The 71,185-nt window shown below is 44.9% G+C and overlaps 4 protein-coding genes across 11 annotated transcripts; 3 read left to right on the top strand and 1 right to left on the bottom strand.

The window, feature by feature from the left end:
* Positions 1-24,433: 24,433 nt before the first annotated feature.
* LOC131262647 (cyclic AMP-dependent transcription factor ATF-6 alpha) lies at positions 24,434-27,662 on the bottom strand. Its single transcript, XM_058264698.1, has 4 exons — positions 27,564-27,662; positions 26,441-27,465; positions 26,206-26,372; positions 24,434-26,129 (listed from the first exon to the last, which is right to left on the bottom strand). Exons 1-4 carry the CDS (start codon positions 27,580-27,582, stop codon positions 24,998-25,000), a joined length of 2,343 nt encoding a protein of 780 aa, XP_058120681.1. The 5' UTR covers positions 27,583-27,662; the 3' UTR covers positions 24,434-24,997.
* A 662-nt stretch (positions 27,663-28,324) lies between these two features.
* Positions 28,325-31,435, top strand: LOC131262041 (stress-activated map kinase-interacting protein 1). 2 transcript variants are annotated; one of them, XM_058263950.1, is made up of 2 exons: positions 28,325-28,738; positions 28,871-31,435. In XM_058263950.1, exon 2 carries the CDS (start codon positions 28,872-28,874, stop codon positions 30,564-30,566), a length of 1,695 nt encoding a protein of 564 aa, XP_058119933.1. In that variant the 5' UTR covers positions 28,325-28,738; position 28,871; the 3' UTR covers positions 30,567-31,435. The 2 variants fall into 2 exon arrangements, with proteins under 2 accessions (XP_058119933.1, XP_058119934.1); XM_058263951.1 differs by having other exon boundaries at positions 28,325-28,758.
* A 1,247-nt stretch (positions 31,436-32,682) lies between these two features.
* LOC131267088 (non-lysosomal glucosylceramidase) lies at positions 32,683-48,979 on the top strand. 3 transcript variants are annotated; one of them, XM_058269850.1, is made up of 7 exons: positions 32,683-33,533; positions 38,124-38,389; positions 45,351-45,872; positions 45,964-46,219; positions 46,286-46,517; positions 46,586-46,715; positions 46,793-48,979. In XM_058269850.1, the coding sequence occupies exons 1-7, from the start codon at positions 33,367-33,369 to the stop codon at positions 47,887-47,889; spliced, it is 2,670 nt and encodes an 889-aa protein (XP_058125833.1). In that variant the 5' UTR covers positions 32,683-33,366; the 3' UTR covers positions 47,890-48,979. The 3 variants fall into 3 exon arrangements, with proteins under 3 accessions (XP_058125833.1, XP_058125832.1, XP_058125831.1); XM_058269849.1 differs by having other exon boundaries at positions 38,124-38,393; positions 45,358-45,872; XM_058269848.1 differs by having other exon boundaries at positions 38,124-38,393; positions 45,298-45,872.
* An 844-nt stretch (positions 48,980-49,823) lies between these two features.
* On the top strand, positions 49,824-53,388 carry LOC131267175 (transcription elongation factor S-II). Of its 5 annotated transcripts, none has more exons than XM_058269968.1 (3): positions 49,824-50,222; positions 51,304-51,526; positions 51,638-53,388. In XM_058269968.1, the coding sequence occupies exons 1-3, from the start codon at positions 50,151-50,153 to the stop codon at positions 52,225-52,227; spliced, it is 885 nt and encodes a 294-aa protein (XP_058125951.1). In that variant the 5' UTR covers positions 49,824-50,150; the 3' UTR covers positions 52,228-53,388. The 5 variants fall into 5 exon arrangements, with proteins under 5 accessions (XP_058125951.1, XP_058125950.1, XP_058125949.1 ...); XM_058269967.1 differs by having other exon boundaries at positions 51,304-51,565; positions 51,674-53,388; XM_058269966.1 differs by having other exon boundaries at positions 51,304-51,565; positions 51,641-53,388.
* Positions 53,389-71,185: the final 17,797 nt, after the last annotated feature.

The following is a 71,185-nucleotide window of genomic DNA, read 5'->3' as shown; positions in this document are numbered from 1 at the left end:
TTCTAAAAATGAAATCCCATGAATCCCAAGAAGAAGGTTTTAATAATAATTGTTAAGCCATATTTAAATTTCGTGTTATCCACTTTGAGTCAGTGACGAAATAAACTTAAATTATGCAAATGCTCACTATTTGTACTTTTTTGACTCGATTGTTTTTACTTATACCAAATCTATTTTAATTTGTAGGAATATCTGACATTATGTCTTTCGTGAATGCCTCATGTTTAGTTTTTAACTATTAAAAATTGCTATTAAAACTAAATTAAAAGTGCACATTTGTTTCAAGAAAAACTGCATAAAAGTGTTGCAAGTATAATTACTTGCTTCAGTGTAATCTGGACTCCCATTATCGACCGGTTCGACACACGCCTGCCGAAAAACGAAAGAAAATCGAACTAGCAGGCCCCATGGCCACGGAACCGGTTAATTATAAGCGCATTAGGATCTTTTTCGTTGTACCCTTGTTCCGATCGGACGAGTTTTTCGGAGTTGTTGGTAGCCAGCTCAAGTCTCACCGTCGCCTCCTTCTTCACCTCGTGGCAAGCCTCACCCATCGTTTACGTGGGTTGTCTACACGATGTCCAGAAGTGCCCACCGCTCCAGCTCGATTATGTTGACTCGTGTGGCGCGAAGGGAACGTTAATGAACGTCGTAGCAGCAGCAACAACAACGCGTCGCCTGATGATATCATCGTTGATCTACGGAATCTTCAACCGAATGATAGAACGAACGGGGTGTCTACCGTCTACCGATGGAAAGGGTTCAATCACTGTCGAAACCGATAAGCCGAAGCCAACGCCACGCAACCGCGCAGGGGGAAACAATTAAACTTTGAATTGTCCGACTCCTCTGATTGCGAGTCCCAGGTTCCGTCGTAGATGGGGGCGTGCGGGCGGTACACAATCTTTCGACCGCCATCAACAACTGGTCCCGGCGTCCTCGACGTTGTCCAAACAAAGGGGCAAGTCGGCAGGTTCGGATTCCCATCTTTCGGTTCCTTTTTTTCCCCATCGAGTTTATCGCGGACCCTTTGATAAACATCGCGATCGCTCGATTCGAGACCGTTGCGACCCTTTGCGTCGCGTAATCGCGCTGTTTTATGAGACGAAGTCCCGATGGAAGAACACCCGCAACATGGGGGACATGGGAGGATTTCTTTGTCGTTTGGGTTTGGAATGGTGTGAAATCGGATACACTTCTTCGGAATGGGAACGGCAAACAGCGTTCGCTCATCAATGGAATATCTTTCGATGCCCCGGAGCTCAGGAAGAACCGATACCGCACTGGATTGTGTCACTATACCGAGAGGCAGGAAATGGATCCAGTTTTAGAGTAGAGCAACCCATGATGACATCGTTAACGGCTATGTGTTTTATATACGATCATGCCGTGTCGGTTTGATGTCGATCATTGGTGTTTATGGCGATTGTTGATAAACTCTTTCAAACACAGAGAGGGTAAGGATTTCTATAGTTGATAGTATTTATACCAAAATGTTCTGTCCAGAAATGTCTGGTGTGTTTTAATAGTAATATGTATCAATTTCTTCTCCTTCGACATGCGTAAGATATTAGAGAACTCTTCGTTTGTGAGGAATGAGCAAAGGAAATCCATAGACCCCGGAAGCCACTGAAGAACGAAAACGAACGGTTCGCCAACTGTTATTGCCCTTCTTCGCCTCTCGTGCGAACGAACCGGGTCGATTTCCCGCCCATAATCGGCTGGGAGCAACTGACGACTAGACCAGCCATATCCCAAAACCCCGCTACTATCAAATTTCAACTACCGTAACTACCATTATCGAACATTTGCCAGCCGTACGGACGTGCGTTGATAAAAAGCGGTTGCTGACCGCTTGGTTATCGTCTAACAGCCGGTTCAGTTCTACTGCTTCTCTGATGTAAACGGTCCGTGCCAAACTCCGGAGGACTCCCTACGGACCGCAAGCTACTAGCGGGGGAAATTCCAATACCCTGAGACTGTCGATACGAGCCCCAGAGGTGCATGTGACGACACCGAAGGAAACCGAGAACCGGTATGGATTCCTTCACTGATGGTGGGGAAAATTCCCGGCCAGCCCAAGAAAAGCGGTGTGCTTCCGGGTTTTTCTGAAAAGTCGACCGCGTGCCGGCTATCTTCGACGCGCTCAATTAACACAGCGGGCATGCGCTAAGTGGAGTACGGGAATGTCACCCCGTTGTCAGAGGCTCTTGCGCATCGCTCGCTTGCGTTGGGCACGAGGTCGCTGAAACCTCAGAAGTCCCGCGGTGTGATGGAATGGTTGTTGTTCGTGCTTACACCCTTGGTTGTAATTGCTGTCATTACGGTGCGACAAATCGAAGCAACCTGTGTTGGATACGCACGCCAACTGTCAAATGAGCTTTGCGGAATAGTGTCATTCTTCTGACAGCTCACTCTCTTCCTCTTTGTTTTAATTCGCAATATATAAGTGCCGGTGTTTAGTAATTCAATGATCTAACTCCAAAGTTATGTATATAATTGTTTTTAAAGCATCCTTTCTCATAACGAGCTCATTAATGACGGCACCTTAAACTCCACCCCAAATTGTCAGTTTTCGGTGGTTTTTGCATTTGTTTAGTTCAGCGCCTGTATAACCTCTGCTCACCTCTGCTCAGGGGTCGGGTTATACGTTGGCCGATAAGGTGACGCCGTGGTAAGGAGAGCAACCTTACGTAAAAGGCCTCGCGGGCACGTACGAAAAACGTACAGCGCGGGGTTCGCAATCGTAACGGTCGTTCGTCACGACTCGTGTCACCAACATCCAGCGCGGCAAGTGACGACGGCGACGGGTCGCTTGTATTTCTTGATTTTTTTATTTTGTCACCCGCGGTATGTTTAATGATGTCTGTTTGTTTGAAACTGTGGTATATTTTTTGTTGTTTCACTGTCATTCTGTTTAGAAACGATTGGACGATTGATCGTTCACTGCAGCGGGCGTTCAACTTCCAACCTGTCGTGCGGCCCTGAAGGTGGTCACAAGACTTCCAAGACGCCATCCGAGACCCCTCTTCCATAGACACAACAAAGTGCTGCTGGTGAAGTTTAGTGACACCAAATAAGGTCGCTTATATCATAAAACCCGGCCCATGCACTGCTTCGATTCCGGCTGCTGATACCGGAGCCCGCGCGTAGTCGACGGCTTTAAATGGCAATTCACATTTCAACCGGCAATGGCAACGTCCGTCGGAAAAATAAAGAAAACAAATCCGCACTCTATTTGCCATTACCACCATTGCCAATTGACTCATCAAAAATGATTCATTAGGTCGGGTTTGGTTAGGTTTGGGAAGACGGTTGCGCAGTATCGGTTTTACCTTTTCCGGACCCGCTTGTGGCAAAGGGTTGCGTACGAGGGCGGAGCGGAGCTAAACTAATTAAATAGACATGGCTGGACATATTTGGTTTACTTCCTCATCGGGGCAGAACTTCCTGACGACAGCACATTTGCGTTGTAATTACGTCAATTGCTTGCACACAAGATGGTGTACGCATTTGGGCTGCAATATTCTCATAAATAGTTTTTCTTAGTATTGTTTCATCGAGGGAAGAGAAACAGGGGGAATTTTAAAAGTTTAACAAGATTCGTAAGAAAATTTTCTGTACGCTGCCTAACATTACCTTGATATTTCTTAAATTTTGTTGCAAAACCTAGGCAGCAAAATCTTCTCAAAAAAAATGTGTCCTTATTATACTGAATTTGCATCATTTAATGTGCAAAATGCAGTGTGTGTATGTAACGTTCATAAAATTGTATTTTTAAATCATATACGAAGCTGTCATTACTATTTTACTGCATTATTCAACTCTTTTTCGTGCAGTCTGCTCATTCTATGTATATTTTTCACTTTCGTAAACTGTACAAACCAACAACTAACTTTTCCATGATTGGAATAACATAAGCATTATTTGTACAATATAAACAGAATGATTCATTATAGATAAAGATGTTCATTTCTATACTATTCGTCAAATGATTCATTTATTTTTACGAACTGATTCAACATACTTCTCGCCGTTAACATAATCCCAGAACCTATAATTCAGTAACGGTAAAATTGTTCTAACGTTCGACGATAGTGAGCTCTAGAATTTTTCTTGTGACACAGTTACATTTTACTGGATTCAAAACTGTCCCACCTACGCTCGGGAGGGCATTTTCTATAATCTTTTCCTGCTGATTTAACCAAATTTATATAACTGTACCTTCGAAGCCGATGGAGGGAAAAGCGGGGATCGACATTTTTATCGCACATTGAATCCGTATGCATCACCCACCCGAAGGTGGGCGATTCTGTGCATCTGCCGAGCGAGCATAAGTTCTCCGAATGCAGCATGTGTGTGTTCATAAATTCGAAACATTATTATTATTCACCTCAAACCAGACGGCGGCGGCGATCACTTCTGGATGATAAAACCCTTCGCCGAGGGTTGTGATAGTTTTTTAAAGTAGAAAAATAAAAATCGCCGTGTCGTTGTGTAAAGCATAATCGTAGTTTTATGTAAAGTAGTGGTTCGTGCCCCCCTCCTCAAACGGTGGATTTAGTGATGATCATCTTCGCACCCCCACACAGAATGGCTGTGGGGCCCTTTTTTGAACTCGTAACGGTACCGTTATGGCAATTGTCCGAGATAAGGCATTACTCGAAAGGAGAGAAAAACCCGTTGGTCAAAATGTGCACGAAAGAATTCACCCTCTTACGTTCTGTTTTCTTCCTTTCCTTTCCACAGGGTTTGACGAATACACGCGAAGTAATAAATTTGATTTAAGCTCGCCATTACGGACTACTGAAAGCGTTTCCACCTGGCCAACGCCTTCCTGCCACCATCATTCTTTTCATTGACAAAAGGCCCGTCCATGTTGGGGCACAGAGGAACGCGGATGTCCTCCGCGATCAAGGTCAAGATAACCATCGGCCTGGGAACGCTTTGGTGAGCTGTGGGTCATCCTGGCCCCATCCGGGACATTCCAAAACCTTCGCCAAGTAACGTTTCCCCTTCGCGTGCGCAACAATGTTAATGGTTGTGATGTGTGTCGCCTGCCTTTTTTTTTGCCCTCCTCCTTCCTTTATCACTAAAGTAGTTTCCTTTATGAAACGCAAATAAGGCGTCATCTATTATGATTATCGCCACTCCTCGGCACGGACTGCCGTTTTCACAAAACCCTTCCTGGCACGTTGTCGAACGGGGTGAGCTTCGTTGCTTGGGGTTTATTATGCTCGAAGATGGTACTCCTGGACGTTGATGTTGCGCGCGGTGAATGCTTTTACAGGTCAGCGACGTAACGCAACCGACCGCACCACAGTTGACCGGGATTTAGTTTTTTTATATATACATCGTCCGGGAGGAATTCGCTCGTCTTCAAGATGACCACGAAACGCCTCGAAATGGAACCTGTTTCGATTAAGTGGACACACACCGCGTGCCCGATGACGGCTTCCCTTTTCGGTTCCAGACGCAGTCGCATCCCTTTCAGCCACCCTCCTCCCTCCCACTCCTCCCCGTCCTTCATTGACCAGCAACAACAACAACAACGGGTACGTTTTGGGTAGTAAAATGTTTCGGACAAGGGAGCCTTCTTCTATCTTACTCGAGCCTTCCCCAAGCAGCCTCACCCTGGGTTGAAGAAGATCAATCTCGCCCTTGCCAGTTGGGGGAACGATTTTATGCTCCCCATTTCGGCGCAAACCCTCCACGCCACGATAAATTTAATTAATTTCTCTTGTCTGCGCACATTCGATAATACGTCGCCGCGGAGATCAAGATGCGTACGCCATCAAACTCATTGTGGTTGCCCAGCGGAGGGTAAGGTAGGACGCTCCGTTAAACTCAGCATTCGGATGAATAGTGGTTCTTGCGTTAGGCCATACATCCGCTTCTTTTGTGCACTATCTTTATGTGCGCACTTCTTTGGAGAAATTACTTACGGTCTCGGATGTTCTTCTGCCGACCTAAATGGTTTCGTATCGCTAAGAAATGGAAGGTTTTGTGCAGCATATATTTCTTAAATTATTTTAACGGAGAAAACTACCTTTCAGCGAGCGCTTCAATTGTTGAACGGCTGTCCCTATCTTCACCCTAAATTAGATTAAAAAAGCTAGCCTCGTCCGGCTGTCGACATTATTTTTATCCCCTTTAAGGGAGAATTACTAGTTCATCTTAAAGCAATACGGCCAGGCCGTCCCCCCAGGATAAACAAATAAAATAAATAAGTAAGCGAGAATTGGAATTAGAATTCCTCTCAAATTGGGCCATTAAAAAACAAGCTGTAGTAATAAATAAGAATTCGTTTGAACGTGGCACAGGAATCTGTTGACCGCTGTCCGTGCGAGCTAAACTTCACACCCCGAGACCATCCCGAAACAAATTCTCGTTTTGAGTCGCCCGGACAGCTTAATTTATATGTCCACCAGTTTTATTCCTACCGCTTTCTGTCGTATCTTAGCCACATCTCCAGCGCGCGCGGACATTGGTCATTAAAAATAGAAAATCATCCCTCCATCTCGCGAGACACTGGCCATGGCCAACCCGACCCGACACCGGAATTACCCGCAGGGCGTGGGGTTAGAACAAGAATGGGGGTAAAAAACAGAACCAGTTGCGTTAATCGCTCCAAAACTGAATGGCTTCACGAAAAACCTCAATTTAAATTGCCTTCCCTTCGGTCGGGTGTTTCTTTTATTTTATTTCGGAGGGGAGGGGCTGGTTCGAGCACCGCAAACCGAGTCGAAGAAAGCTACCGACGTGCGGCATGCTAATACGATTAAGAATGACAATCAGAACGCACAGCTTGGAAGGGGACTTTCGGCCAAACCATAACCTAAGCCAAGCCGACCTTGAACTGACCGGTGAGAAAGACATTCCCGAGAACTAACACTGGAACAAGGGAGGTAGTTAAGAAGTTCTTCGAAACACTTTCACCTTCGGAACGGACGAATCATCGCGTAGTCTTAGGAAATGTCTCACACGGACGAAGGGAAATCGAGTGCGAGGCTCCAATTCCAAGTTCAGTAGCCTTTTTTGAGGGAAGAGCATTCGAACTTTCCCGAATTGGATTATGATTATGTGATCGCCCTCAGAAGAATCTAATTGGGATGCTGGGAAATCGAACAGGAATGGAATGGAACCTGAGATGTTTTATTATGTGGCATGATTGGACGATTTAAATCGCTTGAAACTGGAAATCGTGGCAGCTTAGCAAAATTTGAATAAATTATTAATTAAAGCGTCATGCTGTTGTCTTTATCAAGAACTAATGAAATGTAAACCGTTTTAAATAATTGCATTTTAAGCATCCCATTTGTTTTAATTTAATTAAGATTGACAATACTTACAACATGCAAGATTGGAATGTTCAGTCAATTGGACGGAATATTACGCGTGCTACACATTTTCACACTGTGTACGCAAATGGGCTGAAATAAGTGCATAATCAGGTTGATGAAAACCCTCCCGTGCGATGTTAAACGAAAGCAAATAAACATGTTCATCATGCCAAGCCATACTTGATGCTGGAATGATGCTTTTTTATTCCCTCCTTCCTGGGAAGTAATATTTCAGCATGGGAACGAAATGAAAGCCTGTTTATATATTTTTTATTGTTTTTATTTCGATGACGCAATTGAGAAATTGTGTGACGTTGCGAGTAGAACGCTCCGGGATAGGTCTCATAAGCATACTGTCATCACATAACACACGGCTGTGCGAAAAAAGCTGGCGAAACAATCTTAACGAGTGATATAAAAAGTGAAGAGTGAAAATAAAGATAAATGCCTGCAATCCGGCGCCCCGAACGGGAGGAAAAACCTTTTCCCACCGATAAACCGCCGATCGAGAGGGGTAAAAAACCGAACTACGAAGAGTTCCCGTCGCAGCCTTCGTTCGGTGCGATACGATATTACGTAGCGATTCATCATTTCCTCCCATAGCAGGCAGGGAGTTGTTGATGGGGTTTATGTATTTTTTTTCATTTCGCACACAATTATGTGGCATAAAAATGTCTTGGGGATGGGCCCTGCCCTGGTCCACTGACTGACTGACTCGCTGACTGTCTGCGGGACTGGATGAGCGGAGAAATCCCGGACACCTTGCGTTCCCAGGGGTCGCGAACGCTCGGGGGTTTGGGAGAAGGCCGTTCGCTTCAGACCTGTTTGACCCTCGCAGGCGCGGTGAATCGCAAGGAGACGCTCACCGGGAAGTGGTGTAGAAATATATGTTCACAATCCATTCATCTATCGCCGGCGATCGGGGAAGATCGACACGGTGCCATTATCATCAGGAAAAAGCCCATGAATTGATAAGTTTTGAGAGCAATTTTATTTCCAACTTCTTAAACGTTCGTTGGAAAATGGATTCTATTTTCTTCTTTAATCAATCCTGCAGTGTTTGTCTATCTCCAAAGCCTGATAGCAGCTTTCATCGATTGGAAACTTTGAATCATCTTGATTGCATTGGATTAAAATTTTGAATATTGTTTCTTCATACAGTTATTTCAATTCATTTTAACTGAAACCCCTTAAAAACTAATTTGTCTGAAAACTATCAACAAAACACAATATAAATGTATTGGCTTGTACAAAAGTTGATAAACTGGAGTGTTAAGACCAATGAAATTTGCACTAATGAAACACTTTCCGCTGCAATGGTAAGTTGAGTTTACATGCGCTAGTTCAAGATTAAGAAAGTGATTTGAAGCTAATAGCAATCATTCAAATCGGCTTTAAACGTAAAATAAATGCAGTTAAGTACTGCATTAACAGTTAAGTACTTTAAACGTACAATAAATGCAGCAGTTTTTTAACAGTAGTTTACATGTTTTTTCACATTTATTTTCGAGTATTTTAACATCATTCTCGAAGCTTTTCAATCCACCCATCATTTCCTTCCCCTGTCTTGCTTCTGTAATAGTGTGAAAAGATAACAACAAAGAAAGCCAACCAGCAAACACCGCCGCCAACGTCAAAAAAACACAACCCTTGCGCATTTATGTAGCTATGCAAATGACGCGCAAGCTCATCATCATCATCATCATTCCTTTCCGTGTCAAATCCACACCCGGCCGGTTGATGCACGCCCGGCACCACGGCCGCTTGATATAACAGGGCGCTGCCAAACTGGTGGGCGAGAGAAATTGGCCTCGGCCTTCTTTTTCGTACTGTTGCGTCCGTCCGTCCGTCCGTTTTGCGCTGAGGCCGCCGAAGTGTGGTCACACTTTTCCCTCCATATGACCGACTAAATCCTTCGAAAGCTGCCCGAACCGAACGCCGGAGGGAGATGATATTCCCTAGCCTTCGGTGTAACACTTTCAGGGAAATTGCTTTATGATACGATTTGGTTAACCCTGGCCGAAAGGTATCGATGGGCCGCGCGAGTTTCGATAACGCGATCAAACGCATAAACGGTGGACCATATCGCGGTCACGTGGTGCTCTATGGGTGAAGGTGCAGTTGCAGCGAAAGCGATGCACGGAAGGCGAAGAAAGTGGCTCATCGCCGGCACCCAGCTTCCGTCAATCCCCCGGGGTGCGCTGACCCCGCGGGTGGGAGGACGGCAGGGCAGTTATGCTAATGAACGGAATTGCTTTGCTCCCGATCAGTGTGCCGAATCGCTTTTATGACCCCGTATGAAAGTAAAATAACCTTGCCTTTGTTTTCCGGTGGGTGGCAAACGAGGTATAGGAAACTGTGTTTGTAATTCCAATGCGCCCGATCGGGTATGCTCATTTTTACCATGGACTTTTCTTTTGCTGCCAAACTAGGCAAGGTTTAAAGATTTCGATCATGTGAAATTGATGCCTTTCCATTGCTTATATATATATACATTTTCAGTTATATCTTCCATCGCTGGAATTTCACCTGCAGCCCCAGGGCGTCGTTTTCAGTTGTAATACTCGTGCGCCAAAAAGGCCCACATTCGAACTGGTTCCGTTTGTCAACCGAACGTTGCATGCCCACCGGGGAGGGTGCGTTTTTGTCCAACCATTTCGGTTTTTTCTCTCTTTTCATCCCTTCCCCAAAACGTCCCCAAATTGGGACACTTTGCGGTTTAACGAACTGCCGCCGGTTACGTCACACGCGACGAACGGACGCGATCTCGAGATTCACGCGATCGAGATACACCGGACCGAAAACCGAAACCGCGGCCGCCGGCCAATCGAACGATCGGCGACGGGTTAAAGGTGCGGACCGTGCGTGTTCCCGGCAGGTGAAAGATTTATGGATTATGCGTTGTTTATGAACCCACCGGACCGTGATTATGTGCGTGTGACCCACTGGCGACCGGGGAGCCCCGAGACAGGTGTAAAACAGTATCGCACCGAGATGATTTTAGAGGCACCCGAAACCCCTTGGTGGAGCCTTAAACGATCACCTCGAAAGGGAGAAGGGACTGTAGCATTCGGTAACTCCCAGCAGACCAGCATAAAGCGTATGATAATGAGTGTCGAAACTGCCGCGTTTAAAGCGAATGCAACACAATCAGAAGTGTTTCGATCACGATCGTTCGGAGTGAGGTGGCCACCCGAAATGCATGGAGCCATGATTCAGTTTTGACGAACAACGCGATAACACGAGGATAAATAACGAACGCCTTGGATGGAAACAAAAGATTTCATCAAAAGCGACGAACCCGAGTCGAAGTTTCAGCCGCCTTGATTAATCATTTATTTCCGACTGCTGGCACGATGTAACGCAATAATGAGTTAAAACTACTTTCTTTTTTGTTGAAAGTGATTATTAGCATATTTAAAAACTCAAAATTAAGTTATTTTACTAATTTCATAAAACGAATATAGTTTTCCAGTAGTGTTTTAAATCTTTCATACAAATATTTTCATGTCACACTTCCAATACTCAAACAAAATAAATGAGAACTAGTTATACCATGGATTGTAGCTTAAATATTAAATACCTTTTTAAAGAAAGTCTTTCTTTATTTCCTACACATCTACCACTAAGCTGACGAAAACACCTCTGTTCGCACATAAATTACCTTAGATCGGGTTGCCCTTCTTGGACTACAAATCGGCTCACGCAGAATTTTGACCCCAACTTCACTTCACCCCAGGATCGATTGTACCGAAGCAAAGATACCGCGGGCGTAAGAGAGTTTATGACACGTCCGACCGAACGACCCGTCGATATGGCGCAGGGAGAACCTTTTTCTGTCCCTGCGGCCCGGCGGAAAGTGCAGTGTCATTTCTTGATTGATTAGGCGAAGGTGAGACGGTGGAATGTGAGGAAATTAACCTGCTTTCAGGAGTGTACAGGAATGCGCCCGGGATGCAGTCGAGCAAAAGGAAAAGCGCCCTTCACCAGGCGTTGCCAAAAGGGATGCCGGTGCGGTGGCGGCGGTGGCGTTTATGGGCCGCGAAATGAAAAGCAAAAGGAAGGCCACGGCAGTTAAAGCCATGGGCAGACCGACAATCGTTTCGACGAAAGGCCACGGCTCGCGAGCCGAAGGAAAAGCGCATAATCGCACAATGAAATCCCGTCGCCGTCGTGCGAAAGAACTGCGGTGCACTTGGTAGACTTTTGTGTTGTGCTCGCTGGTGCATTGTCAGGACTCAGGGGTTTTGCGAATGCGTGAAAGCAAAACGCATCGGAACGCATTATTGGCTAGTGGCTCGTGTCACATGTTGTTCTTAACTGGAGCGCAACCTCGAGGCGCAACAACCGCATGACAAATCTGTGTGCATTCAGCGACATGGCGTTACATGGGTTGTGCGTACAGCTTTTTTTTTGCCGTGCCTTGGATCGTTACGGATGGTGAGCTGAAAAAAAAGAGTAGCCTGAATTGCACGCTGAAGCTTAATGAAAGCAAGTGAGGGGCGGGATTGGGGTTCGAGTAATTGAAATAAAAATCATAACAACCGAAAAGCAGGTAACGACATGCTTGTACTCTGTACATTTGTCGAATAAATCATTCCGCACAACGGCGTCAAATTGCCAAATGATTGCCAAGGCAAAACGGGAGCAGCGTGAAATCGTGTTCAAACTTAAACGATGAACGCTTTCGAAAATGGTTTGCTTCTTTTTATGCCGGTCCAAACGGCAACGCAGAGAGTAACCTCTGTTTATTAACAATTTCACCACAATAAATTTTATCCACCCGCGAAGATATGCATTTCAATGGAATAACAATACGTTAAATTTATTTCAAAGACTTTGGGTAAAGGAGGCACGTAAAAAGAGTACAAAAATAAATTGTGTTCAAAGTTCTTTGTTTGAGTTTCTTCAGGCAGCATGTTTTATTTATGAGAAGAAACGACGTCTTCAAGCGAAATCTCTCCAGATTAACTTTATCATGCCGGAAGAGAGGAATGTGAACGAAAAGTCATCATCGCATCATCGAAACCGACCGCCCTGAGGCCAACGATCTAGAACAAAAGCTATCAATCAAGAAGAAGCGCCCCCGCCGTACGAAGAACGTACGCCAACCATTTGGGGATCAAGCGACGATTGAAAGCGAAAATTTTCTAGAAGCGGAAAGTGAAATGCGTTGCCGCGGGAGGAGATTGATCTCGGGAGCATCCCCAGAAGCCCCAATCGGACGATGACGGAGCCAAGATAGGGCAGCTCTCTAGGGAGTCGGTAGGTTCTGCCGGCCGTCGGAGGGACGTAACGAAACCCACGAATCAAATTCGACCCTCGAGATGATCGTTGTGAACAAAGAAAGGTGAATACCTGGATCCCTCGTATGTGCGTGTGTCTTTTGGTGTTTGTGTCGAGTTCCTCGGAAGCCACCAGGGGTCGATGATTTCGAGATTAATGAAGGCAGTTGGGAAAAGAGATCTTGCGCTTGGAATATTTTTCCTACGGATCATGGGCTTTCACTACTAAGAATCTTATTGTTAATTGGTTTGAGTAAAAATAACATACAGAAAGTTATATTTTTCTTCCTTTTGCATTTTGCATCCATGCATCTCTATAGATGTTTTACAGGAACAAATGAATTCTTTAACCGAATTTAAGAAAGAAGATCACACGAAGTAAATTTGGATTCTGTTTAGGAAATAAATTTCTGTTAATGTAAGTTAATACTAATGTTTTTCAACAACTTTTAGATTACATGTAAACACCAATCGATGAACAAATAGCAAACGAACATTCACGTACATGCAACATTGAAACATTGTTGTAAGAACCAGTACACTCTTGTCGATTGTCTAACTCGACCATCGCGAAACATACCGTCTGCCAAAGCTTTCAATATCGTTTCCTTTCCCAACCTGTTTATCCCACCAAAACAATGGATCAGAAAAGCAATCGATAGAGAATCTCCCATTTTCCACGCGCTCGTCAAAAGGGAAAACGAAACCAAATCCCCAGCATCGCCATTATCAACATTGTTCATCGGTAGCGTGGTGAGTGAAAACGGGTGAACCGGTTTGAGCTGAACCAAAACCATCGCCCAGCAGCCATTCCGTCCAAACCGGTGCGCAAAACATATTGCACGCGTAATGCGAACCACGTTTCTGCACGAAACGAAAGTGAACCCTTTTTTCCCGATGCATCGATGCGCAATGATGCAGCTGAACCCATGCGTTGAACCATGCTGTCTGTCAGGCCGGGCTGTACCTTCGATTGCCATAACCGTCGGCAGACGTCATAATGGCTGGCCGGCGTGAGTGGCGGGGCGGAAAGATGGAAGATGCTTCCGAGTGCGAGCATTGTTTTACGCTGCGGCGCAAAGCATGTTGCGCTTTGCATTGCACTCGCAAATGATGCAACAATGTAAAGAAACGGGCGTGTAATGGGTTGGAAAAATCACGCACGATTGTCACCGGCAAGGGAAAGCAGGCTTACACGAGCACGAGTAAGCATCTTCCATTAGGTTTGGCGACCTGTAAGACAAACACGAAAAACGAAAAAAAAGCTATCCAAACACACAAATGCATCTCTAAACAAGTGACGAAATCGAAAGCGAAATTAATCGCTCCCTGATGGCGTAATAAACCCGCCATGAGAGATTACGGGCTAAGCATTCGTAACTAATTTAATGCCTTCGTAATGGTAACCTCCTTACATTAGAAGTAAGTGTTCTTATTTTTTATTGCCATTTAACTTTCTTCACCCTTCCATCGAGAAGTGCTTGCACCAAAGAAAAAACTTCTACCTTCTGAAGCGCCTTACCCCGCTCGGGGAGAAACAAAAACGAAGAGACCATACTTAAATTATGCTCAACACCGTGGCCAATGGTGCGTACCGAAGTACCACCTTCTCCTAGCCCTCAGCAGGCGGGGGGAAAACTGAGCCAACAAAAAGGGTCCCAAATAAAAATCCATCACCCGGTTTACGGTTCTTTCGGGGCAGTTTTTCCGGTCGACCGTTTCTGACCAAAGCCGAGACGACTTGACCACGGCGTGTGATGTTTGCGGTATGTTTTTGTTTATCTTTTCTTACCCTTACCACCATTTTCCCTCCGTGCTCTTCTTCCTCGACTTCGCTCGATGTATGATGCATCATTGCACCTAATAAAAGCGTTCTTATTCGGTTTCCTCCTTTTTTGGCCGGTTCCCATTTCATCACAGCTAAGACTGGTTCAACGCCGCGGAGGAAGCCATCAATTTTCCACGCCCCACGCCCACTCAGAAGGAACCGCCGTCGAAACACGGGGAAGGTGGCTAGCCATGCGTAATTATGGTCTACAAGTCATTAGCTCAACAGGTTTCTGTTTAGAACCCAAATAAGGATAACGAAGGATAAGGAAACGTTCCAAACGTTTTTCCAACCTGTGAAATTCTTGATCTTACGTGCCTTATTTTACAGATAGGGGAAACGATCAAGAAACATTATGTTTATGTCAGGCAACGCAAACTATTTGACATAAAATCTCACCTGAATCTGTATTATCATTTTTTTTCAAAGCTGATTCTTATCGTTCTTGATTGTAATGTTAACGTATAGCAGTGAACGAAAGAATAAGGTGCATGTCTGAACGATACCAACAATAGTTACTGAAATGCTGATCTTGAATGTTCTATAAAAAAGAAACGTAAATAATGTACAAATCAATTCAAGATTTTCGTAAAATCAATTAAGACTTTCATCCCTCGCATGGTTTCCAGATTTCGAATAAATTTCATCCCTTTTCATCCACAAATTCCTCAACAAAACATGAACCATGCTAGGATGCTTTCAATTATCATCCTTCGTAACACAATGCCACCGAAACCTCAGTGCGGATCATCCTTTTCCGCCGCAGGCGATGAACCAACGTGAAGGAACCTGTTTTCTTTGATCCTTTTAAAGAATCCTGGCTCTTATTCCCACAACCATTCCGGTTTGGACGCGTCGTTGTTTGCCTGTTGCGCTTCGTCGGCTGCCTGTATGTTACGCAAGAGAATGCTTTTCCGTGAAGGATCCTTAATCACCTGATGACCACACCCTAGTATACGGGATGGGAGAAGAAAGCATGATGGCAATGGAAAAGGGAAGGCCGACGAAGAATGACGAGCGAAGCACATCGATCGGTTCGGAATAAAAATTGTTCCCATGAATTTCTTCAAGGTGTTCGACCCAGGCCCTGCAGGTTTTTAGCTGAATGGAATGAAGGAACCTTCAGCGACTTACTCCCCGGAGCCGTTTGCCTTCAACAGCGCAAGAGGGCATCATTTTCTCGGTCAGTCCTATCTTGAGCGATCAAGAATGCAACCTCAAAGGGATGACCTTCTCACACTCTACATATCTCGGGTGAATAAAAAATGTGAAGCGCTTGGATGACCCCCGGAAGTGAACCGGAACTGTAAGGAACTGACAAGTTCAACCTAAATGTTATCATAAAAAGAAGAGATGGACAACAAATATTAAAATACCACGGCTCGATACCCTTCGCGAGGAAAGGACCCAGCCGAACCGTTGGTTATTATTCGTTCGAGTTTAATATACCTTTTTAAATCTCTCGTTTCCTTGAGATTCCAGCGTTCCTCGGAAAGATGTGATGGCAATTTCTTCGAACTGCGAATCAACTCCCTTGAACTCGTGAAAAGGGTTCCTCTCACGGCAGGAAATGGATAGCTCCAGTTAGCGCGGGACACAACACAAACCAACGCCCCGCTTCCTTATCTCACCCGGTTCCCTGTGGGGTTGATCGTTAAGAAAAAGGCAAAGTCCAGGGTCATTTCATAGCCAAAGACTGTGTTGGTTGTGAAACTTCTAACATTCTGATGAAACGCCCCGCACGTCATCGCGGACCGTTTATCGGGTTCAAAATCTTCGCCATAAACCCAAACCAAACCAGGGACCATCTTGAACACAGAAAACGGCACAGGGAAAGGATCGTCAACAAAATTGGCAAAAGAATAGAACAAAGTAACGGCGGGAAGAAAAACTGGATCCATATCGATGTCATTAAAATAATTTGTGACATTCGCTCGGTGACCGAAAGGAAAAAGGAAAGAAAAGCCTTCGGCGTGAAGGTAAAGATTAAACCGCGTGGAGTTGGAATGTAAATTTGGCTTTCAGTCTCGCAATCTTAATGCGCCCGGGCACCGATTGGTTGGTTATTAGCGGTCTATGCTAATGGCGATGTAAAACGCGCTGGAAATAATATATTTTTCCTATGATTAGCGATCGTATGTCAACGTTTGTCGAGAACGTTCGGCCTCTTTCTCTCTCCATCGGCAGAACATCGGCTTTTACATCGGCCCCGGAAAGGGTGGCCTCGTACGAGAAGGGTAATAAAACCGGAGCGCTTTTTATGGCATGCGGTTAAAAGGCCATATTTAAATATATTGTGATAAAAGCGATAAGAAATTTATTTATAGAAATATTTGAAAATATTTTTCTCCCCCTGTTCGCGTTAAAAAAACGGTTCTCGAATGGTGACGGAAAAATTCCTTAAGACCGGTTCAACTCACCGAAAGTATTTTTATTAAACTATCAAAAACAAGAAAGGATCAATTAAGAGCCAAATAAAGTAAAACTTTAAGGCTACAAATAGATCGGTTTCAGATCGGAATGGACCACAGAAAGCGCGAATGTGACTCGCCAATTTGCACGCAACCATAATCGGTGGCTATTTTTAAAAACCGTCCTCTCCCAAAAGCAGACCCAACTTTCGAACGGCTCGTAAACTGCCTTTCTTCTTCAAATAAATCCACGCCGGTCGAGAGCATGAGAAGAAGTAACAGAAAAAAAAATCCAACAAATAAAACGGCTACGAAACCAAGCCACCGTCCTTGAGTTGGCCACATTTCTAGAGAGGTAGCGAGCAAAAAAATAAGCGTAAACCAAAAAACCCACACTTGGGTTGAAATCTATATCACCATTCGCCATCGCAGACTGCACTCGCGGAACGCCATCGGCTCGTGCACGGCGCTGCAGGTGCAGTGGAAGTGGACAGTGTGGTATGCAGTGAGAGGAAGGAAAAAAGGAAAGCTCCATCATCAATATATGTATGATTACTATTAGTCACTACGCCGGACCAGAGGTGGCCTCGAGAGACGCCATGGAGGTGTCCTTCCGTGTGTGGCAACCCCGCGGGGGAGAAAAGAGAAGAAAAAAAATTTAAGCGAGAGCTGGTAGGTCGAAAATGTGCTTAAAGAGTCATTAAGTCTGGCGGCGAAAACGGAGCATACAAAACCAAAAAGCAACAAACAGCAAGAAAAACATACACACACGCAGCTTAAAAGTTGAAGCCTTTGCAAAACGGAACGGACTGGCAGAAGGATACATTTCATTCCATTTTCAAACTACAAAACGCACCAAACGCGATTGCGTGGTTGCATCTGCGTGTGGTTTCCTGCGCGTTGATGGACAAACTAAATTCACTTAGGCGCCCGTCAAACCATCAAACACCCACCTTAGGCCGAAGGATGCCTGAGGCGTCAGTCATCATTTTCGATGCACCATAAAATGCGCCTTTCACACACGCACGCACGCAACCATCTGGTGCACTTGTGCTTTTTGGAAGGGCGTTGATTCTTGCGTGGCCTTGCGGAAGGCGATGACAGAAGACGGTAGTGACCGCGGCCTAAATGGATCGCCGGTCGAGGACGAAATTATAATTTCCGTACAAAACATGCGTTGTTAGATTCGTTCAACGTTTAAGCTGTTAGTTGCCAATCTCCTGGTTGTATTTGGTTTGATTTGGTTCGTTTTTTTACAAAGCCAAAAATAAACACCACCTTCATCATGAGCTAATGATTGCTCGAAAACTAACCGCATGCTTGAGTGGACTTTGAACTAAACTGGAACTTTGATTTAACTGGAATTGGTTTGAGAACTTGTCATTGGGTTGAAAATTAAAACGTTTGGTCATGGTCGACGTATTTTCGGTTTTTCAATACCAGTCAATGCATCATGCATCAAGTTTGTGTCTCGTCATTTGGTACAAATCAGGATTACCTGGCCGCGTATACAAGCCGTAATACAAGTGTCACACCAAAATATATCAAAATATCAAAATATAAAAAAATACCAAATTAAAAAATGTCAAAATATCAAAATATACAACATTTTACAAATGTGTGGGAAACTGTGGTTTTAATCCCTTTAATCCTTATTTTGAGATAATAAAACGATTGTTCCACCTGATTCAAACCCAAAATCAGAGCTTGTAAAAGCTAAAGCCCACCCCGAGGGCGCAAATGTAAGGCATTGCGTATAAATATAAATGGATCATCCATCCCATTGGCCCCTTCGAGCTCGTAAACGCCAAAACAGCCCCTAAATCAATCCCCTCATCAAGGATCATCATCGAAATCGCCGGATGGATGCGATGGGGGCTCGTCCGCTCCGTCGGAGTTCGCTCGATGGGAAATGGAACCGGCAGTAAACGCTTAAATAGCAGCCAGCGTCGAGCAAACGATCGGCTTCCGGCTCGAGTTAATGGAATTCGTGGCTAAACTGTGCCACATTAGCGGCGGCAGCTCCGCCGACAGTAACAACAAGAGTAGGCAATATTACACCCCGGCATAAAGGTGAAGGGTTGTTCGAGGAGAAGAGAGATTGGAGGGGCTGCCGAGAAGTGTAGCGGAATAACTGGATTGGCCTTGTTTTGAACGCCATCAACCTGCGCCAACACGCACCGGCGTCCGATTGGTATTGATTGTTGACCCGAAAATTAAATTTTAGTATCGATTAAATACATTTTTCTCCCAAGAGTTGATGAGATTGCTATGGGAAATGTGATATTATTGGAATGGTTTATAAGTATTGCAATTATTTATTGTTACCTTTTAATAAATCTTAAAACAACAAACTTGTTAACAAACAGCATGATGAAGAAAGCCTGCAAATTGGTTAGGAAAAAAATTAAAATCGTCAATGCATACCTTGAACTCACATCATCAACTCAATCCTTGCCCGTTACTTTACGCTATCAACATCAACCCGATGCCAGTGGTCAACTCCATCAAACACGCAACTTCCAAAACATATCCCACAGCACACCGACGGCAACGAGGAAGTGGAAAAACTATTATACGACAACCTAATCGAACCGAAACCTTATAAATTTCACCGTGACCCATATCGAAATACAATACTTTCCCTGGAGGCCCCGGCCAGCGAGGCTCACTTAGCAAAACTTTGGTGAAGAATAGTCGGTTGGAGAGAAAAACAGGCACATGAGATAAAAAGCAAAACAAAAAACCTAACCGGCCGATCATTTTCATTGCCCCATTCACCCAATAAGCAAACCACCCCGAATTATTTCTTCTTTTTTCCGCTCCTCGCGCGGGAAAGGTGAAACTTTGAGCAAATTGATATATGATCCACTAAAGTCGTACAAGCCACCGAGTGCGCGATCCCGGTCGCGAGCGTAACGTGGTCGAGGGTGGAGAGCGCGGAGGGAACCCATGGAACAAATCTAACCCAGGGCGGCCTGGAACGGAGACTTATGGATATGGAGGCTAATTTGGTTCGAGTGATTCAAGATGTTATGCTCATCATCTGTTTCTCCGGGCGTCGGAAAGGGCGGGTACTTCTCCGATCGTCGATTATTCGTGGCCGGTTTGAGGGGTTTCCATTTCACGCGTACAGAAGCCGCTCGGACAAACGGTTGCCGACGGTGTTGAATGTGTAACACATCCAGGTACTGGTCTGTCATTGATCGACTCTAAATGCCCGATTATGCCATGTTGGGAGGCCCCACAGGCGCGCTGTCTCGCGGTGTGGATCACTTTAATACTGACGCAGTTTCCACTCTTTCTTGGTCTAGACATTGATCTGCTGACTTCTTTTGGCTTTATATTTCATGTGTAATTGAACATAATTACTTTTTAGCTGCATAAAAGGTCTTAGAAGTAAAAAAATGTCACATATTTAAATTTATCAAAAGATGAAGTAGACATTATCTAATTTTTGAATTTGCAAAAACAGGCATGATGAATGTTTATTGAACTTGGCCAAAAGTTTCACAAGCTTTACTTTTTTTAATGTAAGCAATACAGAGCTTTTGGATTTGTGTTAGAAACATTTTTGAAATGATAACCAGCATAGAAATGAGCATGCAGTCATGTGGGTTCGTTTACTTTTATTCCGTTATTTTTTTTTTTTGTAATCGTTATTAATTATTTAATTTTTATTTTCATTTATTTTAAACTTTATTAAATAATGACTATTCTTTTAATTGAACACGTGCTTTTTTGCGATGTCGTAGAAAAGATCCTTTTTTTTCTTTATTTCCAAACATTTAAAGTTTAAATGGTTTAAGTATTATCTTGAACTGCATAAACTTTCTACACAACTACTTCAACTGTTATTTGTTTGTAGATAGTTTAAACGAGGTAAACTAAAGCCATGCTCTTCCGTTAGAAAGTAATTCACATCTTTTTCAAGGCGAAAGCTGCACAAGCAATGCACGCGCTCAATTCTGACCAGACTAATCCTTTTCTCGTGCCGTACGAGCCCATTTGCTGGCTGTCCGCTGTGACCGGTAATTGATTACCCGTTGACGTGAGGCCCCGACGCCACATGCGATCCTCCTCGGGCAGTGAACGCACGCCCAACGGCCACGCCAAGCCACCATCGGACACGGGTCCAAATGAGCGAAATGTCTTCGCAGAAAAGTGGATTTCGTTTTTGTGCTTACTCGACTTTCGCAGCCGTTGCCGCCCGGCACACGCCAAGCCCTGGCTGCTGGCGAGGAAGAAAAATTAACGGCCGAACCGCAGCACGTTCTTAAGGCCGCTTCCGGCCATCGTACGACGCGGGACGGTGAAGCATGCGCAGCGGAGTTAAAAAATTAGCATAGCTCCAGCAATTTGCATTTCCAATCGAGCCGCATGAGCAAAAATTGAGCAGGAATGTGGACACTAACATTTATTTTCATTCCACCGATTAGTATAAATTACAATCGCCAAGCAATTGGAGAATGTTATAAAACTTTAACTAGTTGAAGATCAATGCTGCAAAGGGAAATAGGAAAGCAACAAAACATCCTCAGAGATTACCTTTCGTCCAAACCGGAGCCTAGTGTGCAAATAAACGATTGTATCTATTCTCGGCATGTTTGCAAATTCCCCCTCCGAGCAGCTTTAGAACTAACCTGCATCTTAGCCACTCACCTTCCCTGCTCGTCCAGTCACGTGGATGAGATGAATATTAATCCGTCCCCCGGAGGAGCACGTTGCACGGCGACTCATATTCCAGACATTCCGAGAACGAACGGGAAACCGGGACGGCTTCTGGAGCCGTGCCCCGGAGCTGCGAAAAGGGATTTATTTTCCTCGCAACCAGATCGAAGATAGAACGCGCGTGCTGCCACACACAAGCATAGAACCCCGGCCGACACTGGAACCACTCCTATCGGTGACAATCGATCCAAAGATCGCTCCGATCGATAGCCGAGCAATGGTTGCGGCTCCCGGGGCGGACCGATCCCGAAATGTGTGAGATCAATAAATTTACGAAATTTACGAGATTTCCTTTTATTTCGCGAAGCTTTAATTTGGGGCCAATCGGAATGGATTACCGTTTTCCGGCGCTACCTTTAGCTTTAGTTTTTTGCAACCAGTTTGGGTTCTTTAAGGTTTCGTGTTTTGACCCTTTTTTAGTTTGAATTTTATTGGTTTTCCCCACTTTTGCGAAAAACAGCATGCATTCTATCGGCACGATCTCTGCATGATTTCCCGGAGTTTTTTGGTTTTCTTCAACCACTTTTTGACCGGAGCACTGTTCGATATTTCTGGTCCAATTTATTTCTTCGCTGCTCTCATTTTAATAGGAATGTTTTATGTTTTCCTTCAGGAGTGGGAATTTATTGAACGAATGTCCAATAACTTTCCTGCATGTCTATTGAAATTCGAAACTTGGAAATGGAACTTTTTAACTTTCATTTCACTAAGTGTTAAAAAAGAATAACGTATAGTCTTTAACGTATACCTTTTGATTTAAATCTACCCTTGTGTTTGTAATCCTATCGATTTCTAAACTACATAACACAGAAGCAAAAATAGCTCAATTTTGAAATTATTTTATAAACGTTCTAAACACATTTTATAATATGCCTGCCTCTTACCCATTGAACGGAACTAAGGAAAAGGGGAAAACATTCTCTCCACGCAAGCTGGCGAGAAATTAGGTTGGTAATGATCGATCTATCGCTAACCTACATCGGTTAGCATGGGAACAGAAGCTTAGAAAGAGAACGTCAATCTGCCAAACATCGGATGGGCAGCAAAAAAGTTGTCCACGTAACGACACCACGGAGCAAGTAGAGCATAGAAGATGCCTCCGGCGCGTTCGTGTGTATGTAATAAAATAATTACTCCCGGTCCCGGTCCCGGTAGACTGCGCTCTGATTTGGGTTTTCCCCGCGCGAACGATGAGCGCAAGTCTCGTTTGGCATCTCGTTATGAGGAGTCGAGCCTTCCGGAAAGCCCTTTGACGTGCAATTTTGCTAAACGGCGTGTAGATGCTACGAAACAAACCAGATCGTGGTAAGAAAATTGAGAGAAAGAATCCTGAGGAAAACCGTCTTACTCGAGCCAACCCCTTGATACTCCGACGAAGCCAGAAGCCTCGACAGATGTCCGATGTGCTGCATTGCATGATCCCTATCGAGGTTATGCAATTTGGCACGGTGTGTTCTGCAAATGTTATCCGAAGTCAAATTATTAATGATATGATGTATATAACATGTGGTACTCTTATTTATAAACTCACATAAATTTGAAATATCCTTATGTAATGATAATGAATAATATTCAACAATTTGGCATGTTTTAATACCTCCCAAACTGAAGGCAATTAAATAATTTTCTAATGTCTTTAGATGTAAGCATCAATCACTCTACAAAATAGGCCTGACATACGTTAAATAATTTGCAAAATCTGTTGAAGCAATAAAGCGTAATATTCTAAAGCACGTGTTCCAACATTCGTAAACTCCCATAGTGGTGACTCCCCGGCTTGTCAATCAACTCGTCCGCTGTCCACCACCGGTTGCATTGTTCAGAATTAGCATTGGCGCAAGAATGGGCGCTATCAGCGGTCCGATGTAATTACTACCGACACGCCGTATCGACCCATTCATCATGCAGCGGCCACCCCAGTCGGCCAACCGTTACACGCCACCACGACGCGTACGCAGAATGGAGGGGAAAAAATGGGTCACACCTATTCCAACGGGATTCTAGCGGCCCCGGAGGTATCGATATTGGTCCCCGTGGCGTGCGCGATCGCGTTCCTTCCGAAAAGTGATTGCCCCACAGTCGGCGATCGGCAGCATCGTTGCTTCGTATCCATGGCAATGGCATGTACGTCGCTTACAGGCCACCCTGGAACAACAGCGTGCCGTGCTGGTTCCCTGGCAACGGGGTGGAGCCGACGCACAGTGGATCTCGATGCACGGGACTGGGCGTTAACGAAAATCAGTCGATCATAAATTTCCAAAACGCCCTTACGCGATCCCTTTCGATCGACCGGGGTATCGCACCGTGGGTGGCCACGATGTTATCGATGGCGCTCGGACGAAATTAATTAGCCCTCCCGAGGGATTACCGGCCTGCAACGAAACGAAGGTTCAACCTATGGCCTACTGCATTGCTACCACGGCGCGGCTCTTCGATCGATCGATCGATCGGACAGGCAACGGTAGACGGAGAAGCCACCGGATTAGACCGTATGTCACCGGTGCCGCCCAACGTTGATTGTGATCCACGAGCGGGATTGCCGGTGGCATTTAAACCGATTAACCCGCTACCCTCGTGGTCTCGTGCATTCGAGAGCAGTATTCACGACGGGAACGGAAGGAAAAATTAGGCCTAGACAATTCGGTTCATTGCATCGGATTTCCCGGGCGCGTCGTTATAGAATCAGATAAGCCTTCGTAATCACCATCACAGTTTGGTTAGACGATCACACGAATTAATCAGAAAATAATGAAAGGTAGGTGGTAGGTGATTCCGAAATCATAGCTTATTGGCCAATGAAAACAAATAAAAAGAAATGTTTTTCCTTAGTTATTTTATTAAATTTTCCACAGCAACACTGCTATTACCTTGGCATTGATTAATTTTGTTTCACAAGTTGTTACTACTAAACATTTTCCACAAGCGCTCTACTCAGTCCAAAGATTGTTTGCGGCGCCATACAAACTTTCAACAAACGAAATCCTACAATATTTTATAACAAAATTATAAATTTAGCGAAACAGCTCCTAGCCTATATTATTCTACGTGTACAACTAAATCTTAGACCTCACAGAATAGTTATGTTTAATGTTTATGTTATTGCAACGCGTTGTCCCTTCGAGTGATATAAAAACGGTTGATAGCACCGTAGATTTGTTTTAGTATTTTGTGGATTTTTTAGTAAACGGGTAAATGGAACGGAATGAGAAAAAGCTAACCTAACCATTTGTGCATTGTAATTATTCCGTTCGAAAAATGTCCTTGAAATACAGCAATGTTGTATATGAATCTATGATTACGGCGTCATATTGAACTGCTGTGTCGTTCTGAGATCGAGAACTCCGGCGGAAAAAGCTCGCATAATCGATTCTTCCGAATGCGATACGGCTCAGTTTCAGTTCAATTTACATGATGTTCGCTTTTCAGGTGTTCATTCATGCGCTCAACAAAAAAAGGTCTACTTGGGGCATGTTGATGATGTACGGCTGGTTCTTTTCGGTTAATTCTTGCCGGTGTTGAGGATAAGTTACTGCGCAGATCGCGAACCATCCTTCCTTTACGATCCGTCCGACGATTCGCGTTATCGTTCGTCTGATTGGAAGGCCCAGTTGGGGGATTTGTGGTCGTTGTGTTTCGATCACCACCAAAAGCATTTGCCCTTCCCTTTGATGTTTCCCCTCCGCCGTGCGGTCGCAAATCACCCGGAATCATTTTCTCCCTTATCTGAATGACGGACGTGTTCATCACTTCGCAGTCGATCTGCATGAGAGTGATCTTGTCCGTTCGATTTGTCCCATTGCCCATCGTTCCACCCGGGGCCGCAACGGTCGGCAGCATCAGTGACATCCGTGGACGGTTCGTTTTATTGTACGCTAAGGCGGGTAGTAACAAATGTTCCTCGCTGAACGAAACCAGGTAAAAGGTATCGTCTCGCCGGCCAATTTCTTCGAAAAACTCCGCATACTTCATGTTGACGCTTGGGTAGTAAAGGTCCAGATCGTGCTGCTTGTGTAACCGTCCTTGGTACGGGGTCATTTCGCGTTGCCCGGACGCAGTGTGCTTTAGCTTTCGAAGTTTTTGCTTTTCCGAGAGAGCCGCCACTTTTTTCTGCCGCCGCTCGAACGATTTCATCTGCACGCTGATGTCCTTCATCTGCCGGTACATGGAATCGATCGCGTCCTTTAGGCGGAACATTTTATCGAACGTATCGATGCTAAGGTCCGCCTCGCCCTTGCCGTCGGTAAGGTTCTTATACCCGTTCTCTCCGATCCACCGACGAAGTTCACTAGCGAGGCGTATGTTTTCCGTTTGGTTCACGTAAAACGGACACTCTATAGAGGGAAACAATGGGGCCGAATCCTTTTTCGTTAGTTCGTCCAGCGCGGTGATGTTGAGGTGGTATGATGTGCGCTCGGACCCAGTCGGTATCGTGGTTTCGTTAATCCACAGGAGACCACGAGAATGATGTACCGATTCCCCATGGGACGTATCGTCGTCAAATCCAACTCGTTCATTGTTCATTAACAAGTTTCTAAGGAAAAAAAAAATGTGATGTATTTTATCACAATGAATCACTTTAAAATATCCCTTTCCTACGGATAACATACCCAATTGGATAAAAATTCAACGAAACCATAAACAACATCGCCAACACAATGGCAACATTTTTGCGAGCTGTTGGGGTCACATGCTTTGCAGACGAGCTTCCAATAAGAAGACTGCCGGCTACACAGGAACAACCAACCTTCAGTCTTTCCAAGAGATTAGCGTTTTCCTACGGATTTATGAAAGAATTTGTCATTACCTACTATCGATGTTATCAGTTTATTTACGGAAACCTACCACTCTTAGCTGCTCGTTCTCGTTAGTAAGCGCCTGTATGCGATCCTCCAGGGATGTCACATACTCCTTTTTCTTTACCCGAGACATTATGGCGGATTGACGGTTCTTGATCATACGCTGGTGTTTCTTGAGCAATTTTTCGTCGATCGTCTGCTCGGAGATATTTACACCTGATGCCAAAATCATGGGAACGGTTAAAGGACTTACACTTGGCGAGGAAATATCTCCAGTGATTGTTGGGCTCTCCTTGCTCTTGTGAGTTCCATTCATCGAGGGAGTTGTTGTCTGCGGTTTTGGTAAAACGGGAGGATTGTCCTGCTTAGAAGTGACGAAACTTGTAGCCTTAAATCCATTCGCTGTTGGCATTATTGGAAGCTTGTTCGTCGGAGTTGCCTTTAGCAGGATGGTGTTGTTTGAAGGTTGTTGTTTCATGTTCGCTAGCAATGCTTTGTAGTCCTTTGCGGACAGAACAATTGTTTTCTTGGTGATAGTTTTGTTAGACATGCTGCTTTTTGGGGTTGCTTTGACCCTGCGTAAGCTACCCAATGCAGTGCTGGTAGTTGATACGGTGTGTGATCCGGTCGTCACGGAGGGTGATGGCGATGATCCTGAACACCGATTATCCGTGGGGCTGATTGAAGCTTCTGGGGATATGGGAGGACTTTCCAAATGCATTGGCACCACGTGGCACCCATCGAATCCACCGGAAGATGGCAACGATTCGCAACTCTGTTGACTGCCGGAAGGTGACGGCGTATCCCGGCTCGACGGTGATGTGTCACATGATTCCGGTTCCGATTTGAGCACGTCATTTAAGAAATCATCCGGATTTATAAACTCTCCATACTGCGCACATCCAAAGGTTTCCATAGAAAGTTCGTTGATCGTATTGCACACACTAGGTTCCGGGTCCAGCAGGAGGTCATTCGCTTCGTACTCGCCGAAGCCAGCACAGAGGGGTCCGCTTCCGTACATTGCAGAGGAAAGGTACCCTTGCTCAAGGGAAAGATCGTATATGGCATTGCCTGCAAAGGGTAAGTATACGGGGTATTGTTTATTTGCAAATTTACCCAGCAACGATAGCACACTTTTTGTTGTTGATAAAATAAACGCTGAATCGTACCTCCAAAGGATGTGTCCATTTTGGATAGCTGTTGTGTGTTGGGTCGTAGGTGGTTTTATTTTAAAAGCACGCATTAGACACAACTAGATGCCATTAAAAAACTATACTTTCGGCTCCTATCTGCTTTTACAATTATTCTGCAATTTTCTTCGGCTTTTGACTGTATCGAAGTTTCTTTATTTTGACACAAGATCTAGCATAACAATCAAATGTCACCGAGTTGCCATTTTTTCTTATTTTTTCCTGCGTGGTGGTAATTGGTAAAATTTAAAATTCAAATGAATAAATGTTGCTTTGGTTTTTTTGTTTAATAAGTTATTTGTATAATGTGCGGTTGAAGCGAGGTGTCTAGCGGTTCCTAAAGTAAAGTTAAACATTAACATTCGTGAAAACAAATTAACTGTTTTCGACGGAACCTGGTAATTTGTGCTTACTTTGGTTTCAAGACAAGTAATTCTATATACCTTGGGAGAGAGTGGATGTGAATGTGTTAGTTACAATCAAACCGAATTCTACAATAGGATTGGTGAGTCTCCATATAAACCCCAGGTCCCAGATCGGTGTTTGAATTGCATGTGTTGGATTCCTCACACACTGCTACACATCCTGATAGTGTGTACATCATCATGTACATCTTCACTCAAATAATTCTATATACCGTGATTGTTTTGATGGAGTCGTGGAATACGTCGCGAAGAGTTTTCCCTGCTTCGGCACGCCTCGCTAGTCAACAACGACCTTTTCTCACATTATCGAGTGTTCCGTGTTGTGCCGGCGAGCTCCGAGCCTTCTATTTGTATGGTATCCGTCCAGTGTACGTGTTGTGTCGGTCTAGTTTTCGCGACGTTTCGTCCCGTTCGAACGCGGACCTCGCCGAGTAACCAATTGTTTATGATCTGCCAGTGCGTTTGGTTGTAAATATAGTGACGACCTAGCGCAAGACGGCCGCCGGTTTCCCGTTTCGTGATGCATGGTCGTCCCGCGCCCGTCGTTGGTCAGCAGACGCATCAGCAAACGCATCACCTGAAAAGGAAGCGCGCATCACATCATGAAGGCTAAACTTAGATAATCACGGAAAACGGGTCAGCGGCGAGTACGCACCACCGCGCAGCAAGCGTGTTTTTGATTTCACATTCGTCTTCCACACCGTGCCCGAGAGTGACACCTTAGTCTAGGTGCTGGTTTACTACGATCGGTAGTAAATTCATTCATGTAGTGCTTGTTCAAGTAGCAGTCGATCGATAATTTTTACCGTAATTGCGCCTTAGGGTTTTGTGATTCAACGATTGTTTTGGTTTCATTTTTAGGATGGCGACCTACAACAATGCTCACTGGTTGCTGTCGCACATACGGAATTCCTTCATCTCTACCGACGACACGGGCGTCAGCGAAACGGTGATGGTGATGGAGGACATACCGCAGCAGTTCGCTAGGAAACAACGTCAAACCGTGGCTCTACTGCGAGCGAAAGATGCTATCGAGGGTTCCAAAATAGAACCCAAACCGGGACCATCATCGAGAAGACCAGGAGCGGCATCGAGAAACGCAGCGTATCGCCGACGGTGGCACCCGGAGGAACGGTTTGGGGTCAATTATCAGTTCTTCTACTCGTACCCCGGACTGGACGATACGGACGAGGAGGATGGCGATGCGCTTGCCCAATCGTACGAGATCCAGATGGATCAGGAGGCCGGTGGTTTCCATAGGCAGCGTTCGAATACAGCGCAAAAGCTAGAAAAGTTAGAAATCGCTCGGCGAAAGGCGGCACGAATAAAGTGCGTGAAAATGGACGATCATGCGGCACTGGCAGCGCGTGGTACGAGCACTGACGATCCCCTATTCGAGCGGCGCCCGGTTCCACGGACAGCGGCAATTCCGGCCCATGCCGACCTCCTATCCTCGATGTTGAGCGAACAGATGAATGCTCTTCCGAATTTGCCACAGAATCAATTCCTCCAGTACGCGAAGTTTGATGGCACGGGTCATACCGAAATGCCAACGCGTTCGTTTAAAATATTCCTCTCCATGCTCCCCGAGGAGCAGCGTGCCTTTCCATTGCCAGTACGCGTACACGCCACTGCCAAGATACAGGAGTTTATAGGGCTGATTTGCTACAAGTGTACCGTGGCGTACCCGGATACGGTGCTACGATCCGTGGACAACTACGCGCTCTACATGACCGAGGAGGACGGCGAGGTGGACATGGATTTTCCTCCACTCGATCTCAACGAACCGTGTTCGAAGTTCCGGTTTACTCATCTTGCGCTCGCCGAACGACGTGTTTCCGGTAGTGCAAGTCACACACCACTGCCAACATCCGCCAGTGGCCATTCGTTGCGATTCGCCGGGTTTAGCACGGAACGGAGGACAAGTTTAACGGCCGCTACTACAATCACGACCCCGACCGGCCCAACGACGACAATGGCAACCGCGCGACCGGCTAGTGCCACGTTTGGAACGACCATTGCATCGGCCGGTGAACTTAGCACCGCGCAGCGCATAAGCAATCAGCAGCGGGAAGATCTCGATCGCATCAAAGGGCACACGTCGAAAATTGAGGCGCCGCTTTACCGCTCGTTTCAGGTGTACGTCATACAAAAGTCGCGCTTGAAGACCGAAGTGCAGCTGGGCATTTCGGGCGATCGGTTCGAGATTGATCCGACGCCGCAGAAGGCGAGCAAATTTTGGAACCGGCAAAAACCCGCCTACCATACGATGGACTCGGTGGCCGCCTGCTCGATCATCGATCGTAAAGCCGCGAAAGCGCTCGTCCGGCTGGTGTACTGCGCGTCCGGAATCGTGAGTCCCGGAGTTGGTGGCAGCATGTCGGGAGGCCCTATGGAGGCACCCGTTTCTTTCAAACACTACGATATCGAAACGGACCCGGGCACGGCGGAGCAAATTGTCGAGAAAGTGAACAATATTCTCGAGGTTAGGTTAAGTCCGGTGCGGCGCGAATACATGCGAAGACGGGGAACCCTAAGACCACCCAACAGTGCGTAGTGTATAGCTGGAGGAAGTGAGAGAAAGTTCTCTGAAGGAGAAAAGCAAAAGGAACGGATACAATTTTCCAAGCAACTGCCATCATGTGCTCATCACATAAAGAATTTTTATTCATTCATTCACACTCATTACCGATCATAAACAGGGAGACAGGAGGAACGCTATTTATTTTATCCATTCCCACCAGAGCACATCGATCGCATTTCGAGCATCGTGATCTCGGTGGAGCTGGCCCACGAAAACCTCAACCACCACATATAACACGATGAAGCTTTAATATTTATTTTTATTATACAATACTTAGGTTCACCACCCACTGCCATTACCTTTGGTCATTCGAAACCACTTCTCAAACTACTGTGGAACTCCCACAGAGACTACTGTTCCGTGATTCATTTCAAGGGACATTCCACCGCGGATCATGATTGCGATCGATGCTGCCGACTTCTTCACCCCACGTATGGAAACAAAAAAGACTCAATAGAATCGCTACAGGATACCGCTAGCCAATTCACAGCCACAACACATAAACCAACACATGTCTAACGATAACAGTTGAGCGCGCGCAAGCTGCGTCAGCCGCATGATAGATAGTGCAATGAAAAGTGTTCTGTTTTTCTAAAGATAAGATTATTTAAATAGATTTAAAAAGCTTTTTTCCTCATACAACTAGCAACAACCATACGATCGAGTCAAGTGCAGCATTGCAGAGTACATATGAAAAAAAAAAAAACTAAAAAACACCACAAGCCAGATCAAGTGTGTTCAGTGCGCCATAAGCAAAAAATTCTCTTGGTAACATAATGCGTGGCAATTGGGAAGAGTTTAAGGAGTTCCTATGCGCCAATAAAGGGGGGAATCGTAAACAATATTGCTAAGACCAATTTCCTTTCGCAAAGCAAAAAACCTATGAATGTTTATTTCCTAAATAAGAAGATAATACGAAGAACGAGTTGCAAATGACTATCGATCAGGTTTATAATGGCCAGAGATGATCATTTCCTAATCAGTACCGCACGACAGGGCGATCTCGCCCACCCAACTACCATTTTTCTATGTGCCGTTTTAGTTGTTTGTTTGTCCTATGGTTACATTTTTTAGTGTCACGACAGCAAAACAAAAAAAATGTATTTGCAACACATGTTCCTTTAGCTCATAGGTAAATTAAACAAAGGGACAAACTAGAGAGGGCATAGGAAAGGGTCAACCAGACAGGGAACCGTACATAAGTTAGCAATTAAGCGATGGGTCCTGTTGCACGTTCGTCAATATACTATTTTAACGTCCAAATTGGGCCACGTGTAGGTTAAAAATATGGATCCAATTCGCGGTCGCAAATTCTGTACGTTACGTCTCATACGCTTACTAGAGATTATTCTGTTTATTTAATCGACGTTAGTTTCGGAATCAGAATATCACCTACCAGCACGCGGGAAATATTCTGTACAAAGCATCCTATTTTTTATTAGTTTTGCTTCGAAACAAATGGGACAACTTGCAACAACACGGCATTTTCGATGAAGTTGAACGGAGCAGATGATCAAAAGCAATCGACGATGATCCGGAAGCCCGGGGTCTCGGTTTTTGATGATGGGGCGATCAGATGTAAATAGCAACCCATTGTAAGTAATGTGTAAAGAAGGTAATTATCAAAAAAATATAAATAAATAAAATAAGTTGAAATAAAATTTGATTTATTAAAGTCCATTGAAAAGCAGACTGGTGTTCGAAATTTTCTATTTAAAGTGAGAAATATCCCCAATTCTTTGGAGTAAAGACTGAATGTTTGGATACGCCAGAAGTCTGCCGACATTTCTCTTTTGTACTTTTACTGTACTCTTTTGTAGTTTTAATGCACAGTTCTGAACTTATAAAACAATTGTTAAGTAATCATAGATAATAGCATTACTTTATGCGAAACGAATGAACATAAAATTGAAAAAACTAACGGTCTCCAGTGGCACACACATCACATAAACACGCAAACGTCAAAGACCGCTGCCGGCTGTCAAGTTCCGCGAGAAGATGACAGCCGCGGAAGCTAGGGCTCGTACTCTCGTTGGTATACCATACCGGGGGGAAACACGATGTGGCGTTCCGGGACCGGCGACGGTGACCGTGCGTGGAACGAGACCAGTTTCTCACGGCGCTGCGATTGTCGCGCGCGCTACATTTTCCGTTCAGTCTTTCACCGAGTGCGTCCGCGTGTGGTATCGTTTTTCCAGACCGTCTAGTCGAAAACATAAAAAAACAAGGTATCCCCGTTTCGCCCGGCCGTCGCATTCCCTGCACGTTCGTTCCGTCTGCTGTCTCGGTGAGGGAAGAAAGGTAGGAAAAGAAGAGCACCACCAACCCCCTCCGACGCGAAAGGTGTTCAGCCTGTGTTGTGTGTGCGCGTGTGAAACGGTGCAGCCCCCGCGCGAGGTGAAGGTTAGAGAAATTGTTGCATTTCTATGCTGACCAGAACAAACCGCGCACCCTTCTTCGGTTTGTCCCCCACACCGTCTGGGCGGTAGACCATCGTATCGCGTCCGTTTAGTGGCCGTTTGCGTGCTCGATTGGAGTGAAGCTGAAAGTGGGCAAACAAAGAAGACGTTGCTCCAAATTTCGCAAAGCCTACTGCCACTTCTTGGTGCGTGTTTTTTTGCGTGTCCACTAAAACGACCTGCTTTAGGTAAAGCATTTGGTCAGGTGAACGAAGAGTAGGTGTTTGCCGTGTGGGTATCGTGCGTGATAACATATTCCGGCATTAGCTGGTGTTTTGGTGTGTGACGTCGAAGAAAAGCTTTCCACGGCTAAGATGGATGGGGACAGCGTACAGTCGATGGGCGACTTTAAACAACAAGTGGCCGCCGTGCCCCAGTACGGATTAAAGCTCAAGTTCAACCATGTTTTCACGGACACCCGCAACCAGAATCTGCGCCCATCGATCCGTCAGCTGCTGCAGATTGTCCCGTTGGCCATGAGGTGAGAGAAAGAAAGCAGAGCAGGAGCGAATGCGCTAGAGACAGTTAAGAGTGTGCCCATCCCTCCCACCGCACGGTGGCTAGTTGTTTTATTAATTTTTTTTACATTTTTCTAGCCTCCACAAATTCACAATCAGCTACAATCGTACGCCTGCAACGAGCGATAGATTAAAATGCCATTACATAAAATATGCCCCCTCTTCAATTCGCGGGTCGATGAAATCATCACACGGTCATGGCGTTGCTTTGCCACGAAGCGCTAAGATGAATCGCGAAATCGGCGGGGTCGGAAATTGGAAATCTTGCTTGCTCTTCCCACCCATCCCCATTGTATAAATCACTGAACATGGTGTCCCCGTGAGAAGGGGGAATCCATCGTGGTAGATTTGCCGTCAATTCGGTTCTGTTTCTTCGATGCCCTTGTGTCTCTCTCTCATTCTCCAAGAAACGAAAAGAAGCATCCTACGGCAGCGAAGGAACGAATTCCTTCACAAACGACCCCCGCAGGGTCTGGCGCTTGAATGTCAACCGTTTGAGACATAGGAGCGGAAAAAGTAGCATCACCGGGGTCGGGGGTGGGCACTGTTGGGAGATAAATCCCCCCGCCATAACAAAGCCTCCATAGGGCCAACATTCGCTTTCGTTAGTCTCCGGCGGCAGTGTCTGCGTGTTTTTCTTTTGCTCATCCATTTTTCTCTACTCATACTTGGTAGCTTTTCTTGAGGGTCTCCCCCACGTCTGCCGCCCAGCATTGTATATTGTCCACCGTTGTTTGTTGGTTTGTTTCGCCAGCAAGATTATCGATTTTCTTACGCACCAGTGGGAAAGGCTGGATGAAAATGCAAAGAGGACAAATGATGGCATAAACATCCTCGAAAACCGATTTGGCACCGATTTACGCAAAGCTTTCCCCTTTTCCTTAGTCCAGAAGGAAGGCAACGCAAAAGGACATGACACCGGAAGTAAAAGGAATGAATCCGGTTGGAAATGGAATCATGCACGCAACAACAACAACGCCAGGCCTTCCCCCTGCCGTGCACTGCGTGAATCGAAACCGATGCTTCGGACCGGAGAAGAGAGTACCGGTGAATTTGTAAACCGTCGGAACCGTCGTGCTGCTTTAACTAATTGTGTCATTTATTGGCAGCAAACATTGCTGTTTGGGTCGTGGAAAACGGGTCCCCTGCTGGGAGGGCCACGTTTTACGGGGTTTGATTGCCCCTGACACGAAGCATGTGCTGGATTTGATGTACAACCTCGCTCCCCCTCCGGTTATCGTTATCTTGTCGGATTGACTGTTCTTCTTCTGTTGCCAGCCATTTGCGTATGCGTAATTTTTTAACATTGCGCACGCGGTACACACACGCATTGCATGACCTTGTGCTTATAAAGATGGAATGGCGATCATAATCGTAATCTCATCTTAATGGTCTTTGAAGGAAGTTAACTATTTCATTCGCTATCACCTTATTGCGTGCATTGACTTCGTCAAAGCACAAACCTCTCGCATGATTTACATATTTCTTCTAAATAACTGCGATTTTTCTCCTAACCGATACCTTCCCCGAACCTGACCGTCCTACAGTCGTACGGAGGAAATGTTCATTCCTGCCTAACTTCAACATTCCATATGATTGGGATTTATTACGTACCATCTATCGTTTGTTCTTCTCCAGATTGTTTTGTGGAATGGAAACAAGTATTTCATATCCTCCAAACATCCTCGGTAACATATTTGTAACATAGCACGGCATACATACATTTCGTTAGAGCTTGAATGTTATCTTCCGCTACACTTTATCTTGAGCATTTTTCTTTCCTCATACCAAAAGCCACTAACCAGAACGCTACGATTGCTGGGCATATTTTGCCCCTTTATGCATTAAATCAACTAATGGTTTGCTCTTCCGCGAGTATCCGACATATTTTGTTCGTTCCATGCTGTTGCCTATTTTTCTTCTCGGGACCGGATCAAACATGACCCACTCTTATCGGGGCAGGCAAGGCATCCAGCAACCCCGAAGCCACGGCGATGGAAAGTAAATATGGCACCCCGGGTGTGATCGAGTGTATTCCATGCATAGATCCATTTTCTGGTTCCTTTTTCGCTCGTAAACCAATCGTTCACGTTCACTTTTCCGTATCGGAGAAAAGCGTCTGCCTTTTTGTTGCGCTTGGATGTACTGTATCTTGTTTGTCGGTTCGTTTCTCTTTTTTGTTCATGATAATGACCCAATGAGCCGCACACGTGACCGATGAGCGTTGTGGCATGAAAAGCTTTCCCATCAAAACTGATGGCCGCTGCATGTGATGCATCAAATGTGATAGATTAGGAGAGCCGTATAGGAAATATTCTCATCAATTTCCGGTTTGCTTCACGGAACTGTTTATCAGCGCAGATAAAATTTATTTTTTTATTACTTCGTCGACGTTTCAGGTTCTTTAGGGCGGAAGAGGTGCAGGAAGAAAGTTAACTTTCATTGGTTTTCACATTCTCTGCCATGAACACACTTTTTGTTTAGTGTTACTGAATATTGAATGTTTTTAGGTAAAGCTATATTTGTTATGCTTTGGATAATTTGTGCAGTAGCATTTCAAATTAGGATAGCAAAAACTATGCTGCAACAGCATACCCTTTAGAAAACATATTTACAATATAATTCTTCAAGCACTATGGATAAAATCGCAGAAAAACGATAGCTTTCACTTTCGGTTGACTTTTTCTTTTATATGTTCGAACACATGTCTACGTGTAACCAACATAAGAAGCGTTGTGATTCGACACTTTCAATTCGAAATTGTCAATAGTTTATTAAAGGCACAGCATCATCCGATTTATAAAGAGTATAAGGTAGCAACATGATTATAAACCTAAGTTGCAACACTTTTTCGCTCCAGAAAGCAGCCGCTCCACCATCACGAGCAAAGGCAAGACTCTTCACCATTTCTTCCAGTGTTTATACCCTTTCTTTTATAAGCTTGACCGTTTTTCATGTCAAATTTTCGTTCAATGTCGATTACACAAGCAAGCATACTCATTTCATATCGTTAGCCACCGGGGTTTTTTTTTGTCTGTTGTGGCATCTGGCACGAGTCAAATTTAAATTTTACCACCGTATTCTTTGCACTTCTTCCTCCGATGTTTGCAAACTGCTGCTTGGTATAAGCCACTTACAAACCATGGTCTCCTGTGAAGAAATGCTGAGAAATGAATGCACTGAGCGAAGCACTTACGCAGCGCACGGAAAATGATGCTGATGATCGACGAACTAAATTTAGGTGCAGATGATCGTGCGTTGTGCCACACAAATGCTGCCGTTATTAGATTGATTCGCTCCGGGGAGAAAATTGCCACAATATCGTACGGTTGTTCTGGAACGCTTATGGAAGGCAACAATCTTCCTCAAGGGAAGGAAAGTGTAAGCACATTGCGGCCATAAATGTAAACATCCGCTCGGCGTCGGTGCGGTTTTGTCGGATTGCATCGATTGCAGTGCGTCGTAAATCAAATGTTGATCTTTTGAGAGGTTGAGGGGCGGCACCATATTACGAAGACGATCGTTGCCGGCAGAAGAAGTTACTTACGTACGCTTCAAAATACAAACCGAAGGTAAACCAAACCCTTCTGTAAGGTCCGCCTCTCACCACTTTGTGAAAGCATTTTTGACATTTTTTTCTATTGCACATACAAGATAAATGACTCCTCAAATATGCCTTATTTATCAACGCTCAAACATAGGGTATCCATTACGTAAGTTTTCTTTGGAAGCTCCTTTTTTCTACATAAAGAAATGAGTAGGTTGACTTCAAATTCCGGCACAACTACAGCCGGGAGGAACTGACCTAAACGAGAGCATTAAAAGAAGCTGTTTCTCATGCAATTTGGGACTAAAAATCCCAAAATTTATCATGCTGCATAATGTTATGTGACCACACGTTTACGGCAAAGTTGTTTTGGAGGCATACTATTTAAACAGATTTACGAAAGGCCACGGCGCAATGCTGTCAAGGCATTGATTACGTCGGCAAAGCGTATATTTTATGTATAATGCTAAAAGTCTCGCATGCTCCACGGCATCCAAATCATTACATAAACCAGACACATTGAAGTGATTATCACTAGCATAAATCAATCCGAAGAAGTTTGTTTGATTTTACATGCCGGCAACATTTTCAGATGATTAAATGGTTTATATCAAATTCAAATTTAATTTACCTTTTACGAACTTGTTCAAGGCTGTTTTGTGTTTCAAACTTATGTTCTCGATAGGTAATTTCGTTGGATTATTATTCAGTTGACCCAGTTGAGATTCACGTTCTATTTGTATGCTTCATTTTTAATGATGCTATATTGCATATTTATTACATACCATTAACTAATAATTGCCCATATAAACATTTTACGTGCTTTAAACCCCGATTTATCGAATTCAAAGCCGAAGCTCCTCCTGCAGAACATGTGTTTGCAAGTAACTGTTTCTCCGAACTGCGCTCCTTATTTATTGGATAATGCTGGAAGTGATCAAGCCCCATTGAATTCGCAGCATCTCTAATACCTCAACCCCCGTTGTTTTCCTCTCCTCCCTTACAGATACATCCCTTACTATTGGAAGGTGTCCCGGGAGGGCCGCCAGGTGCTGATGGACTACTGGTACATGGAGAACGGCAAGCAGATCTACGGAGCCCCACTCGGGGGCATCGGGGCCGGCACGATCGGGCGCGGGTTCGCCGGCGAATTCTGCCGCTTCCAGCTCCGGCCCGGGCTGTACGAGTACAACACCGTGCACGCCAATCAGTTCATCGTGACCATTAAGGACGAGGCTGGCGCCACCATATTCCACAGTCTGCTGTCGACCTACAGGTGAGTGTGTATGTTTGTGTCTGTGCCTGCACTTGTTTGTGGCGCCGATGCGCGTCCATTAGCGTCATGTTCGGCTCCATTCTCGCTTCGCCTCGCTTCTTCCTACGCATGTTTCATCGTCCTTTGCCGTCGTCGAGGGCTTGTAGGTGGGGTTGTGTTGATGTTTTAGTTGGCTAGTGGCATGGAAGGGGTGGGTCCACCCAAAGGATTGCTCCTGGCGAAGCAACTGAAGGGAGGGTGGTGCGAGAGAGGTTGTGGTTGTAAATATGTTTGATTGCATGCCTTCCATCGTTCGTCATATAATGCTGTTGTGACGGATTGATAGGAGTATGCAAAAATAAAAGACTTTTATGAGTATGGTAATAATGTAGAACATTGTAGTCTTATATTGCGTAATGGATTTGTTCAAATAAAATTAGGAATAAATCGAAATATCGCAAGATATAAGTAAATGTTTGCAAAATATATAATGGTGAACCTCATTACTTTTACACATAAAACTATTTGTTTTAAAACGTTTAACTTTTTTTTATCTCACTAATTTGATTAATTTTAAACTTGCCTAGCCTAAATTTTACTAACTTGCCTAGTTTATGGACTATTAAACATGGTATAATTATTTAAACATGCCACATTCGATGTAGATAGGAGACATTAGAATTACAGTCATACCATGAATGATAACATGATGGAAATAAGCACACACCAACATAAATTACTCACAATATGGCACAAAATATAACTCCAAATCCCAAAAATCTTGATATCCTTCGTGCGCGACAAAAACTACGCCCCAACACCGAGAACGACGCCTTTTTATGATGTTTTTGGGGCGTTGAATATAAATTCGTTTCGTTCCGTGTTCACGGTTGAGGTTCTCCCGCCTGGAGCCATCCTGGCCAATGAACCTCTCTCGCCAAGCAATTTGCCTGCGGTCGTTTAGAAGGCCCAGAAAATCAACGTCGCCTGCAGCGACCGGAAGCAGGGCCCACCGGCGACTGCGATGACGACTTTCGGCGGCGAAAAATACTCGCTCGCACACACACACACATACACCGAGGTTCCTCGTCAGCAATCCTCGTCTTCCGGTTGATGGAGAGAGGCGTGTTTTTACCGGGTTTACTCGCAGGCTAATTGAATATCCTTTAGCAGCGAACCGGAGTCCCGAGTTGCTGGCAAGTGGCCACACCATCCGTTGGGAAAGCGTACGGCGTTGTGTAGCTACAACGCATGGGAAGGAAAAAAGGGATGTGTAAAAACACTTAACGTTCGCTAGTGCACTTGCCTCTTCGTATTGACGTTTCGATCCTGCGAACGTCCGGAGGCCGGGACCGGCACACACAAGCATCGTACACGGGTAGGCAGGCCTGTTGGCCAGCTTTTTTCCGAACACCACAGCACACACACCAAACGGAAACAGACCACCGTCGGTGAAGGCAATCTTGCTGTCCGAGCGCCAAGCGCTGGCCCCAATCACCGGCCCGGGAGGAAGAGAAAGATAAACGTCGGGGAAAACAAACGCCTCCAAACAAGGGAAGCGTTCTATCAGCAATCAAAACAAAACCCGTTCGGAAGGGGGGAATGCTGTGGTCCTGTCTGGAAGTTTTTGCGACGCGACTGCGACCGGGAGATGTTTTGACATCTCTGTGATTCGAAAATTATTGGAAAACTGTCACAGACTGTCGCAGGCTGGATCTATCCGGCCAGGGGGGATCTATTTCCAGCACCGAGCATTTGTTTGTCGTACGATGCTCATGTATACATTTTTTTCTGAGTCGACATAGTGGAGTGAAAGCGATATGGATACAGAGAAGCAATTTGTCCATCAAAATACAACTATTTGTGATATTGATCTTTCAACTGAGTGAAGGCAAGCAGAGCAAAGTTATTTAAGATTCATTGGATTAGGTATCTTTGTTTGTTAAATTGTAGATACAAATTCAAAAATACGTAGTAGAAAAGTATAAGTTTTAGGTCTAAACAAAACATAAATTTTCTAAACTTTATTTTTCAACTAACGCAATCGATGAAGAGCCTGTAAATGAATTTATGATATCATATAGTCATGCTTACGCATTTTAAATATTGAAATAGTTGTCTACGCAGCTGCTTCATTAATTGACATACATTTTATGTTACAAAAGAATAATTTTCATGTAGAGTTTTCTTAATTTTCCCTGGTCGAAGATTCTCAATTGGAATAAAATAATTATGTAAATCCTGTTGAGTATCAGTAATATTGCCTCATGTTGCTTTTAGTTGGCTTCCTTTTTGTTGAAATGTTTTTTTTTTAAATTGTGCAAATCTATCAATCTTAATGTTATGCGAGGAACACAGATGCTGTTTTAATGCGTTTACCATGGTGAAATCGTATTTGAATTGATGTTAAACCGTGTGTAATAAAAATTATTTAACTTTACTGTTTTCTGTCAAATAGAGGAAATATGAATATTAAATTTGAGGGATGTACAGCATAAAACAAACAATTTGAAAGGTGATTTAAAATTCATAGATAAGGTACTTTTATACGTTATGAATATGAATACATTTGATAAAATTCATATCCAACAAAGGTTTTAAAATTCACATCCAATGCCAAACATTGTCGTAGCAAAAGAACTCTTTAAATCTCAAATGTACCCCGGTGCATTCGTGCACCTTCAAAACGTAAAATGCATCCATACAAACACTCCAGCGAGGCTTTGAGTGGGGAAAAAATTCATCGTTCAACTGGAGTGTAAAATGGAATGAAGTGGTTTTTGCAGTTTGCCTCCCTCGGCGGATTCAGTCAACACCACATTCAATGGCTTCCAAAAGGATCAGCTGCATCCCTGCTGCATCGCCGATGGCAAAATTCTACGGAAAGCAGGGAAGCGGTGGGACTGAAAAATCCAAACACATGCACTCATTTAATCCCGTTTGTTCTTTGCTCCCCCCCCCCCCCCCCCCTCCCCTCATGTTTGCTTTCTCTTTGGAAACCTTTTCACCCGGCCTTGTGATAGAAAGCGCCATGGTTGATAGGAAAAGTGTTGGCGAGTATTTAATTGAATAAAAAAATCCGTTCACTTTATCGACGTGTTGGGACTCTATGGACGCCGCTGGTGCAATGAAATGCAGTTGGTAAACTGGGACAGAATGCGAATGCTGCCGCGCGGATTCGACTTCCTTCCGGAAAGAAGGCAGAGGTTAGCGGCCAGCAACGGTGGTGTGGGTTTTCGTTAGCCTTAGCGAGGATTTTTCACCCTCCTTCGGTCCCGAACGGGACATAATGAATCGTTGTGAGTTTTTCATTTCGTATTCCTACCCAACTCCACCCGTTTTCCCTTTCCGCCAACGAGTTAAACCATAGCAAACGCTTAGCATTGCGTGCAGAACTGCTGGCGGCGGCAGCAGCTGAGAAGCCCTTTTCTCCCGTTTCTTCCGCTATTTCCAGAGGCTCGCTTACAAATGCAAGCTTGTGGCTCCATTGTGTCACCATCGGAGGTAACTTCACGGTGCACCAAGTCGTTCCTGACTTCACCGAAGGAGTAAACGAGGTCTCACCGGTTTCTTGCTGGAAAGCACAAAAGGTTTCGTCGAAAAATGAAAAACCTCAAACGGAAAAAATGAGGCAACTAAACCAGACCGCGTGCCGTGGCCGATTGAAAGCGACAAAAAAGAGTGTGGAGAGAAAAACATGTACGCCGAAGAAAATTATGGCCCTAACCTGTGCCGAAGGAAGCAAGGATGCCCGGAGGGCCCCGTGATGATGCCAAGTTCCGGCCAACCCATTGTTCTACCCATTGCTATTGTGAGCGCACGTATGTGTGTTGGCGTAAGAAAATCGATTCCACCGTCTGGGAGGTACGTGGCCACCATCCTTTCGGGACCCCGGTCTGCAGCTATTGTTGTCGATGACTCCAATCGGTCGGGCGGCTCTGTTGGTTCATAAATAACGTAACGGCTTTAAAGTGCATTACGCCCCGGTTCGTGGGTGGGATCACACAAAACCCCCCCTTGGCCTCGTCGTTGTCTCTCTGGTGGTGGTCCGGAACCGTTCTGTTCCGTTCTGCCAGCAACACGCCGGAACTCCACGCCTTCGACGGCTGTCTCTGCCACCTGTGGGGCCGATTGAAAACTGAACCACTCTGGAAAGGGAGGTGCGCACACGTGCTGAAACTGAAACTCCCTGGTCGCAGCCTTTAACGTCCACACTACGTTTGTTGATTTAACATGTCTGTGATCTCATCGCCGTCAGACAACACAACGCGATGCATCCTTCCGACCGATGGAGGGTTTCGAAGGAAGGCATAGGCGAAGGAAGGGGTCGGCCGGTCAGATTAAATTTCATTTTTATGATGTGCGAAAAAGAAGATGCGAAAAAGGGTTCTCCTGTTCAGCCACTGAAACATATGACATTCGATACACAAGTTTGTTCTGCTCGATTTGAGTAGCTTTGCAGATTTTTTATGGTCAGCTGCGTTCAAAACTGGACGTAAATCTAAAAATGATATGAGTTCGTAAAGTCAACAATATCTGTAAATTTTAGGTTGCATTCAATAGATACACTAGAGGTCTGTCTATTTTATTGCTTTTCCCTACATTTTTCATATTTGGTCTATGTCGTTTTTGTATGTGTTACTCAATAAATGCTACTGAGTTATTTTTTTACTTGAACTCGTTCAGTTTTTTCCACTTTCAATTTCATTTTACAAACTTTTCCATTTTGAATTATGAATAATATCAATCCTCCCAACTACAGGTCGATGTTTTGATGTGAGGAGATGCTTGAGCAGTTTCTCCTTCATTTGTTTAATTTCTCTTTTCTGTAAAGAACACTATATCCTTAAGTTTATAAGCCATCTTTAGTTTTGAGTTTCATGTTTTTTAAAGTTTCAACCAAGTTTGTCCTGGGTTCAGGAATGAAACAATGCATAATACATATGGAAAAATCACACGATCTAGCCTAGCTAGCGAATGAAAGGGAAATCATTCATTTGTCAAATCAGGAAATAAAGCATGAAAATCATATGAAAATAACATAATAGCCAGCAGTAAAAACTATTGCACCACAAGTATTGCCGAGACGTACTAAATATAATTCCCAAAACATATTAATTTATTTATTTTTCAAATAGTAACTTGAGTAGTAGCAGAAGAAAAGTGCTATGAGAATTAAGTGCCTTGCTGAGGAAACGAGCAGCATTAGCTAGACGAAACAAGGGCCATTAGTGTTTTATTTTTCCCTTTCCTTCTGATCTGTTGAGATTGTGTGGGCTTTCTTCAAAATATAGTCTGTAATTCTATCGTCTATATGTTTAAATTCCATCTTGCTAATGAGCCCATTGTTGAATTACCTTCCGTTGGTTTACATACCCAAGACAAAGGGACACACCTTCCATTTGCATGATATGGCCTCCCCACGTGCAAGTACGCTGTTCCACTCGCCTGAGAAACAAGAGCAGAAGAAAATAAACTGCAGTTTTGTTTACGGTGGTTTTATCGTTTACTTACCCTCTGCGAAGTATGCATTACGCATGGCGTTAACGATCAAAAGTTGAGCCCTCCACTTCAGCCTTGTAACGCATCCGAGCGCCAAACCACACGTACGCATCAACGGCAGGGTGCGGTTTTCCACCGAACCCCTTGCCGAGAACTCTGATACAACGCGAACGCAATCCCTGGCGTTGGAGATCCATTTAGTCATTGAGATGTCTTTCATCTGGAGTGCACGAGAGCTGGTAGAACACGGCTGGTGTGCCAATATTAGCAAAACCAGCCACTTGAAACCGTAACGGCCAGGGCCGGCTACGCCATCTCAAAACAAGTGTTTTCCGTGCGTGCGTGAATGTGGCCTGCGTGTGGGGTATGTGGAAAATGAATGCGAAATTTGTAAACAGTGCTTTATTTTGTTATTTCAACAGACCAACGGAGCATGATTTGAAATGAAGTTGAGTGCATGTCCAAGAGTGGAAGAATGTGGTGCGCATTGAATCATTTATAGGAAAATCAATATTGTAGAACGCACATTCTAAATGAACATTGTGTCACAGTGTGATATTTGTACACCGTGGCCACAAATTTAATAATAGCTTCATTTGTCTTCGAACAAAAAAATTCTCTCATACCAAACATATTGATTTAAATTGAATTGTTCTTTTCTATCCAAACAGTTGGGTTATTTTGTAGTGTTTTATTTATAAATCAGGAATATTTGAAATAAGCAATCGATAAGTTTTAAAAGTCCCTAGTAAACAGCTACATCCATAATGGAATATAAAAGGTGTCGCTGAATATATTTGACTAGTTCAAATTACTGTATTTTCGCTGAATGGACCTTTTTGATTAATTGTGAAAAAAGCGGGTAGTGTTATACGCCAGCATAAGCCTTAATGTTATAGTTCTGCACCTATTTCTGCAAACATAGAATTTAAACCTGGTTGGAACTTAAGTAGAGATAACTTCGAAATGGAAAGTTGTGCTGGGAGCGAATGAATTGATTGTACAACAAGCAGGGATAAGAATGATACTTAACTAATGTGTGTACTACATCAGAAAATGTATATAAAGCAGAAATGGTTCACAAAACAAGTTCAACGGTCATTATAAATCATTTATCAATTTTGTTTGAGATCTTTGTTCCTCTGGAAGTATTTTTGTAGTTACTTCATGTTAAATGTCCTTCACTTTAAATTATATTTAGCTCTTACACAAATCATACTTTTATGTCTTTTCATGGTTTAAAGTACTTGCATTATCTTCTTTACTGATTCATGTACCACAAATCGTTTCATCGCTTTTTTTCATGCCGCTTTTAACTAACTCACGCTGCACTGTTTCAAACACTCACCCGCTTCTAAACACGCATAAAACCAAAATGCACATGCACGTGGCGCTGGACGAAATTGCATTCGAACACACGCAGCTACCGAACCACTAACGATCATGCTCCCTCGAACCGTTCTACCAAAACGCGTCGTTGCAGCCGGCCCAAGAGTCCCCTCGGCAGCTGGGAGAGTGCGCTGGATGCGTCGAAGTGCAGCTACACGGCGCTGTACCCGCGCGCCTGGTCCGAGTACGACCTGAGCGAGTACGGGGTGCGGCTGGTGCAGCGTCAGATTTCGCCGATCATTCCGCACGACTACAAGGAGAGCTCGCTGCCGTGCGCCGTGTTCGTGTGGACGGTCGAGAACGTGTGCGACAAGGATCGCCAGGTGACGCTGACGTTCACGTTCAAGAATGGCACCGGCACGAAGAAGCAGGACGCCGAGGGGGCCAGCGAGACGAGCGCGTTCACGCAGGGCCAGGCTCGGGGCGTCTCGATCCGGCAGACGATCGCCGATATGCAGTGCACGTACTGTCTGAGCTGCCGCGGCTCGTCCGAGATCAATCTGACCCGGTGCGAGCGGTTCGATCCGGCCGGCAACGGGGAGAAGCTGTGGAACGACCTGAAGGAGCACGGCTATCTGACGGAGCAGTGCAACGATGAGACGCTGAAGAGTAAGAATCGATCGGTTGTGAAGAACCCCCGGGCCTGATCGACGATTGATCGTTTCCGTTCTCTGGTTTTTTCTTCGTGTGTTTCCCGCAGCGAAAGATGTGGCCGTTGCGGTAAGCGGACAGATCCTGCTGCAACCGGGCACTACGTCCGAGCTGGAGTTTGCGCTCGCTTGGGACATGCCGAAGGTGCACTTCCAGAAGCGGGGCAAAGAGTACCATCGCTACTACACGAAGTACTTTGGCAAGAGTGGCGATGCTGGGCCGGTGATATCGGACTACGCGCTCAGCAACTACGCCAAGTGGGAGCGACTGATCGACGAATGGCAACGGCCTATTCTGGATGATGCGTAAGAGCAGGAAAAAGACATCCGACAAACGGGGGCACTATTTTAACAAATATCTTTTCCTTCCAGTGATCTTCCCGATTGGTACAAGAGTGCGATCTTCAACGAGCTGTACTTCATCGCGGACGGTGGTAGCGTGTGGTTTACGATGGAAGATGGGTCCGATCTGCCGTACGATGATCCCCGGTTGGCGTACGGTCGTTACTCCTACCTGGAAGGTCACGAGTATCGGATGTACAGCACGTACGATGTGCACTTTTATGCTTCGCACGCACTCGCGAGCTTATGGCCTAATCTACAAGTAAGGAATCGAAAGGAGCGTGTTGGAGGTAACCAGATTTTCTTAAGCACCGTTTAACTCCATTTTAGGTGAGCATTCAGTACGACTACAAGGACACTATAGAGCGCGAAATAACCGAGGGAAGAAAGCATCTGTACGATGGGAAGGTGATTCCACGAAAGATCAAAAACTCGGTCCCACACGATCTCGGTGATCCTGGTAAACGCGTGTGTTTGATGCCCTTTATTTCCTGTCGTACTCAATTTTGTTCTGTTTTTCCCGGTCTGCTTGCTTAGCGGAAGAACCATTCGATTTGATCAATGCCTACCCAATCCACGATGTGTCCGAATGGCGTGATCTGAACATCAAGTTCATCCTGCAGGTGTACCGGGACTATTATACGCTCAACCACTACGCCCAGCTGAACGCGGAGAACGCCAGCAAGTTCAGCTCGATCGAGTTCATCGACAAGGAGAGCATGTACGACACGTACATCCAGGATAACCGCAACAAGCCAACCGAGGCTATGAAAGCGGCCAACCGTAAGTCGGCCTCGATGTACATCAACGAGACGAACGGCAAGGTGTACCTGATGGACGCCATGACCTACCTGAAGGCGATGTATCCGTCGTGTAAGCTCGTCCTGGAGCGCTCGCTCGAGTGGGACAAGGACGGCGATGGGTTGATCGAGAATAGTAAATCGCCGGATCAAACGTACGACACGTGGGTGATGGATGGGCCGAGTGCGTACTGTGGAGGGCTCTGGCTGGCCAGTCTCCACTGCATGACGACGATGGCAAGCCTGCTCGATCAGGCCGACGATAGTGCCCGCTACCAAACACTTCTAGAACGTGGCAAGGCATCGTTCGAGGAGAAGCTTTGGAATGGGTCGTACTACAAGTTCGATGCGGCCAGCGGTTCGAAAAATAGTATCATGTCGGATCAACTATGCGGCCACTGGTATTTGCGATCCTGCGGTTTCGATTGCGATGTGTTCCCGAAGGAAAACGTACGGCTTGCCATGCGTACCATCTACGATAACAACGTGATGCGGTTCTGTGGCGGCAACCTGGGTGCCGTTAACGGGTACGTGCCGAGCGGCCAACCGAACAAGGACGGTCGTCCCGATTCGTCCACCATCCAGGGGGAGGAAGTGTGGACCGGAGTGACGTACGCGCTCGCCTCAACCATGATCCACGAGGGCATGTTCGAGGAAGCATTCCAGACGGCCGGAGGCCTCTACCGGGCGCTTTCGGAGCGGATCGGCATGAACTTTGAAACACCGGAGGCGGTGTACGCTGAGCGGCATTATCGAGCGATTGGGTACATGCGCCCGCTAAGCATCTGGTCAATGCAGACGGCGTGGGAAATGAAGAAACTGCGTCGCGATTAAACATTGCACCCACCGAGCTTCAGGTGTCTCAATGAGGGAGGGAGAGTAAAATCACAAATTAAAGCTTCGCTGCGGTTCATGGAAACGGTGGAGCTCACAACACATGCTTAAGTTCAGAAGGGTAAAGTTAGGTTTTCCGTTTCGGTTTTGGATAGATTTGTCTTCTATCGTCTGTAGGGTCTTGTGTGTCTCTTTGCGGGAACGAACTTATGTACTCGTTGTACGACTTCGTTTCTGTAGCTGTGTTCATTGTGCGTTTTAACCAAAAACTTTCAATTAAACTTTGTAACTCTAGTCATTAAGCATTTGTGTTAGATAATGGCTTCAAAGAGGCATGCTCTTGGAAAGTGTTAGAAAAATGATATTCAGTTTAGTTAGTTTGGCTTACAGTATTTTTATTACTATCAAACCTTTACCTAGGGCACATGCTGCGCTTGATCTTGTGGGAGGATGATGGCTAGACTTCCGAGCGCTTTGCAGCTTGCCAGCTTGTCCAAGCTCATGCTGGACGACCGAATAAAAGGGCCCAGTTTTAATTTGTAGCAGTTCTACAGACAAACCCGATCTGTATGTGTCTATCTAAGGTCCTATGTGGCTCCCTGGTGTGATCGATCACGTAAAACCCAGACAAAATGGTTTCCAACGATGGCACGATTTCCTCTGTCCTACCTGAAGTAACCATGACCTGAGATTCGGATCGGACGAGATCTGAAAGCGTGGACATTATGAACCAAACAAGAAAATATTTAGAAGCTCTTGAGAGCAGTGTTTGCTACTATTTAATATTGAAATTGACACACCTAATCACCACACAGTATGAAAGTTGAAACACAAACCTAAACTGTAGATGAAACTGTTGCGGAAAGCTCTCCATGTATACATATATATTTTTGGTCTTACGCGCAAAATTATAATCAAACTCTGTAATACGTTAGCAAAGCTAGTGCATGCGCAAGCGAAAAAGAAAAGAAAACGATATACTAAACACGGAGATGTTTGAAAACCACTCCAAAGTTATTCGATGTAGCACAAGTACGTGTATGTTGTACAAACTGATGATGCTGTCAAAGCGAACAAAATAAAAATGCCTAATATCTGATGAAATATATTGTTTTTAATCTATTCCAGTGTCCTAGACATGAAACAAACATCTTGAAATGCACTAACGACTATTTTAAAAATACGACACAAAGCAGCTTTGAATCCGTCGTTTTAAACGTACGTACTGAAGTTGTCATTTTTGACGACGCCATCCCCATATTGTATTCACCTTGGTCGGAAATCTCGACTAGTGTTGGGAAAATCGATCCCTGATGGGGATTCAAATCTTTTGATTCAAATCCATTTGGAGATCCGGATCCTTAAATACGAATCCCTACCCATCAAACAGTCGTGATACGGTATAAACCATTCAGTGTCGGTCTGAGAATCGTTTATCCTAATCTGAATCCCTATCAAATCACAACTGATAAGTTTTATTCAAAATCCGGTAAAAATGTAAATCAGGTGCTGGTCTGAATAATTTTCACTCTGTATTTGTATCGGTGCTAAATCGTGCAAAAACCTTTATCTATGTCCAATCCATTCTAACCAGCGCCCGAGTCGAGTAAACTGAAATCAATCACATTGTCTTTAGATCTACTAGTTACGTGACTAATTCAACTCACCTTGATTGAGTGATATCAAACTCAAATAGATTAGGATCAAGTCAGAACCGAATCAAATCGAGTCCTAAACGAATCCAATCTGATACGAATCCCAAACAAATCAAATCTGATTTGAATCCCAATCTAAACAAATTTTTAGAATCCGTCAGATGGGATTCGAATCATTGAAATCCGTCAGATGGGATTCAAATCTTTGGAATCCGTCAAGGGATCGAATCTTCAAATCTTCCAAATCTCGATTCTACCAACACTACTCTTGACTGCTTTTAGTTGCCTTTTTCCGCGCAGACAGCGACGTCCATCATTTTTTCGGGCCCTCAAATCGACTGCCGCGCATTTCTTACGCTAAAATAAAACACGTTCAACCAATAGTGTAGCTCCGTTCCGCTGACTCCGTTCGTCGTAGGGTTACGAAAACAGGCGTACATTTTACACTGCTAGCGGTTTGTTAGCTAAAACAGAGCTAGCACAGAAAAAGAACGCGCACCCTGCTGCAGCGGCCGTCCAGATCCCAGCAAAACTCCATTCTAGGAAGAAGGAAAACTACAAACACTGCTGCCGACGAAAAAGCCATCCCGGCCGAAACCAGCAAAGATGAACGTCGAGGAGGAGGTGTTTAGAATCCAGAAAAAGCTCGGGAAAATGACCTCGCTCTCGGATGGATCGGTAAGACCGGGTGTGATGGTTTTTATTTCTTCTGTTTGTGCTGAAAAAAAATGTGCGTAGCTACCGAGGGGTAAACGATAACGCCCGCTAGTAAGCAGAAGCTAGGCAAAGGCCCTCGGGACCCTCGGGAGCAAAAGCGTGCGTTATTACTCGCTGAGCGATGAAAACCGTAATTATGTTGATGATGCTTGCATCTCATTTCCCGCCCGGTAGTTGCGGACGGTGCGAAATGTTTTTCTTCCACCCGAGATGATCGAAGATAGTCCGGGGCGATACTACCGGCGTCGTCTTCTAACCGTTCGTGTTTTGTTTGTGTTTTTATTGGTCCGCTTCCGTTGCGGAGTATCCTACTGCTTTTCCCCAGTTCGTTCCGCATCGCATGGCAAAACGAAGGAAGATGTTTTTATTTGCCCCTTTTTACGTCCCATAAGTCCCGTATGCACACCTGAAGCTACATTGTGGAAGAAAAAACAAACATTCGCGCATTCATTGTCGTTCCCCCCGTTGTCAATATTTTACCAGCGCTTTTCCTTTAGTCATGTTTTTCCTCCAAAACAAGACTCCCCCTATATTTATGCTTTTGGGCGTCGTTCGTTTGATGCTTGAAGATTGTGGCAGATTTGCGTAACCTTTGTCAAATAGGTATATTGCGGCGGTACTTCTGGTGGAAAGGCAGCATGTTGGTGCTGTTTAGCGTATGTGTGTGAGAGAGGTGTTTTGCACGAACTGCTGAGTGAAAAGAAAATGAGAAAAACAGCCTTTGGCCGGTGCGTGCGCAGATCACTTCCGCAAAGTGATGCTGAGATGCGTAAAGAATAAAGTGTAATTTTTGCTTTGAAATCATGCCTTCTTGAGACATATCGTGGCGCATGGAAAAAGCGCGCCAGTCCATGACATACCCAGTCGCTGGCTACGACCGGTTTGACGGAGCATGCAAAACAAAACAAACAAATGTGCACAGCATGCTACAAATGTCTCGTGGGTTTCCAAATCAACTTGATTTGTTTTGAATTAGTTAAATAAGTGGATACGGGGTTTTCCGATGTACAAAATGAAACGAATGTTTTACTTATTCTTTTAGGGTCAAGAGCAAGCACTCGATCTTCTCCGGGAGCTGCAACGACTGAACATCGATCTGGACATTCTGACCAAGACGCGCATCGGCATGACAGTGAACGAGCTGCGCAAGTGCAGTAAAGACGATGAGGTGATTAGCCTGGCCAAATCGCTCATCAAAAGCTGGAAACGTTTCCTTGCCGGGACTCCTCCTTCGAAGGACGGATCGAAGGATTCGAAATCGTCCAGTAAATCCTCCAGCAAGTCGAGCAGTAAATCGTCCGACGGTAGCAACGCGGGCAGCGGCGGTCGTGATGGTGGCGTTATGGGCGAGAAAAATGCCAGCGGAGGCGGTGGAGGAGCCGGCAACAAGAAGGACTCCGATCGGGAGAAAGAAAGCAAATCGAAAGCTCCACCCGCCAGCAGCATGTCGATGCAGTCGAGCAACACGACCGATGCTGTCCGATTGAAGTGTCGGGAGATGCTGGCGAACGCGCTGCGCGTTGACGGGGAGCCGCCCGAGGGCTGCCAGACACCGGAGGAGCTGGGCGAGGAGCTGGAGGAGGCAATCTTTGTCGAGTTCAAAAACACCGACATGCGGTACAAAAACCGTGTCCGGTCGCGCGTTGCCAACCTGAAGGATCCGAAGAATCCTAGCCTGCGGGCGAACTTTGTCAGCGGGGCTATCACGGCCCAACGGCTGGCCAAGATGACCTCGGAGGAGATGGCGAGCGACGAGATGAAGCATTTGCGTGATCGGTTCGTGAAGGAGGCGATCAACGACGCGCAGCTCGCCATGGTGCAGGGTACCAAGACGGATCTGCTCAAGTGCGGTAAGTGCAAGAAGCGCAACTGCACTTACAACCAGCTGCAGACGCGAAGCGCTGATGAACCGATGACCACGTTCGTCATGTGCAATGAGTGTGGCCACCGCTGGAAATTTTGCTAGATTGTGGAACGATGCTGGGCTCCCTGGTTTCATACAGCTTCCGGGAAGAATCACTAGGGAAAAATTATCATCATTTGTGTCGCAATGGCCCTAATATTCCCGGCGATTTCCACCTACTACTTCTACAATTACTAAACCACATATGGAACACTTGGTTTTAACTAGACGTACTGATAAAAAGCGGACATCGGAATGTTGCAAAAAAGTGGAATTACAACTATTTGCTTTCATCCAATATTAACAACTAATTTTGTTGGTTAACCATTGGAGAAGCCCTTTGAATATACATGATTCATTTTCTTTTACCAAACCCCAACATGGTAAACTAGTTTTCGCCTTATAAAACGATATACGTTCGTTCTTGATTGTACCAAACAAGTTCTATGAGGAATCTTCTTTTTATTCCTATTGTAATAGAATGGACATTGTTCGATATGATTTTTGGGTTAATGAACCCTCAAAATCATATAACCGCTTCATTAAGCTAAATAAGATGTGTGGTGTTCTTCCCTATGTACCCCCCCGAGAAACCCCATGTCTTTCGTGACTGCTTTTTTTCGATGGTTTAGATAACTTTAATCATAAGTAAACGAATGTGCAAATGTGCCCATAGCAGCGGTACATCCGAAACATACACAATCATCCCTTATTGCTCACCCCCAACAAACAAACAAAGAAACAAACGAACACACATCCGGATCGTTTACGCACCGAGGCAAGAAACGATCTCAAAATCTTCAGCCAGGATGCTAACGTCCCGGATGGCTCGTGAAATCCATCAATTAAAGTCCTGATTCAGAGTGATGCTACACACCGCATCCAATCGCGCATAATCTAGGTTAAAACAAAAACGGATCAGTGTCAAAGAGAGAGTGCATCGTCGCTGAAGAGCTGCAGGTTGGTGCGAATCGCTGGGTGAACGACACCTCTAAAGGACAAACATACAAAATATTATAAATGTACATAACAGTAAGTAATGTGTAATTTTACGTCTTGTTTTACTAGATAAAACAAAGTGTAAAAGAGAGGGTAGTAATACGTGTGTTGTACCATGAAAACATCTGTTAATGTAGTATTTATTTCTACCGCTAAATATCACGAGCTAAAAATGGTAATTTAAGTAAAGTGTAACGATTAAAAATTTGGTAAGATTTTTTGTAATTTGCAAATTTCTTAATTCGTTAAAATTTAACGTAAAATCTGAAAGATTTCAACACTGGAAACGGTATTTATTTGAATTGCTTTAAATATGTCCTGTTAGTTAGAAAAGTGACTACTAGAGTGCGCTTGTTGAGTTTTCGGAAGCAGGGGCTGGCAAACTGTAATTTGAGATACTTCAGAAAATAAACATCTTGCATGCATTTGTCCCAAAATATGCTTTTGTGGAAAATGGGTGAATTATGTTTTAGCACAATTAAACAACAATTGTGACAGGGATTAGTTAAAAAGATAGGCACAACGCAGGTTACAAGAACATGTTTTTTATATTTGAATTTGATTCCATCAACTCAAAAGTAGGGGTTTTCAGCGAGACGAGCGATTTTTATTTGAATTTCACCGTTGCCATAACCTTTTTGCGGATTTCTATCGTACTACATTTGTTATTTATTTGGGAGAGTTGAGAGTTTTTTTCTTAAGGTTATTGCGGAATAGGTTCAATGTTTGAAATTACTTTAAAAATAGTTTATCTAGTAGTTATAATTGAAAGTGTTTGAGAGCGTGTCTACATTCGAATAACTCGTTTTATTCTTATCACCTGTTGTCTTCAAACTTAAACTTACCACAGTTTATTGTGCAATTTTGGATGAAATCACACGCCAGTGACGTATATCTTATTGGGCGTAATAATTATATAAAATTCCAGTGGCCATCCCCCTCGCCGTATCGCTACCCCCTCCTCGGCAAACCTCGAGAACGTACAATCTGATGGCTGCTGATCTACACAAGTTTTTTTAATTTTTATATCAGCCTCATCTCGTGTCGCCAGATAGCTGTTTATCACCCACAATTTGTTCATTTCCCTGATAACGCCACCTCCGCTCGATCGTAGTTCCCTCTACAGCACTTCCCTATCTTTCATTCTAAAACTCATCTTTACACCCCAAAAACTGGCCCCAAGAATATTGGACCCTATTCGGCATATAGGAGCATAGCAGCGGAGTGTCGTTTCGGCTCATTTTATCCCCAGGACGATTCATGCGAGGCTAAACCTGGAAGAAGTGTGTGTCAATGACAACGGTTGCCACTTAATTAAAATGATAATACGAAAAACTGATTCCACCATCGGTCCGAAGAAGGTGTTGTGACGACGCGACGTCAGCGTAAGACGCCTCGCGTGGCACCGACAGCCCGCCGGACCGACCCGCCCCTGCAGTGGCTTGTTTGATTAGGCTTTTGAGTTCTTGGCCAGCGAAGGTAATGACATACGGCTAAGCTGGCCTCGTTCAGTCGCGCACGTATCGTTCTACGGGACGGTTTCGTCCCGAAACCGAGAGTTCGAGTGGTTTCCCGTTTTTGCACCTGTCCGCGCAAGGGCCATTTTTAAAACCTCATCTGTTCATCCTGCTGCTCAGGATGCAATAGTTTTGTGGACCAAGTTCTGCTTTAGCGAGTGTACTGTTTAACTAAAAGGCTCAGGTAAGCAGTTGACATTGATTGTGTATTCGATTTAAGTTTTACAACATGGAACATTTACGATGGAGTCGTGATCCAATTGCTGATAGGTTCTTAACTTTTCATTATTCAATATTCAATATTGCGCCTCTGGGTTCTATTATATTACTCAACATGAGAGTTCATCATTGAATCAGAATCTTACCTTGGGAAATCAAACTGACATAGAAGTGATAGTGGTCAAATCAATGGATTACGAAATGTATCACAACGTAGAACAAAGAGAAAAACCTATCCAGAGTACACTCCAGAAGAAACGTGGATCTTCCTCCGACAAGCGTGTCATCGTCAAATCCATTCTACTCGAGTGGAAGCGAAAGTACCTCACGAGATCGCTCACCGCCATCGCTAGCAGTGCGCGGTTCTTCGTTGGCGTATGTGGAACAGTGTCGTTGTAGTGTACTTCACGATTTTTAGCATGAGCTTTTGTAAGATCTTGCCTTCCCTCCGCCACCTTCGAGTGTCTCTCGCCCCGCACCGTAGGCAGAGACACCTGCCTCAATGGTTGAAGAGAGCTGATAAGACGGAAAACTAATTTGCCAAGTGTGTCGTTTGTTTGAACTAGGGGACACGATTTCGTCCCAAGACTAGCCCCCATTGGTTCCTACCGCCGGTAACACCGCCGGAGTACACTCCGTCTGGTCAGCTGGTCTCGCGCTCCCGTCCAGGTAGAACACACTCCAGCGGCTCCAGAGGCTTCCGGCGCCTTTCTCAAGCTAGGAGTAGGTCAATCTTTACCTTGTCGTGTATTTTTTAAAGAAGACAGATAACGAACTAGTCCAACGGTGTGGTGTTACCGGATTGGTGCCAACCCGACCGTCTGTTGTCTCATGGCGTCTCCCTCATAAATCTTCCTGTCGACCACGCGAGCGGATGCTGGGCCTAACGACACCTGTTTTAAAAAGTAGCAACTTCAGAATAGAGGCAAACAGTAATGAGTCAGCTTTCTTCTAAACCTTGAATATCAATTACTCTAATGTTTCAAGTACTTCAATTGGATGTTCACCTTTGCTAAAATTTGCACACACATTTGAAAAATAAAGCGGGTGGCAATTGCATGTACAATAAACTCCACATCGGCCCAGACATCAATCATGATCGCGGTTGCGTGAACCATTTACGATAGCGCATCAGATATATAAGCCAATTCGATTGGTAGGCGGCCTACCCCAAGCCCGACAAACCCGCGAAATACGGACTGACAGCAATTAGATGCTCATCCATTACAGTCGTCATACAGCCTCGTTTTTCGTTTTTCTTTTGGGTGAGGGCAGTTAAGGTTGGCAAGTTTATTAGTACTTCGCAAATAGGAAAAAAAAGAAAATGGAAGAAGTCTACCCTTCATTAGTGCAACCAGAAATTACCCGCTATCGCACCGGTGCTTCGGTCGGTAGAACAACTCCGGCGATACTGGCAGCCTCTGACGTCGCCCTCCCTCCTTCGGAGGAGGGGAAGGTACGTGCGTAACACACCCTGGCACCTTATCAGCTGCACATGGTCGCATAATGATTGATGAAAGCTGGAGGACAGCTAAAACGTGACAGCACTAATTTATCTTCCAATTTGTTGACTTCACAATATTGGTATTGAGTTTTTTTTTTTTTGGTAAATATTATCCTATTTCTTAGATCACTTTAGAACACTTTTACATTATGACCATAAGACAGTTCATAGTGTTCCGCTTTTCCCGCTTGTTTATGGAGCGCAAACAAAGAGAGGAAAACAATTTGCTTATCGAATCGAAACTCGGAAAAGAACCGGGGGGAGAAAACGGTTCTCCGCAACTCCCGAGGCCGAAATGATTCTGCGCATTTTCCATCAAACAACAAATCAGCTGTTTCGTTTGTTTTGAGGTACCAGAGTTGACACACACACACACGTCCGCAACCTCAAAGGGTTCGTCGGCGAATGGGAAACGAATTGTTTTTCTTTCTATCTTCAAAGGAAAACGTTTGTTGGTTCAAGTGCCAAAAGAATGGTATCAGTGTTGGGTGAACCATATTTGCGTTTTGGTTTCTCGTAACATGCCCGTCAAACCAGATGTAGCATTTTCCACATCAAAACATCTCAGATGGCGTGGAAAATGCATCCAACCGTCCAGATGGAACAAACACACCGCCGCAATCGTGGTTGGTGTGCGTGCTGGTGGGGACGTTATATAGCGTACTGCGATTGGAATCGTAGGGAAAACTATCGCCGTCCGGTACCGGAGCGAGTGTGGAAAACTGTCCCATGAGCACAGGGAGAGATAAACACGACAAGAATTCAACATCTGGTTGTCAAACCAGTCTTTGGAGGAAATTCGTTTGAGTTTGTTCAGTTGGTGCGCAAGTGGTGGAAATGAAGGAGACGATTTGAGTCATAGCTATATCTCTATCCTTTCCGCATCGGCTGTACGAGGGACTAGTTCGAATTCTTTCTGGCGCTTGCGGCTCTTGCCAGGGAAAATGTGAGACGGGAAAAGCTGGCATTCGCGCAAAGACCTACCGAGCGAAGCGCCGACCGTCCGCTGGCTCATTCCAGTTGGTGAGCTAAGAAATGGCGGCCGCGTCAACTGTCGTCCTCGGGCTAGTTTGGTGCAAGAACGCGAACCCCACTAGCGACGGTGACACTCCGGCGGAACTCGATTGCCATTGCGATCGCGATTGTGGCTGGCCACGGGAAGTGCCAGCGGTCGAAGCAAAACGGTGTTGGCGACGCTGGTGGTCGTCCAACGACGGCGACTCCTCGGGAAGTAGGAGTAGCAAAGTGTTCTAAGAAAAATCGTGCAAGACCGTAAGATTCTGGTTCTCGTCTTCTGGCAGTCCATCGTCCTTTTATCGTGTGCTCTTCAGTGCCGTCAAACCATCGCGTGGCGCAGGTCAGTCAATCTTCCGGTGGTACGGGGACGACCGTCTGACAGTTCGATTGCATTTCACAACCCGGAAAAGCATTATAATTTCTAGCCGAAAAACAAAACCACGACGTCCCTGTCGATGTCGTAACAGACCACATTTGGTGTGCAACAGTGTTGATGTGTGAATGTTGTCCTTTGAAGTGGCCGACTCCTGAGCAGTGGAGTTTCCCGAAAGCTTCCGGGATCGGAGCTAGCTTGTTATCTAAAACTTGAAAACTACAAAACAGCGGCTCGTGTATTAGGATCCTGCTTTACCAAAAGCAAAATTATCCGCGATTTTCCCTAGCATCCCGATCTGCTCGAGTTAGATCGGTCGGACGCGTTACATAAGCTGGCAGTGCAAACAGCGATTTGTTGGTGCTGCTCCAGCGCACCATAAGGAGATGTGCCCCTGCTGTCCCATCGGCATTCCGGGCAGAGAGGACGCACATCAGGACGGGAGAAAGTGAGTAGACCATAGTGTAGGAAAATGAAACGGCCGAACCGATGCATCGTCGTCAATTTTCCGCGGGTTTCTACCCCGGCGTGCGTCGTAATTTTTCCTTCCGCGAAGTTTCCCAAACATATTCGGTTGATGCACTAACGTGCAGGGTCGTGTGGAAAGCGGTTCAAGAGGAGCCATCTTAGTCCAACAGGGAGCAAATCGGCATTTTTCATCGCGCCTTCGAAGGGCAGGCGTTCTCCATTCCGGAGGAAAAGTGATGTCAAAGTTTCTGACGTTTCTAGAGCAATGTGTATATGTGTGTGCGTGGATGTGTGTGCGAATGTTTAGGGGTAGGTGCGCGTGCGTATGTGTTTTGTTTGGAGTTTGTTGTAGAGTGTTATTGTGTTGCTAATTTTGGGACGGCGTGGAAAAATCTCAAACAACAAACGTTTACACACCCGGAGGGTCTGTTATTTGACGAATGTGTCTTTTTGTTCAATTTTTCCAATCTATGCTTCCAAGTTTTATTTCATTACATGATGATGTCCTTAATTGTTCAGCCGCTAAAGAAAGTCTAATTGAAGTGTCTTCTGGTTCGCTTGTGAAATAAAGTTTTTGGTTCGGTTCTTTGTGTGCGTCGGCACCGGAAAGCATACCTAATAGACAACGAATGCTTGTTGATAACAGTTTTTACAAGAGTGCAAATAAAAATGCTGGCCATTTGATCCCTCAACTTCGGCTCCAGAAAACGGTTCCAGAGTGATTTCCTATCGATACAACAACACACCGTTGTTTTCCACACCACATCGGCCGATTTGCCAGGTAAACGAGATCCTGCACGTGCTCCTACACACACCGCGTTACACGTACACATGTCCTGCTGGTCACATAACACATCGGTTCGGTGGGGGAGGCCCGACGGGCCGCTGTTTGTGGCCAAGAGCCACCTGGCGGCTCCTTCGCGCGCACGTGAGAGAGAGAACGAGAGAGCGTGTGCGGGTGTTTTTGAAGGTTATGTAATTTTTAACCTTCAAATTCTCATCCTTGCCGCCGTGCACCCGAAAGCCCGGGCAAGGCGGGGGAGAACGGGGGTTGGGGTTTCTTTTCCGATCTTTTCCCACTTTTTCTTGCCCTGCCATGTCCTTGGCGGCGTTCTCGTGTCCATGCGAAAGCCGTGGTGGCTTGACAGGCTGCCAAACCCGATTTAGTCAGCGAGCCATTTTTCGGGCGATTTGCCTCGCAGCGGATTTGGAACGCTGTTCTTTTCGGGGCCGAAGTCTCGAATGCAAAGCAATTGCAATTTGTTCAAGGGACTAATACGCATCAAGCAGTTTGATAATAAGACGAAGAGGTAAAGTGTACTAAATCCTCTCGAAAACCCGTCCTTCTATGTCCTTACTAACAGACAAATTTTGGATTGTATTTTGGTGTGATGAAGATCTTTTTTAATTTTTGCTCGACTTAAGCTCTCCCCTCTGCTCATTTACCAATTTTCCTTCCATTTTTTCTGTAGCTTTTGTTCTTACCTCTTTCTACTTATCTCCTCATGTATCCCCTTTCTATGTCCCTTTTTGTACTTCGATAAATAACCATTTTACAGATAACACTCCCCAAAAGCACATGAGTCCGGGAACTTGTATCGATTTTCTTCGACCTACAGCCAGCGTGTGATCCACAAAACGGTTGCACCAATGGAAATCAAACCAATCAACCGTGTGCTACATCACAGGATCCGTGTGTGGACGATCCTTTACCATTCTTGCAATTGTCCCCTTTCGTATCTTTCAGAAGACACAAAATATGCTTCTTATCTTACAAGAATTTCTTGGGAGAAATTTATTTAACACGAACCACCGGACCGTTTGCTCAGTCTGGCCCCAAAGGCGCCGAAAAGATGGCCCTGGCCTCGAGATGAGAGCTTGTTGTCCGCCCTGGGACGTGTGCCCCATGTGCACCGCGAGGATTTACCCTTCGAGAGGGTAACGCTCCGAAACCGAGTCATCCGTTCGGTGAGAAGTAAAATCTCGGCACGGAGTTGACTGGACCGTTTATAGTTATGTTTACCTCCCGATGTAATAAAGCTCCCTCTGGTCGGTCCGTTCCCAGGGCAGTATGGTCTCCAATGAAACGGTAATCGGCATAGGGCCACTTCGGGTTGAGGGAGATTCAACACGCGTTTGCTTTTTCGATCGATGTGTTCTTGTAATTACCACCATCATCCCTGTCTTTGTCGTTTGTGGCCTTCGTAAAAGCAAGGATAACAGAGCGATAAAATGCGTAAGACGAGTCCTATTGGGTGGTTGTACTTTGCTTCCGAAATGGTTATACATTGAAAAGGAAATGAGTATATTGTTATTATGCTTTTTGGGTTGTTTTGTGGTGGATGATGTATTTTTATAATGAGCAAGGCTAATAATAATCGTTAACGTTAAACACTATTTACCATAGAGTTACCATTTTCGGAAAATAATTATTTTTATGCCATTCATTGTTATCTTGGAATTTTCGTCCTTCTTGTTGTTTAGAAAACATATTTAGAATATATTGCTTTCCTTACTTTGCTTTTAACCAAATGCAATCTACGTATGTGTAGAACAATTTCTATTAATTCCCTTCAAATCGTCTATGTTATTTAAATCATTCAATCCAAATTATTGATTGCGTGTGGCCAGGACGAAATGATCTGTTTATTCCTTCAGGAACGGTTTCTTTTCTGTGAACGATGCGGTGTTCTCCTATACCCTTTTTTTTCGTCCCTTTTCCGTCTATTCAGTAACAAATGCATCTCTGAATGGTGCATTTCTTATGCTGACTGAGTAGTTATGTAAACTAGAGATGGTCCAAACGAGTGTGAACTTAATGATTGGTACGAGTCGTAGGCTTTAATCAAGCGTAGACTTTTCAGATTTAAAAAAACGTTGCTCATAACTTATGAACGGCAATATTAGCTGAATGTCCACTCGTCTTTACAGGAATTCAGTGAAATATGGAAACCAAACTTTCATGGTCAATTATTAGCGTTCAAAACAATTAAAGTGTAACCGCGTGACTACATTAGGCGTACCATACCAAAAACTTGGTACGGTCGAGCTCCAGCGTACCATACCAAATGCAACCCAGCACTTCTGGGTTGGCTGGTTTGACACTTGGAGCGTACCAGTTTTTTGGTATGGTACGCCTAATGTAGTCACGCGGTAACATGTTAAAAACAACACTCACTTACTGAACAATAAATTATTTGTGAATGAAACAAGTGTTTAAAACACTAATTGTGAGTCACAGCACTAGCATTGTGGACGATAGACACACTATTGAACTGAATTTGAAAAGATTAACATCAGGACAATGTATGTTTGTGCAACCGTAGAACTTTTGTCCAACCAATTCATAATTTTATGGGAACTTACAAGTTATCCTTATGAACAAAGGATCTATCTTAAGCTACGTATAGCGTGGATAAACATAATTGCATTTTTTGCTCTACGCGCTCCAACAAATCATCAAAGGATCGCGGATCAACAGAATAAACTCTCGACTCGCTCAGCTCTTTAGAGTGCACCATTAGACGTACACCTCTAGCGTACACGAGACAAACATAGAGCGAAAGAGCGAGAGGCTGAGCGAGAACGGCACCGGAATCAATCGCCGTGATACGGAGAGAAAGAGAGCAAAGAAAAGCTGCTGAATCCGTGGCGCCTGGTGTTTCGTACAGCTTAGTTTTGGACGGACTTCGGGCGGCGATGGTTGCGCGTTACCGGCGGAATTCCGTGTTGCAACTTTCGCAGCAGCAGCTGGAACGTAGCGTCCATCCGGTGGCGACGAGGCGGGAGTGATCTACCATCTTCTTACTCCCGGATGTGCCAAATAAAGCCACGACACGGCCCAAAAAACCCAACTGGTGGTATAATATAGCGCCCCGGTGAGCCACACACCTGGTCGTGGACGAACTCGCTTCGTTAGTTGTTGTTTTGAACCGTGATCGTGAACCTCGGGGTTGTGTTTTTTTTTATATCGTCAAACGTCACCCTCCCGTCGGCACCCTTCAACCCCCGCGGGTTGATGACGCCGCGTCGAACCTCTTTCGCCGGATTTCCCGTTGCAAACATTCGTTCCGTTTACGTGCACATCCGTCGTTTTGGATCCGTTTTATGTTCAATGGATAACTGTACCGCGATTCCATCAATTGAGTCGGAATTAGGTTTGGTGTTTGATCGGTGTGATTCGATAAAAATAAGAAACATCCAGTGTCCTTGTGCTAGCTCCCCGCTTCTTCGTCTAATGAAATGAATGGATCAATCTTTTGCCGGAAATTCCGTTCGAAGGTGTTTGAATTGAATTTGTGAAAAGGTGCAGAAAAGGTGGCCGAAGCATCGCAAGTTTTAAATGTCGAACCGTGCGTGGGTTCAAAACCGCCAAGCTTTCCAAAAATTGGTCTCCGCGAAAAGAAAGCGCCTACTTTGCGAATGGTTTCATTGAAATCTGAATGCATGCCGTCAACTCCGTTCCCGAATTCATCGTAAGTTTGTCGATCGGTCGTAAAATATCATCGTTCAATGTTCAGCCGAGGGGCGAAAGATAAATGCAAAAATATTCAGAATGGCGGGCTGGCTATTTACGGAGTTCCCGAAGCACCGCGTGGATTCATTGATCTTCTCTTATTTCTGCTGTTTCTTCACGCTGGCTCTTCCGATACCTGTCAGTTTCGTACGGGTCCATCCGGGCGTTGCAGACGGGGAAGCCGGCCGGCTCGCGGGATATTCCTTTGCGCTCCGTAAGGCTTCGTAAGCACGAATGAGCCAAAGCATGTTCCGCCGCCATCACGTGCCTTTCCTTCTAACGCATTTGGGAAACTACAGGCATTTCCAGGTCAATTTCGCTTCAATGCCAACCTGATCCTCTATTTCAAAACTTCAAACAGTTGACACATTTCTCTTCTCTTATTTTTTTTTGATTGAACAACAAAATTCAGACAACACTAAAGACCGCCTCTGCATCAACGAAGCATGATGCTCCCAATTGGGCTCGATTCCGGTGGATGAATCGCGGTCCAACCATTGTGCGATCGTTTATGGTTGAAGGAAATTGATGAATAAGTGTACGGGAGAAAGGGAGCGGCAAAAGTACATCAACATTCAGGCCGGCAAGCGCCGGCTAGTTTACTTTTTATCGCAAGAAAAAAAACATACCGTTTTATTTCAACACCAACTAAACATGATATCGGTATCAGCGGTTTTTGGGCTATACGTATGTTTACGCCCTATGCCTTCGCGGGCAAGCGGGGAATGAATTATGAAACGGTCGACTTGTTGTTTATTCAATTTGTATCATCACCACGTATGGGAACACGTGGGCCACTGGTTAGTTAATATTGGTTCGAAAACGTCACTGTTCAGACTTTAATTTAAAATTGCCTAATCATTCCCGTAGTCGTTTTTCAAGTGCGGCTGCCTATGGGACGACTTTTGTTAGCAAAGCGAAGGCACATGTGGTCACATCAGTCGCAACGTGCTCCGAAATGTCAAGGTCTTTAGAGAAAGCTTCTTCAAACGCTGAGGGTTGGGGAGGGAGAGAGAGGAAGTGAAGGGGATGGGTTTTTTGGACATCTGGGCAAAAATAACAAAAAACACATAAAAAAGGCAAACCTGCTGGAACGAATCTCCAAAACGCGGTGTTTCATGGGTATTTGTTTTCTTCTGCTTGTCACTTCCCTCTTTGACCCACTAATCTTGAACGTTGAAAAGACGGTGCAAAAAGTCCCCTTTGCATACGCGATTTGCGTTTGGGTTCGCGAAACGGTCGACAAATCCGCGACGTTTCTCTAGCAGAAGGCTCGGAAGAGAGAGAACGATTTAAAATGCTTATCAAATAATCACCTTTTTGTTAGGTCTACATTCGGTCAGGTTTCTTTTATTTCTGTGTGCCGAGCCACGGGGTTCTTTTCCTACCCTGCTGCTTAGGAGTTGGCAATAGAGGGAACCTACAAATATTTCGTGTTGATTAGATTGTACTACCATTAATCTGTTCCCACGATGATTGCCAATTAGCGAATTTTTGGCAAGTCTTTTACATTTTAATTGGCTTCGTTTTCCAAAGTCTCGCTCGAAGGGATCGTGCGAAACATCTGCCTTTGGCGATTAAGGGCTCGGGCTGAATGCTGGATTTACCGCGAACGAGTTGAATGAAATATCAAAATAAAACGAGCTTAACTTAGCATCACCACGTTGTTAAAATTATCTAAACAGTCTCTGTTTATGATGGTCGAATGGTTTGCATCGATCGTAGATGCGGGCGATGATCTACAAATTCTAGTCGTTCTCGTCATTTTTTCCACGACGCCACTAGTTTCTGGCACTTCTAGCGAGACGTTTGTATGCACTACGAAATAAATCGCTTATTCAATCGTCGCGATCTACAGTGCGGTACACAAGTTTTCTTGATCATACGCCAACGAACGGTGGCTGCGGAAAATACTCTCCTGACGTTTGTTCCGCGACGCTTCATCCGATCGTGCCGCGTGTTATTCCCGTCAATGGATACAATCGCAGGCTGATACACTCACAAGCAACCGTTTACGTTTGGGTTTTCCCTCGTCCCAGACTTCGAGTAGTACCGCGCTGTGATGCAGTGAAGCAGATCTTCGGCTCCCGAACCAAAGCCATTCGATCTTCGCCGGTTCAGGTCTGGGGCGGGCTGAAGGAAGGCTTGCATCTTTTCCTGCGGAGGGGGAAATTTTTGTACTGACCATCCAACTATCGAGCATCGGGAAAAACAGCAGTGGGTTTAAAGATAATCTAACCAGAAGGCCTGTTGTTGTTGCCCACCTCTCCCACCATCCCTAAACCCGTTTCTTGATCGGGCAAATTTTATGGCGCGGATCTGTTGCTCTAAAAATAATCCATACAACGGTTCGCCCTTCGACTACCTTTCCACCTCACTAAATTTGGCATGGACATGTACGCAAACACACACACACACACACACTCACCTCAGTGTCTTACCTTGACGTTTTACTACCGACCGACCGGCTATTTTCAAGTGCCTTTATCCGTAAAATTAATCGGTTTCCCTCCTCGCGTTGCGCGTATTTTTAATTCCGAAGAATTAACCGCTCCCGAGGAGATGCAAATGCTGGAATCGCTCCCGTTTGTACCCGAGAAGCTGGGGGAGGGATTTGTTTGGAGGCGTTGGGGCGTAAACAACATGATCACCCATTGTGAGGAGCAGGGGAGAGTAATAGGCGGGGGGGGGGGGGGGGGATCGTTCTAGGTGCTCGAACCCTTGAACCCCCTTTTGCAAGACGTTGGGAGGTAATTTACTTTGGTGCGCGCGCTTTAATTGCAGTCGCGTGCGCGGTGCAATAACTCTTGAAACGTTGAACATCGATCCGCACACGTTCGATGCGAACGGCGGAAAATTGTAACTACCCGAGCACATTTGCAGGGAACAGGTTAAGCACACTGAGAACGTAGAAATGATCACCGATAATCCAACGTTAAACAGAAATTGGATTAATTTTGATTTAGAAGACATACAAATTATTTAGTTTATGCAGAGAGAAATAAAATTCAATTATCATCTTTGTATCATTTAAAGGTGCAATTTAGCGTCCCAAAACGGAAGGAAAAGATAAACCTGCGTAGATAAACTAGGATTCTTGAGAACATGGACATATTCTTTTAAGAAAATGCTTCAAGTTTTTTTTAAAGATAAATGATCAAGTTAGAATTGGAACTCTAGGTATCTGAGAAATTTTTCAAAGAGCATATCAAAAAATTCATCTAACATAGGAATATCATTAAGTAGCAGGTTTAAAATTCAACTACTTTTAGATGTATATCATTAATTTTTGGGTATGTCACCGCTCATTTTATCATTTCGAAGGGTATGTTTACACATTCTGTAAGCAAAACTAGTGCATTGTTGACTTGGAGCGACCGACTTTGAAAGTGAAAAAATCAGCTTAGCTTTTGTGTAATAAATCATGAAGATTAACTTAAATGGATCTAAGTTACAAGAGAATTGAGTTTGAAATTGGTTTCCAGCGTGTTTATAAGTTAAGCAGAAACTGTAAGCCATATTGATAAAGAGGGAGTAGCTAGACTTAAAACTGCATCCTTTGGTTTATACGCCTTTGGGGCTCAATTTTATATTTACTTTCTGTTGACTTTTTTTTGACATAAGGAATGTATTCTTCAGGAAATGAATATTTCCATTTCAATCTGCTTGCGTTTGAAATTCGAAAAACAGATTCTTAATGGACGATTTTGAATTATTGACACATTTCTCTGTTGAGTATGATCGCTTCAAGAATGTCTATTTTGTCTCTTATTTAATCTTAATTGCTATAATACCAGTTAAAGAGTTAGTCCTCCATAAAGTTCGCCATAATGCGACAACTAAAAAGAACACACAACCCAAGTGTCTGTTTTTCGCGAAGCTTATTATCTCACCAGAACCGAGGTCAGCTGCTCAAAATGGGCCCCCTTTTACGGTAATGAGCAAACTTTTCGGCGGGCGGTTTCTTTCCTTTCATGACTTAAACATTTCACACACCTTCTTTGCCGCCAAAAACAGAACCCTAGCGCTTCATTAATATCTTTGTTGGTGGAAGAACAAGAAGAAATAAGGAAGAAATAACAAGCGGATCATTACCTAATTTCCCCCGAGCCCGAGCCGACGGTTGAAAGATGAGTAACGTTGGGCGCCTGGCACGTAATGCGACACTCCTTTCACGCTCAAGATAAACACCGGCTCAAAAATGGCCATCGTGAACTACTCCCAACCCTGTTTAACCACGCGAGCTAGTGGAGGGTGGTGCCCTCCCGGGGGGGTTAACCACGGAAAATGGAGGAGAAGTGATGTCAGTGTCACCTTACCTGATGCGGCGCGCCGTCAGCAACATTCTTGGCGGTGGCGGTGATGTAGGAGCTCCCGTCTGGAGGCTTTTGGCTTTTGGGCGACCCGTCACACTTCCCGCCGACGACCGGTTTAACGGAGCCAAGAAGCAACGGTGTAACGGATAGAGACCGCGGGCCCTAGTGTAAGGGGAGAGAAGGCAAACACACTTTGTCCGTAGAGTTGCACACGTAAACTCGCGCCTGTCCGCCTCCCTTCGTATGACCTTAGGACAGGGAAGGACCGTTTTCAATGTCAGCCGTTAGAAAGGTCGTCCACCAGGCGTTAAATGTTGGTTCAGGGGACGGGGGATGAGGGAGACCTCGCAGGTTCTCGGTCTGGCTGGCGGACACTTGAGCTTGGTGTACAATTTCTCCGGAAGGTTTTCAATGGGGGGGAAGGGACAACAAACAACCCCTTCACGGCACAACACTTTTAAAGGCACGCCAAGCACACAAAATTATAAAAGCAAAACCTGGTGTCGACCTGGTGAGTGGAAACAAGCGGAACAGCTGATGGCTTAGGGCGGCGGGAGGAACGGTGTTGAACGGAAGTTCTGGCACCTTTCCCGACCTGACCCGTCACGATGCGGCATTTTGTAGCCCAACCTCGACCGATTGTGCCGCAATTTCCAAGCATTCCTACACCCTAGATTGCAGGTCCTTTCCCACCGGGGAAAACTTTCCTGGCTAGGGGGGGAAAACACAATGCACGCTTTTCCTAGCCGTGGCGCGCTGTTTTGCATTCGATTTCGATGCAAATAACTTTCATCAGCCCGCAACACTGGCCATGGAGCACTCTTAAGAGGGAATCGATCAGCTGGTGCGACCGAATGTCGATAAAGCACGCTCCTGTCCTGACACCGTTTCAGTTTTTCCGTGTTTTTTTCCAAAGTCGGTGCAACAGGAGCACTTTTCTATTCTTTGGAAATTTCTTTTGAATCGGTGGGTTGAGAAAGTTAGTTTTCCTTTGTGCTTTAATCAGGGTACGTGCACGGATTTGAATTAACTGCATTGAGGAACAAGTGCACTTGGTGCAAGTTGCCCGAACGAGGGCTACTCTTGGAGAGTTTACGTTCCAGAAGGAGTTGGTTTAAATACGGTGTGAGTGTCTTTAATTGGAAGTTACTTATACTTTTTAATTGAAATTTTTCTTTCACCTCCAACTCCAATGGTGGCAATATTTTATTCCAACAAACAAGCTCTTTTGCAATTACTTCCGTCGTTGCATCGGATAGCCAATACCGCAGGGTAGGGAAAAATAAAATTAATATACCATCCATGACTAGTGCTGACTGCCGTATGATTGAAAATGTTTCCAACCCAACCCGAACGGTTTTCGATCACGTACAGTCACGCAATGTGGTTTGCGGCGGCGTTCCGTCCCCCAAGCGGGGACGCGACTACCAAAACAGATTATGCCATTTCGGGCCGAGTTTTGCCGCCGGGGTTTTTTTTTATTATTTGTGGTTTTGCTCTGGATAAAACCAGAAGCAACGGGCCAAACCTTGGCGGTATTGATTTACGACCGCAAATGGGCTGATTCGCCGGAAGGTTGTTGGAGCTGGACTCGATAGATTGGCAAATGGGTTCGGTTTAAAGTTCAATGCTGAAGGAAACTCACTCCTTCGCGGAGGTGCTGGGGAGATCTGGTCTTCTGAGACGCGAGCTTGTCAATCCGAGGGTGGTGAACTTTTCTTCTTCTATTCTGGAATAATTTTCTTTCATTGGATTTTTTAAAAGCCATTTTCGCTATCTCTGCTCATCTTAGATCGATCTTACCGGGGCGGATACCGTGCCGTTATACCGAGCCATATATCTGGCGAGACCATTTTGAATACTTTTATTGGACCTTAGCGGTGTTTTTGTTTCGTTCTGCTTTCGTTCTCACCAACACGGGCAAAGGGTTCCGAGCTGACCCGGTGCTGCGATCCGGTGCAATCCGGTGACCTTCCAGCCGGGGCCGGCTATAATCTGCAAATTGGCAGTCGTCGGCCGCCCCAAACTGGCCTCAGCTGGATCAAATTATCGTTGTCTTTCGATCGACCGTCTCCTCACGCTCGGGGGCTCCACACCCGGGGGTTACCCACCCTCCCCACACTAATCAAGGGGCAACTTCACACGGACCGAACTTTTCTGTCCCGTCAGGCCCTCCCCGCGAGAGAGCATGCGAGTCGATATCGATGAATGTCAGTTGAAGGATAAAGCCAAACGAGGATGAAGAGAAGATTCGCCAGACAACAAAAGGCTGAAAAAGATGTGAATAATTTTAGTGCAAGTTTTTATGGCATTTTGACAAGTTTCAGATCAAGAAACGCGTTAAACAGGTTTAACTTTCATGGGGCCATAAACAAAAATCTTTAAAAGCAATGCTGCTCTTAATTTTATTGTTGTCCCCGAATAGGAAATTTTGCTTCCAAGTATGATAACAATGTGCTTTATAACATCTCGTTTTTCTTCACCGCAAAAATATCGACATAAAAATCCAAAAAAATTCTAATATACCGCCCATGAACATTTCCTTCTTTATATTATTTTCATATTTCTATACTTTTTCGAAATATGTTACGCATTCTCATTTTCTTCTTTGAATTTCTTTTCTTTAAACTTGTTAGTATTTAGGCTACATAGCTTTCCTAGTAGCAGTATTTTATTTTTATGTGTTTTCACTAATCGCAGCTTATAATTTGGTGCTGATACCATTACCATTTTATTCATGTTCTTATGTTCAATGCGCTTGCAATAAAATATTTAAAAAAGTCTATTTTTCGGCTCTCAGTTGTGCAGTTTGTAAAATTTCAAGTTTGATTTAGTTTTTTCTTTTCAAAAATTAAGAAAACTTCCTGCACATTATCACCCGTATGAAAATGAAATAAACGTATATTACTGGTGGAATCCACTCTCAAGTGTTAATTCATACAGTAAATATGTTTTTACCATGTGCTGTTTTCCGCATTGTTTATTTGAGGTTTTTCAAAAAAAAAAAACGCTTCAAGCTTCTTAGTGTTTAGTACACCAATAATAAGAGCAGGATCTGCTTTGCATAATGCGAACCAGGCGCAATTCATTCATGGCGCCATTCGACAGGATGGACCAGGACTTAGTTTCTCGGTGTTTGTTTCAGTTTATGTTTTCGGTCTTGTCTAATTTTCGTTGCGTTTCGTCTGCACCCAGCCTGTGTTCTCCCCTACGTCCTGATAAGTTTTATGCACGCTGTCGGACCAAGCTTATGGCATTTACATAAGATATGAGCCAGCTTTATTGATTGCCCTTTTCTTTGCCTTCGCGCCGAAAGAACGATCTCGTTTGGAGGCTGGATAAGGGGTGGGGGTGGTTGGAGTTTGAAGGGTCCTAAGTGCCAAAGTCTGGTGATACTTAAGCACAAAAGTTTCATTATACGACAGCAGCGGCACGCCACGATTGTTATTGTTTCTCTAAGTCTGGGTGCTGAGCACTTGCTTACCCTTTTACTCCGGGGTGACCCAGTGTCGTCGGTCTACCGTATGCCCTACATTGCAGGTAATGGACTTGAGGGAGGGGGGTAGATGGTTGATTGGTGTAAATATTATTCCATTTTCCAGCGGCCGACGTGTTTCGCGCTCGGTTGGCGAACAATTTACGGCAGAATCGGCGTAGCTTCTAGCCAGGGACTTGGTTACGGGCAAGTTGCAACAAATTGTGTCGTCTCCCAAAGTCTTCTGTGCTGTAGACACAACGCTCCGGAGGAGAAGTGATGATTATTGTTCCCATGCTCTCCTACTCCAGCCGACGTGGCCATGTGAAAGCCATTCGAATGTAAACGAATCAAGTCAATTTGGCGCCACGGCTAGATTAGCCGCGCGAACCATCGAAATGGAAGAGACGTCGCCGACGACGACCAATACTGCTGACGGTTGCGGAACCGACGGTTCGCCCTGTTCCTTTTTTTTTTGGCCGTTTGATTGCGGAGGCTAAAATGTGCGTCATATTTCAGCTTTCCGTAGGCCTACCCAGAAATAGAATTTTTTTTGGCAAAACCAACAGTTAGCCGCATGGGGAATGGACCCTTCGTTTTGACTCATCGTGGCGGTC

This window comes from Anopheles coustani, chromosome 2 (genome assembly GCF_943734705.1).
Source record: "Anopheles coustani chromosome 2, idAnoCousDA_361_x.2, whole genome shotgun sequence".
In the NCBI taxonomy this organism is placed as follows: Eukaryota; Metazoa; Arthropoda; class Insecta; order Diptera; family Culicidae; genus Anopheles; species Anopheles coustani.
The sequence above is the reverse complement of the archived record's forward strand: the minus strand, read 5'-3'. Positions and strand labels throughout refer to the sequence as shown.

Coding starts and splice junctions, on each gene's coding strand:
- LOC131262647 (XM_058264698.1), bottom strand. Junction 26,373..26,440: donor AGAACGAGCAGCTAAGAGTG/GTAGGTTTCCGT, acceptor ATAAATCCGTAG/GAAAACGCTAATCTCTTGGA. Junction 26,130..26,205: donor TTGAATTTTTATCCAATTGG/GTATGTTATCCG, acceptor TTTTTTCCTTAG/AAACTTGTTAATGAACAATG.
- LOC131262041 (XM_058263950.1), top strand. CDS start 28,872: ATGGCGACCTACAACAATGCTCACTGGTTGCTGTCGCACATACGGAAT.
- LOC131267088 (XM_058269848.1), top strand. CDS start 33,367: ATGGATGGGGACAGCGTACAGTCGATGGGCGACTTTAAACAACAAGTG. Junction 33,534..38,123: donor ATTGTCCCGTTGGCCATGAG/GTGAGAGAAAGA, acceptor CCTCCCTTACAG/ATACATCCCTTACTATTGGA. Junction 38,394..45,297: donor AGTCTGCTGTCGACCTACAG/GTGAGTGTGTAT, acceptor GAACACACGCAG/CTACCGAACCACTAACGATC.
- LOC131267175 (XM_058269964.1), top strand. CDS start 50,151: ATGAACGTCGAGGAGGAGGTGTTTAGAATCCAGAAAAAGCTCGGGAAA. Junction 50,223..51,303: donor CCTCGCTCTCGGATGGATCG/GTAAGACCGGGT, acceptor TTATTCTTTTAG/GGTCAAGAGCAAGCACTCGA.